This window comes from Lolium perenne, chromosome 2, assembly GCF_019359855.2.
Source record: "Lolium perenne isolate Kyuss_39 chromosome 2, Kyuss_2.0, whole genome shotgun sequence".
NCBI lineage: Eukaryota > Viridiplantae > Streptophyta > Magnoliopsida > Poales > Poaceae > Lolium > Lolium perenne.
Genome location: NC_067245.2, coordinates 285477426 through 285549193, shown reverse-complemented (window position 1 = coordinate 285549193; position 71768 = coordinate 285477426). Strand labels below are relative to the sequence as shown.

Genomic DNA, 71768 nt, shown 5'->3' with positions numbered 1-71768 from the left:
TACTGCTATCTTTGTTACACTGCTGCTGATATTTCACTACTGCTACTGCTATAAAACTGTTGCTACTGATAAACTTTTGCGAGCAAGTCCGTTTCCAGGTGCAGCTGAATTGACAACACCGCTGTTAAGGCTTTCAAGTATTCTTTGTCTCCCCTTGTGTCGAATCAATAAATTGGGTTTTACTTCCCTCGAAGACTGTTGCGATCCCCTATACTTGTGGGTCATCAATCATCAGTATCTCCATACCTAGTTCAACCTCGTTACCGACAAGTACTCTTTACTCGTACCGTGGTATGTCATCTCTTGTGACCTAGTCACATGCTTGCAAGCTAATCAGACGATATTCCACCGAGAGGGCCCAGAGTATACCTATATGTCATCGTGATGGACAAATCACACTCTTGATCCATATGACTCAACTCACACTTTCCGAATACTTAATCCCATCTTTATAACCACCCATTTACGCAATGGCGTTTGATGTAATCAAAGCATCCTTCCGGTGTAAGTGATTTACATGATCTCATGGTCGAAGGACTAGGTAACTATGTATCGAAAGCTTATAGCAAGTTGAACTTAATGACTTGATCTTATGCTACACTCATTTGGGTGTGTGTCCATTATATCATTCATCCAATGACATAACCTTGTTATTAATAACATCCAATGTTCATGATCACGAAACCATGATCATCTATTAATCAACAAGCTAGTTATACAAGAGGCTTACTAGGGACTCCTTGTTGTTTACATAACACACATGTATCAATGTTTCGGTTAATACAATTATAGCATGGTATGCAAACACTTATTATAAACACAAAGATATATTATAATAACCACTTTATTATTGCTTCTTGGACATATCTCCAACAAATGCTTGTGCATTGTTTCCTTTTTAGAGGTGTTGCTTTCGGAGAACCTCTTTTGTAGTTCGGGGGTTATCTTTGGTGGTGGTTAGAGTGTTGTTGCAATGGATTATTGATCACTGTGGTCAGTTTTTTTTAATTTATTTACTTTTTGTTGTTGTGTGTATCCTTGATGTCTTTAGGAATCTTGTTAGTGCACAGGATGGTGCAGCTGATATGTGCGCAATATTAATATATTACCTCTACTAATAAAATCAGAAAATAGCTTGCATCAAGAACAAAAAGTGATGGGGTCCTTGGGAGCGGTCGTTTAGGCACAGTAGCCCGTTTCTTTTGGACTTCAAATAATTAATTTCAAACTTTCAAACTGATTCCAAAAAATACCTAAATGTAGTCAATAGTCTATTATATCAGTGTGTAAATTTTCAATACGAAATACATTCTATTTTAGACTCAGTGAAAATGACACTCGAGTTTTTGTGTCCATGAAAAGTTGTGAACATTGAAGCGAAGATTTTATCATTTTGTGAGATTTTATCGTTTTTCTGAGCCGAAATACAAAGTAGTACCGGAATAAACGGACCCCAAAAAAATTTAATGCCCGGCCAAACAAACTTAATTGGCTTGCCGGCCGACTTGAAGCCCGGGTGGCTGCCTGGGCAAGAGGGATGTGGTAGTATTTTTTTCGATTTTTTTGAAACTTTGAACTCTCACTTTTTTTTTAAAAAAAAAGCTCCCTGTAGGACAAACTCTAAAGTGATTTTTTCGCGGGATCCTCTATGTGATACGCTGCAAAGTTAAGCTTAAATTTTCAGTACGGTTCAGTACTCCTTGGATATGCACAAGGATAAATGAAATTTCGATGCATGAACCTTGACCATTGCATAGCTACCTACGGATAGCGGTCAAAGTCCAAGGCATCAGTGAAGACAGATTCCAGTCGTTCTGCGCTTTTTCCAGGACAGGGTGCCGCCGTGGCAACTCTTCTGTCGAGCTTTACTGCGTCCAATCTTCTTTCAGAAACGTGCTAAATTACCTCGTTGCTAGCTACGAAAGATCGTCCAGCTTTTGTCTTGTTCGATCAGTCTCTGAAGAACTTTCAGTTCACTCCTTCACGGCATATTGTGTAGAGTGGGTACGGTCCAAGATGATGTAAACTGCTAGTTCAGGGTTTTATCCTTTTAGTATGGTCGAACAAAGACTCACCTACCAATCGAACCGCAGAGCAAGGGAAAAAGTGCACGCACCTAGTCGCTACATCAGGTCATCAGCTACTAAGAACTTGTCCAATAGATAATATAAAATTGGGCATTAGAAATGTGTTTTACTATGATGTAAAATAGGGCATGGATGCCGCCCAACATATCATAATTTTGACTATGAAAGGGCGCAAATATATCCATAACACATGAATTTAAACCGTACTAAATCATCACACACATAAACTTCAAATACAAGATAAAATAACATAGCATAGTTCAAACCGTACAATAATTCAACACAATATCAGCATCTCAATGCATAGTTCAACACAAACAGTTTGAAGCATATCCACATATCAAGTATGGATTGATAGACATAGAAAGAAAAAAATACCCTTGAGACATTTTGTCATACACATCCTGCATTGGCGTCAGTGCCGGCGAGTTCGGCTAATTTTCTACGGGCTGCGACTGCAACAGGGGTGGGGGGTGGGGGGGCAGATCGGCCTCCTCGGTGGCCAAGTCCTGGCTGGATTTGGCATCCACAACACAGCCAGCAGCGACCTTCTTCTTCCCCTTCTCTTTGGTCGTGGTAGCTGCGGGCTAACTCTTGGAGTCGGGCCTGGCTAGTTGGCCTTTTCTTCCCTTTCGTTGGCGCCTTCCCCGTGCGGCAGCACCCTGGCTCAGGTTCCCCGCTGCTCCAACCGGCCGCAACGACGCAAAGACCGGGTGGTAGATAGGCGGATAGCTAGGGTTTTGGGGGCCACAACGGTGGCTACAACGCCCATTAATTGGAGGGGTGGAATCAGCAGTGGGAGTGGTGGGGAAGGTGGCACGGGCTATGTTGGCGGTGTCCATGGCAGCCTGGTGGCCGGCGCCAGTCAAATAACGACGGGAGGGCGGGGAGGTGCAATCTACAGAAGGTTCAACCTGACGGTTTGGCTCTCGCGCGAGACTGATTTTTTTTTTTCATCACCTGCTTAGTGATGTATATTTGCATCACTTGGAACCAAAATGTAGGCTTCCCAAAAAATTGCATGACCAAAAATTCTTACATCACATGTCGAAGATAGTCTTTTAACCTTAGGTAAGGTGTACGTTATTTTTTGCACCACCATCCTTATTTTACAACGTTTATGGAAGTTGCTCTTTGCAGAACGGTCAAAGTCTATCAGGTGTTTGTTCTTTCCCCGGCATTTGATCTACATTAGGTAAGAACAGCACGAGCTATCCTGAATCCTGCTTACTAAGTCATCGTCGCCGTGTCATCCAGAGGCAGTAATTAACGCAAGCATGCACTGAGAACGCCCGCTTACAGATACGTATATACACTTATATCCAGCATGCATTCTCTACTTTTTCCATAGATTGTTAATTACACTGTTGTTAGCATTCCTTCCTATACATATCATGAAGACGTCGATTTAAATAGTCGTTCACCTGAATTATGAATATTTCTTTCTGGTAAAAATCTAAAGATTTGTTACATAATGGAGTAAATTGTGGTAGGACAACAGTAGCTTCAGTCAACAATATTGGGCCAAAACTTTGGCATTCAGCAAGGTAGACATACTGAGAACTTGAGAAGTGATGTCTGCAAAGCTCAAAAGGAGGAGAAAAAGGCTGCAGTGGATAGAATGCTTTCATATTTTCAGGCTTCAATGTTTTATATGATCCACTTACTATATTTACCACCTGTTCGCTGTTCGGTATTGTGCTTCTTTAATTCCAATTTCCAATAGCAGTCTAGACCATCCTACTGCGGGATGTTGCAAACAACACGCGTATTTAAGCAAACAATAACTGGAAAAGGAAATGTGCTAGGCGTCGGCTCACACAACACTTATTTTTTTCTTCTGAAGTAACATCTGCTGTGACGAAAATCTGAAATATCCTTGAATAATGTGTCTGCACGTAGAATGCAAGTGACAGCGTTATTACAAGGTTATTGAGAGGTTCAACGTGCTCACGCAGAGAAAGATTCGGTAAGACAGACGACGAGACCCATCCCCTGAGCTTAGATGGGGACACTTGATCTGTTAATTGACTGAATTGGAAAAAATCCACGGTCTCTGTTCCATGCAATGAAGTAGTACGTCTCATGCATTGAACAATCTACAGAAACCAAATCTGCTCACCTACTTACTTCGACATGATTTGTTTGCAGCGTGAATGGATAAATTGGTCTTGTCCTGTTCAAAGCCACAACCAATGAATGAAATCTAAGTCGTGTCAAAAACGTCCGCATTCAGATTCAGATACACCACGAACCGAAACCTACGTGAATATATAGCCCGAACCATAATGGCGCTGACCGAAGAAGATCTGTAGTTGTTAGCAGACTGCCCAGATTTTATTATGTTTGAATAACAGGTTGTTGGATTCGTTGTCGAGTTAGTAGCATTCAGATATGCACGAGTGGAGAACCGAAGGCATCTGGCCTCCGGTAAAGCTAGTGTAGACGGTTGGGGTATGATCCAGCCGCTCGCTTCCTACATGGAGACTGAAGAACGACGACGCCGAGCTCAACAACCTCGAGTTGACGATGCTCATAAAAGCGCATGGCCTACACTGAATTTCTTTAAGCTTATTAGTGATCGGCTGATCGCCACCTCCACACCAACCATCGGCAAGGTCGCATGGAACTCAGAACACATTAGATTTTTTTTTCCGATAAAACATACTTTATTACTTAAAAGTTTGTATCACTATGATACTGTTCATAAGAATTTACACATGGTCTCTGAATATTTAGGATCGAAACGCATGGAACTCTTCTTTATCCATCAATGCATCAAAACGGCGTTTTCGCGAAGAAAAAAAACATACACACAACAGCAAAAATTTAACAAAAGTAAATACGAAACTCAAAAGGCTGATATAAAGACAGACTATAAATATAGCAGGAGAACAACATATAATAACGAAAGGTTTTTTTTTGAGGGAGAATGGTGCAGGTAGTGCGAAAAAATCTTGTTATAATTGTACGCGGCCTCAACGTGAGAATGGTGCGGATTCGTACTGGTAAAATTCGGTGGACTTTTGTTTGAGGCCAAAACGGGAAGGGTTCAACTAGGGTCAACTAGTAAGGGCATTCAAACCAGCGATCCAAACTGACATGGGCATTACCCTTCGGGTAACTGTTATTGCCCTATCCTGTATGGTCTAACTGGAGGGCCATGAAGACACCCGATGACAAGGTGGGCCACTACGTCGGTGTCGAAGAAGATTCCTTGAAGAACAAGACGAATTAAGAAACGAATCAAACAAGAAAAGTATAGACCTAGGATCTTTTGTAACCTAGTCGTACCCGGACAGATCTCTTGAGACCTGACCCCTATATAAGGGCCAGGAGAGGGCCTGCCGAGGGTCACAATCAATCTTAGCAACTTTAGCAACCGCAGGTCTAGAGCTAGGTCCATGTAGAACTTAGCCTCTCGACGAGATCATAGCCGAAACCTTCGGCACCCCATTGTAACCTGGTATTTTCATAATCAAGATCAGACACACATGACGTAAGGGTTTTACCTCATCGAGAGCCCCGAACCTGGGTAAATCGCTCCTCCCGCTTGTTTGATAACTGATGTCTCTTGTCAGCCTATAGGATTTCATCTACCCTAAGCCCCAAACGGAGGGCATTGCCGAGGAGTACCCTCGATAATTGGCGCCGACCGTGGGGAGCCTGTCGGCACAAGGCAGGTCATCGGCAGTACCGGTCACGTCTGCAGCGTTCGTGCTGGAGTCACCAACGCCATCAGATCCGAGAGATTCAGTTCATTGCGGATCCTTCGAGTTCGTACCGCACACCGAGGCGTCGCATCAGATCTCCGCAGAATCGCGCGGCAACATGAATACTACTTTCGGTGGTGTTCACTTCATCATCGATTCAAGAGGGTTTCTTCGCCTCCCTAGTTCAAACGCATTAAGCCCAAGAATTTCGGCTCCAGAAGATATCACGTCAGCAACAGCCTTGGCAGTCCTATCCAGGAGTGCGGGAGAAGGCAGCCGAAGCAGCTTCGGCGCTGTAGAGGAGCAAAGGAAAAGACGAAGGGACTCACGCCATGAAGAAGAAGAGCAAATCGCGACTCGCCCCCGACAATATGAACGAGGATGCCCTAGCACGCAGTCGAGCAAGAATCGTCTTCGCACTCCTTACCTATCGGCCACAGAGCAACTTGAAACACCGTGTTATCTACATTCTTACATCAACCCAAAGGATAGCCTTGTAAAATCCAGTCATCTGCTCAGAAATTATCGGCAGTTCCTCGAAATTCGGCAGGTCTGCAACGATCTTAGGGCCGAAGCCGCGGCAAGAGTTCACTCAATGGAGAGAAGAGCGGCATCCTACGGTTATCTTCCAGAACCATACATACCAGAACCGTAAGTACCAGAAGGAGGAGACAAGTACGAGACGCGCTCATCCTAAGCTGCTAAGACTTGCGCGAGATCTTATACCAAGTGGTGTTTTTTAATTCTCGCTCCGCTACTAACTCATGAAGGACCGTTGTCCACAACCGTGTCAGTAAACTAAAAGCCTTGACACGAGGTCCAAAGCTGCGTCTACTCCTCTTGCCCGTTGAGACATTGGCTTAGACCATGTACTATGTGCATCCAAAGCGAATCATAGTGGCATATGATGCGGTTCATCACATAGTAGAGCATCGGTTCTTTAAGTCTGACAACAAAAGCGAACCAAGTATTTGATGTTAAGATGTATTGAGTCCTTGAGCTGTACGGTTTGTGTAACAGCCGGACTCCCTTCTTGTAACCTGTATGTGCATATAAATAGAAGATCCTGAGGCGTGGCAGCACCACGCCAAAACCCTAAAATTAACTTGGTATCAGTTCCGCGCGAGACTCACCTCCCGCCGCCGCCGCTCTCCCGAGCTCCTTCTGGGCGATGGCTTTCCGCTGTTCCTCGACGCGAGTCTCTCCGCGTCGCCATGGGTTCCTCCGGCGCCCTTCAGCTGTCGACGTCCGTCGGCGCTGTACCCGTCGCTCCGCCCGCGTCTCTCACCGCGCCGGCTGTATGTCTGGATGCGACGAACTTCACCTTGTGGAAGGGGCTCACGCTCCCCAACCTCTCCGGTGCAGGCCTTCATGGCCACCTCGACGGCACAAACGCGGCCCCTGCCAAGACACTCAAGCAAGGCGCCGGTGATGCCGCCGTCGACGTTCCCAACCCTGCGTACCACCAATGGTGGACGGTAGATCAGAGGGTTCTGGGACTCCTCCTCGGCTCCATGGAGCCCGATATCGCGTGTCAGCTCATTAGCTGCACGACTGCTGCCGCCGTGTGGACCGCCGTCCACACCATGTACGGAGCGCAGAGCCGCGCCAACATTCGGCACCTGCGCCGTCAGCTCCAGACGATGCGCAAGGAGGAGCTCACCGCCGGCCAGTACATGCACAAGATGAAGGCCATCGCTGATATGATGGCAACCGCCGGTGCTCCTGTCTCCAATGATGAGCTGGTCGACTACATCATCACCGGCCTTGGCAAGTCCTTCAACGCAATCGCCGGCAACCTCACTATGGGAAATCGCTCGGTGCCCTACTCCGAGTTCTACTCCGGCATCCTCTCGTTCGAGTCCATGCAAGCTCAGCAAACTCAGGATGAAGAGTGGACATCTCAGGCTAACGCCGCATCCCGGTCTGGCTCCTACTCCAACAATAGCCGACCGCGTGCCCCTGACTTCGCCCCTGTGCCATATGGCGGAGGGCGTCCCGCTGGGAACTCCTACCAGCAGGGTTCAGGGCGATCTGATCACCAGCAATCTGGTGGCTATGGCAACAGTGGGGGTCACCAGTCTAACGGCCAGAACTCCGGTGGCCGCGGTGGCAAGAAGCAGCGCCCCCAATGCCAATTGTGCAACTACTGGGGGCACGACGCTTTTGACTGCAGAAATCGCTTCAACCAGGACTTCACACGCAACAACAAAAACAATCGGCGTTCAGGCAACGCTGATGGCGTGTAACTCACACGTTCGTTGGGAACCCCAAGAGGAAGGTATGATGCGCACAGCAGCAAGTTTTCCCTCAGAAAGAAACCAAGGTTTATCGAACCAGGAGGAGCCAAGAAGCACGTTGAAGGTTGATGGCGGCGGGATGTAGTGCGACGCAACACCAGGGATTCCGGCGCCAACGTGGAACCTGCACAACACAACCAAAGTACTTTGCCCCAACGAAACAGTGAGGTTGTCAATCTCACCGGCTTGCTGTAACAAAGGATTAACCGTATTGTGTGGAAGATGATTGTTTGCAGAAAAGAGAACAAGTATTGCAAGATGATTGTATTTCAGTATAGAGAATTGGACCGGGGTCCACAGTTCACTAGAGGTGTCTCTCCCATAAGATAAACAGCATGTTGGGTGAACAAATTACAGTTGGGCAATTGACAAATAAAGAGGGCATGACCATGCACATACATATTATGATGAGTATAGTGAGATTTAATTGGGCATTACGACAAAGTACATAGACCGCCATCCAACTGCATCTATGCCTAAAAAGTCCACCTTCAGGTTATCATCCGAACCCCCTCCAGTATTAAGTTGCAAAGCAACAGACAATTGCATTAAGTATGGTGCGTAATGTAATCAACAACTACATCCTTAGACATAGCATCAATGTTTTATCCCTAGTGGCAACAGCACAACACAACCTTAGAACTTTCTGTCACTGTCCCAGGTGTCAATGTAGGCATGAACCCACTATCGAGCATAAATACTCCCTCTTGGAGTTACAAGCATCTACTTGGCCAGAGCATCTACTAGTAACGGAGAGCATGCAAGATCATAAACAACACATAGACATAACTTTGATAATCAACATAACAAGTATTCTCTATTCATCGGATCCCAACAAACGCAACATATAGAATTACAGATAGATGATCTTGATCATGTTAGGCAGCTCACAAGATCCGACAATGAAGCACAATGGGGAGAAGACAACCATCTAGCTACTGCTATGGACCCATAGTCCAGGGGTAGACTACTCACACATCACTCCGGAGGCGACCATGGCGGCGTAGAGTCCTCCGGGAGATGATTCCCCTCTCCGGCAGGGTGCCGGAGGCGATCTCCTGGATCCCCCGAGATGGGATCGGCGGCGGCGGCGTCTCTGGAAGGTTTTCCGTATCGTGGCTCTCGGTACTGGGGGTTTCGCAACGGAGGCTTTAAGTAGGCGGAAGGGCAGGTCAGGAGGCGGCACGAGGGCCCCACACCACAGGGCCGCGCGGCCAAGGGGGGGCCGCGCCGCCCTAGGGTGTGGCCCCCTCGTGGCCCCTCTTCGTCTCCTCTTCGGACTTCTGGAAGCTTCGTGGCAAAATAGGACCCTGGGCATTGATTTCGTCCAATTCCGAGAATATTTCGTTACTAGGATTTCTGAAACCAAAAACAGCAGAAAACAGGAACTGGCACTTCGGCATCTTGTTAATAGGTTAGTTCCAGAAAATGCACGAATATGACATAAAGTGTGCATAAAACATGTAGATAACATCAATAATGTGGCATGGAACATAAGAAATTATCGATACGTCGGAGACGTATCAGCATCCCCAAGCTTAGTTCTGCTCGTCCCGAGCAGGTAAAACGATAACACAGATAATTTCTGGAGTGACATGCCATCATAACCTTGATCATACTATTTGTAAAGCATATGTAGTGAATGCAGCGATCAAAACAATGTATATGACATGAGTAAACAAGTGAATCATATAGCAAAGACTTTTCATGAATAGCACTTCAAGACAAGCATCAATAAGTCTTGCATAAGAGTTAACTCATAAAGCAATAATTCATAGTAAAAGCATTGAAGCAACACAAAGGAAGATTAAGTTTCAGCGGTTGCTTTCAACTTGTAACATGTATATCTCATGGATATTGTCAACATAGAGTAATATAATAAGTGCAATAAGCAAATATGTAGGAATCAATGCACAGTTCACACAAGTGTTTGCTTCTTGAGGTGGAGAGAAATAGGTGAACTGACTCAACATGAAAGTAAAAGAATGGTCCTCCATAGAGGAAAAGCATCGATTGCTATATTTGTGCTAGAGCTTTGATTTTGAAAACATGAAACAATTTTGTCAACGGTAGTAATAAAGCATATGTATCATGTAAATTATATCTTACAAGTTGCAAGCCTCATGCATAGTGTACTAATAGTGCCCGCACCTTGTCCTAATTAGCTTGGACTACCGGATCATCACAATGCACATGTTTTAACCAAGTGTCACAAAGGGGTACCTCTATGCCGCCTGTACAAAGGTCTAAGGAGAAAGATCGCATTGGATTTCTCGCTATTGATTATTCTCAACTTAGACATCCATACCGGGACAACATAGACAACATATAATGGACTCCTCTTTTATGCATAAGCATGTAACAACAATTAATAATTTTCTCATATGAGATTGAGGATATTTGTCCAAAACTGAAACTTCCACCATGGATCATGGCTTTAGTTAGCGGCCCAATGTTCTTCTCTAACAATATGCATGCTTAACCATAAGGTGGTAGATCGCTCTTACTTCAGACAAGACGAACATGCATAGCAACTCACATGAAATTCAACAAAGAGTAGTTGATGGCGTCCCCAGTAAACATGGTTATCGCACAACAAGCAACTTAATAAGAGATAAAGTGCATAATTACATATTCAATACCACAATAGTTTTTAAGCTATTTGTCCCATGAGCTATATATTGCAAAGGTGAATGGAATTTTAAAGGTAGCACTCAAGCAATTTACTTTGGAATGGCGGGAAATACCATGTAGTAGGTAGGTATGGTGGACACAAATGGCATAGTGGTTGGCTCAAGTATTTTGGATGCATGAGAAGTAATCCCTCTCGATACAAGGTTTAGGCTAGCAAGGCTTATTTGGAACAAACACAAGGATGAACCGGTGCAGCAAAACTCACATAAAAGACATATTGAAAACATTATAAGACTCTACACCGTCTTCCTTGTTGTTCAAACTCAATACTAGAAATTATCTAGACCTTAGAGAAACCAAATATGCAAACCAAATTTTAGCATGCTCTATGTATTTCTTCATTAATGGGTGCAAAGCATATGATGCAAGAGCTTAAACATGAGCACAACAATTGCCAAGTATCACATTACCCAAGACATTAATAGCAATTACTACATGTATCATTTTCCAATTCCAACCATATAACAATTTAACGAAGAAGAAACTTCGCCATGAATACTATGAGTAGAAACTAAGGACATACTTGTCCATATGCTACAGCGGAGCATGTCTCTCTCCCATAAAGTGAATGCTAGGATCCATTTTATTCAAGCAAAACAAAAAACAAAAACAAACCGACGCTCCAAGAAAAGCACATAAGATGTGATGGAATAAAAATATAGTTTCAGGGGAGGAACCTGATAGTGTTGTCGATGAAGAAGGGGATGCCTTGGGCATCCCCAAGCTTAGACGCTTGAGTCTTCTTGATATATGTAGGGGTGAACCACCGGGGCATCCCCAAGCTTAGAGCTTTCACTCTCCTTGATCATGTTGCATCATACTCCTCTCTTGATCCTTGAAAACTTCCTCCACACCAAACTTAGAACAACTCATTAGAGGGTTAGCGACAATAAAAATTAACATATTCAGAGGTGACACAATCATTCTTAACACTTCTGGACATTGCATAAAGCTACTGGACATTAATGGATCAAAGAAATTCATCCAACATAGCAAAAGAGGCAATGCGAAATAAAAGGCAGAATCTGTCAAAACAGAACAGTTCGTATTGACGAATTTTATCGAGGCACCAGACTTGCTCAAATGAAAATGCTCAAATTGAATGAAAGTTGCGTACATATCTGAGGATCACTCACGTAAATTGGCATAATTTTCTGAGTTACCTACAGGGAAAACAGCCCAGATTCGTGACAGCAAAGAAATCTGTTTCTGCACAGTAATCCAAATCTAGTATGAACTTTTCTATCAACGGCTTTACTTGGCACAACAAAACACTAAACTAAGATAAGGAGAGGTTGCTACAGTAGTAAACAACTTCCAAGACACAAAATAAAAACAAAGTACTGTAGGTAAAAACATGGGTTGTCTCCCATAAGCGCTTTTCTTTAACGCCTTTCAGCTAGGCGCAGAAAGTGTGTATCAAGTATTATCAAAGGGTGGTGCATTCTCAGCGGGGTGTGGAGTTTTCTCAACCAGGCATAGTATATTAGATACATAAGTTTTAGCATCTCCCTTTTCATTAGTCTTAGGCGTGCTACTCTCATCAAACAAATTTTCAGGAACAAGCCAAGCATAGTTATTTTCTAGTGCATCATTCATAGCTAAGAGTTTACATGGTATTGGTGCTTTGATCTCCCCTCCATCATTAATATTATTAGTGTACTTTATTCTATCCATATCCATCTTTTCAAGGAGACTAACAAAATTGGTATAAGAACCAAGCATATTAAATTTAGCAAAGACCTTTCTAGCCTCTCTCGCTATACCACCAAATTCTCTAAGAAGGGTTTCTAAAACAAAATCTTTCTTTTCCCCTTCTTCCATATCACCAAGTGTGAGAAACATGTGTTGGATTATAGGATTGAGATTAACAAATTTAGTTTCCAACATGCGAACTAAAGCAGCAGCAGCAATTTCATAGGTAGGGGCAAGGTCTACCAAGTGTCTATCCTCAAAATCATCAATGGTACTGACATGATTGAGAAATTCCTATATATTATTTCTCCCAATTATAGACCCACGTCCTACCGGTATATCTTTCGTGGTAAAATTAAAAGGAAACATGATGAAATAAGTAAAGTAAATGCAAGTAACTAATTTTTTTGTGTTTTTGATATAGCAAACAAGATAGCAAATAAAGTAAAACTAGCAACTAATTTTTTTGTATTTTGATTTAGTGCAGTAAACAAAGTAGTAAATAAAACTAAGCAAGACAAAAACAAAGTAAAGAGATTGAGAAGTGGAGACTCCCCTTGCAGCGTGTCTTGATCTCCCCGGCAACGGCGCCAGAAAAAGAGCTTGATGGCGTGTAACTCACACGTTCGTTGGGAACCCCAAGAGGAAGGTATGATGCGCACAGCAGCAAGTTTTCCCTCAGAAAGAAACCAAGGTTTATCGAACCAGGAGGAGCCAAGAAGCACGTTGAAGGTTGATGGCGGTGGGATGTAGTGCGGCGCAACACCAGGGATTCCGGCGCCAACGTGGAACCTGCACAACACAACCAAAGTACTTTGCCCCAACGAAACAGTGAGGTTGTCAATCTCACCGGCTTGCTGTAACAAAGGATTAACCGTATTGTGTGGAAGATGATTGTTTGCAGAAAACAGTAGAACAATATTGCAGTAGATTGTATTTCAGTATAGAGAATTGGACCGGGGTCCACAGTTCACTAGAGGTGTCTCTCCCATAAGATAAACAGCATGTTGGGTGAACAAATTACAGTTGGGCAATTGACAAATAAAGAGGGCATGACCATGCACATACATATTATGATGAGTATAGTGAGATTTAATTGGGCATTACGACAAAGTACATAGACCGCCATCCAACTGCATCTATGCCTAAAAAGTCCACCTTCAGGTTATCATCCGAACCCCCTCCAGTATTAAGTTGCAAAGCAACAGACAATTGCATTAAGTATGGTGCGTAATGTAATCAACAACTACATCCTTAGACATAGCATCAATGTTTTATCCCTAGTGGCAACAGCACAACACAACCTTAGAACTTTCTCACATCGTCCCGGTGTCAATGTAGGCATGAACCCACTATCGAGCATAAATACTCCCTCTTGGAGTTACAAGCATCTACTTGGCCAGAGCATCTACTAGTAACGGAGAGCATGCAAGATCATAAACAACACATAGACATAACTTTGATAATCAACATAACAAGTATTCTCTATTCATCGGATCCCAACAAACGCAACATATAGAATTACAGATAGATGATCTTGATCATGTTAGGCAGCTCACAAGATCCAACAATGAAGCACAATGGGGAGAAGACAACCATCTAGCTACTGCTATGGACCCATAGTCCAGGGGTAGACTACTCACACATCACTCCGGAGGCGACCATGGCGGCGTAGAGTCCTCCGGGAGATGATTCCCCTCTCCGGCAGGGTGCTGGAGGCGATCTCCTGGATCCCCCGAGATGGGATCGGCGGCGGCGGCGTCTCTGGAAGGTTTTCCGTATCGTGGCTCTCGGTACTGGGGGTTTCGCAACGGAGGCTTTAAGTAGGCGGAAGGGCAGGTCAGGAGACGGCACGAGGGCCCCACACCACAGGGCCGCGCGGCCAAGGGGGGGGGGGCGCCGCCCTAGGGTGTGGCCCCCTCGTGGCCCCTCTTCGTCTCCTCTTCAGACTTCTGGAAGCTTCGTGGCAAAATAGGACCCTGGGCGTTGATTTCGTCCAATTCCGAGAATATTTCGTTACTAGGATTTCTGAAACCAAAAACAGCAGAAACAAAGAATCGGCACTTCGGCATCTTGTTAATAGGTTAGTTCCAGAAAATGCACGAATATGACATAAAGTGTGCATAAAACATGTAGATAACATCAATAATGTGGCATGGAACATAAGAAATTATCGATACGTCAGAGACGTATCAAACGCCGCGTCCATGACCTCCAGCAACAACCTCCCTCCGTGGCTAATGGATTCTGGAGCTACTGACCACATCACCAACGATCTCGAGCGTCTTCACATGCATGAGTGCTACGCTGGCAAGGACAATGTTCAAGTGGCTAAAGGTAAAGGTTTGTCTATTTCGCATATTGGTTATTCTACTTTAGCCGGTTCAAATCTCCACTTGAAAAACATTCTCCATGTTCCTGACATTAGCTAGAGAGCATCTCCTTTCTGTCTATCGTCTCGTTTGTGATAATTATGTGTTTGTCGAATTTCACCGTGACTTTTTCTGTGTTAAGGACAAAGCAACGAGGAGAATCCTTCTTCACGGTAGGAGTCAGAATGGTCTCTACCCAATTCCCATCGGTCGAGCATCATCGCCATCCCATCGTGCTAGCTCCAGTGTCAAGGTCTCTGCGTCTCAGTGGCATCAGCGTTTTGGTCATCCTTCAAATAATGTAGTGCAAAAACTTGTTAAGCACCATAGTTTGCCTTGTTTACCTTCAGACATATCTGTTTCTATTTGTGATGCGTGTCAGCGTGGCAAAAGCCACCAACTATCATATACTGCCTCTGAGCGTATTTCTACTATGCCACTTGAGTTGATTCATTCTGATGTGTGGGGACCTGCCATTGCTTCTTCTGGTGGTTATAAGTACTATGTTAGTTTCATCGATGACTATTCTCGTTTCTGCTGGATATATCTTCTTAAACATAAGTCTGATGTCGAGCAAGTGTTCTATGCTTTCCAGGCTCATGTCGAACGCCTCCTAGATGGCAAGATTAAAGCTGTCCAGTCCGATTGGGGTGGCGAGTATCATCGTCTTCATCGCTATTTTCAGCGCACGGGTATCTCCCATCGAGTATCCTGTCCCCATACCTCGCAGCAAAACGGTGTTGCTGAGCGTAAGCACCGCCATATCGTTGAAACGGGCCTAGCTCTCCTTGCTCAATCCTCATTACCTTTGCATTTTTGGGATGAAGCATTCTTGACTGCTTGCTACCTCATTAATCGCATGCCTACCCCAGTCCTCAACAAAGAGACGCCTCTTTTTCGTCTTCTTCGCATCCAGCCCAATTATGATTTCCTTCGCATCTTTGGCTGTGCTTGCTGGCCTAGCCTCCGCAAATACAATTCACATAAGCTTGAGTTTCGTTCCAAATTATGTGTGTTCCTAGGCTATAGTGCTATGCATAAGGGGTACAAATGCTTGGATCGATCTACTGGTCGTATCTACATCTCCCGCGATGTTGTCTTTGATGAGTCAGTTTTTCCCTATGCTACTCCCGGTGTTAGGATAGACATTCCCACACTTCGTGAGGCTATCACTTTTCCTTCATCTGAACCGGCTACGAGTGAACATATGCGCAAATACGACTTATCTTACCTTGCTACTAATATTCCTGGTGCAGCTGATGTTGTTCCTGTGCAGGTTGTTGCGCCCGCGATCGACGTCCAGGCCACGCCCGCGATCGACATGCATGCTGTGCATGGCACGGGCGCGGCGTCCGATGCGCCCGAGCGCGCGGATGATGTCCAAGCCACGGATGCGCCCGACGTGCCCGGCGCTGCTGCGTCCCCTTGCGCGCCCGATGACATAGGCATCCCAAATGGGCCTGCCGAAGATAGTACCCGGGGTTTACTGAAGGCCCACTACCCGAAGAATAAGAAGATTCGGGAGCCCAAGATATATCAAGGAAAGTCAAGAGTTGTAATAGGAAGTGTTATTTGTAATCTGGCGGGATGAGTTAGAAACCGTCCCGGACTCTGTAACTTGTATAGCACGAATCCCTCGGCTCCACCTCCTATATAAAGGGGGAGTCGAGGGACGAAGAGAGAATCGAATCATTGTCTACAAACCCTAGTTTTCATAATCGTCGAGTACTTTTCGGCTGAAACCTTCGAGATCTACTTACCCTCTACTTCCAACTAAACCCTAGCCTACAATCCATAGGCATTGACAAGTTGATACCTTGTCAATTGGCGCCGTCTGTGGGAATTAGAGGCGTAAGGATCTGATCTCGATGGCACGTTCAAGATCTTCGACATCATCAACTGCAAGCAACACAATGGATCGAGGTAAACAGATCGCTGCTGGTCTTGTCGATTTTGTTCCTCACCCACCCTCCCGTTTGGATGCATATGCGTATCTGGCGGAGCCCATGGAGATGACGTTCGGAAGGTTTCACTTTCGCGTCGAGAAGGAAGGATCGTATCGTGTCGAGGTTCCGATTTCGTCGGGATCGTCGAAGGTCGATACCGATTTTTCAAGCTATGCGTCGTCAACCGAGTCAGGAGAAGAAGAAACTTCGGCGACACACTACATCAGCACCAGAACAAGAGAGAAACTCGCCAAGATCTTCAACGACATGTCGTTTGAGTCATCTGCGGACTCATATATAAGCGATGGCTCAAGCGATGTCGACAGTTACGACTTCATCGACAAATCTATCACAGTGGGCAAGGTCTTCATCAATCTCAACGATGATGTCACCAAACCCAACGTAGATCTGAGTACAAAGTATCATCAGATTTACGCCATTGAAGATCAAGAGGAGACATCTGAGGCTTTCGACAGTCTGGGAAATCCATACGTCGATCCCTCCAATCTGCGACAAGGCCTGGGCAACAAATACGTCGGGCCAGAGCCGCGAGATAGAGTTCAACTTTCACAAGCAGCGTGGGACAGAGCCGCGAGAGCTATGAACGGCACAGAACCAATGGCTACCACAGCCACACCAGAAGAATTGCAAGCATATCAATATAGGCTCGCACGAGCTGCGAGGGAATTGGAAAAACAGACAGCTGAGTTGAACAGGAGAAAGGAAGCAGCTTCTGCATCCAGCAGGAGAAGGGCAGATCTGAGTCGACAATCTAGAACTTCGGGTGATAGCCACAGGGAGGCTCGGACCAGAGGAAGATCAAGGTTACAACACATACCCGAAGCAGAAAGAGAGCACTTGGTTCAAAACCTCGACATGTCCTTTATGTCGATAGACACAAGAGGAAACATTATCCCTAAGACACCAGAAGCTGGGTATATGGCGACACAAGCTTTTATCCTCGCGTCTAAACCACCTCCAGGTGATCCAAGGGAAACACTATACAATATGGCGATAGCAGGAGTTGGAGCTATGGGGACAGCGTTCGTTACAACGCCTCCCGAAGGAACAGCAAGGCAAAATAGTCCACGACCTGCAGCAGCAACGGCGGCAGCCCCTGAAGGACCAAGTGGAGCAAGAGATACGGCAGCACAAGCAAGAGTCGACAGAGCACGACAAAGCAGAAGGGATCATCGGCAATCTCCGGAGCTTAACGACGAAGATATGTGCGGCTTGCCATGCTTCACGAGGAGAGTCCGAAAAACTCGAGTCCCCTCAGGATTCAAGCTACCCGATAATTTCAAAAAGTTCGACGGCCTTCAAGATCCAGAGGATTGGCTAGTCGACTATCTGGAGACAGTGAAGCTCACGGGAGGAACCAGGGCAACAGCCATGCAAAGCATTCAGGTGCATTTGAGTGGAGCCGCACGATCGTGGATAAAGAAACTCACTCCAGGATCTATCGACAGCTGGGAAAGTTTCGAGGACGTGTTCGTCAAGAACTTCAGATCCACGTGCAAAAAACCCGCGTCGTTAGAGGAGTTGAGAGCATGTCGACAAAAGCCAGATGAGCCAATGAGAAAGTACATCCAAAGGTGGAATATCATCAAAAACTCGGCAGAAAATATATCTGACGAGAGAGCAATAGATGCGTTTGTCGCAGGAGTCAGGCGTGGAGATTTTGTCGAGGATTTGGGAAGGACCAATCCAAAGACAGTATCCGCGTTAATGGAGATAGCAAATAAATGGGCAGATGGAGAAGACGCTGTCCACAACAAACGGCACAGGTCGCCAGAGGAGGACCGTGGTCGAAACTATCAACCGAGGCGAAGATTTCCTCGGCAGTACCAGAACTACGACGCTCCAGGACAAATTTCGGCAGGTTTTCGGACAAATACAGGAGGAAGCAACAGAGATGATTACCAGAGAAGCAATGAACAGCGAGGTGATAACAGGGATGATTCACGCAGCAGGCAAAATAGCGGGCCTAGGTTCCCAAGACCTTTCGTGTCCCCTGAAGAGATGATGAATGGACCGTGCCAGATGCACTTTTTCCTCGACAGCAACGGAAAAAGACAGTCAGGGCACTTGCAGAAAGACTGTCGAAATTTTCAGGCAATGTTGCGGTATGCAGAAAACGCTAACGCGCGGGCAGCACAGAGAAATCCTCGAGAACCCAGAAGCGAGATTCACTTGCCGCCTCCTCCCGCGATTACAGACGACAATCGGCATCAGCTCAGAATAGCGGCAGCACCTGCACCACCACCTTATGTTGATCCTAACTCCAATGGAGCAGTATCGATGATTCAAAAGGGAAGGCCGTCCAATAGAGCTCAGAAAGTAATCTCACGACAGGTGTTTATGGCAGAGAAAATGCCTCCACCAACAGTTGAGTACCTTAATTGGTCAGGACAAGATATCGGCTTCACAATAGCAGATCATCCGCAGCAAGTTCCTCGACCAGGGCAGTCAGCACTTATTCTCGCCAAGCGATTATCGCGGGATTTGATGTCTCTCGAGTGTTCATAGACGGCGGCAGCAGCTTGAACCTTATGTATGCAGATACATTGAGGAAGATGAACATATCCTTAGCAAACTTGAAACCAACAGACACAAGGTTCCACGGCATCACACCGGAGAAACCAAGTTATCCATTGGGAAAGATCAATCTCGACGTTCAGTTTGGGACCCGAGAAAATTATAGAATCGAGAGGCTCGAATTTGAAGTCGTGGATTTTCCATCGCAGTACCACGCTCTGTTGGGACGACCAGCATATGCTAGATTTATGGCGGTGCCACACTATACATACCTGTTGTGGAGGTTGCCTGGGCCAAAGGGACCAATCACAGTCAAAGAAAGCTTTGCCTTAGCCGATAAATGCGACAAGGATTTTCACCGGCTGTCAGAAACTTTCGGGATGCAAGCTGAGTACTTGGCGTCAAAAAGCATGACTGATTACGACGTACTACCAGACGTTGGAAGGCCAAACAAAGAATCAACTTTCAGTACCGAGAAAAACTCGAAAGAAGTGCAGATTCACCCGACAGACCCGAAAAAGACGACATCTATCGCAAACGACATGGATATCGCATAGGAAAGCGCGCTCGTTGAGTTCCTCCGTGAGCACTGGAAAATCTTCGCATGGTGTCCAGCTGACATGCCAGGAGTACCCAGGGAACTTGCCGAGCACCACCTAAACTTGGATCCACTAGCGAGACCAATCAAACAACCTTTGCGGCGTTTTTCGGAACCAAACCGCAAAGCCATGCTGTCAGAAATCAATCGACTACAAGAAGCTGGTTTTATAAAAGAGATATTCACAGAAGCCACATGGGTAGCAAATCCTGTGCTGGTGCCGAAGAAAAACACTAAGGTCCTTCGCATGTGCGTCGACTTTACGTGTCTCAATAAACATTGTCCAAAGGATCACTTTCCCCTCCCGAGGATCGATCAAATTATCGACTCCACGGCTGGATGTGAACGTCTTTCCTTCCTGGATGCATATTCTGGTTATAACCAGATCAGATTGAAAGAAGAAGATGAAGTAAAGACCGCGTTTATTACACCTTACGGCGTGTTTTGCTACAGAACAATGCCCTTTGGTTTAAAAAATGCGGGAGCAACATATCAGAGGATGATGCAGAAGTGTTTGGCGACACAGATCGAGAAGAACGTGCAAGTATACATTGATGATGTCGTCATAACATCCAAAAAGGGGGCAACGCTGATCGAGGATCTCAAAGAAACTTTTGATAACCTCGACAAATTCTGCATGAAGCTGAACCCGACGAAGTTTTCCTTTGGCGTCCCAGCAGGAGAACTTCTGGGGTTTCTAGTCTCAGCAAGAGGGATTGAAGCAAATCCCGACAAAATACAAGCTATCATAACAATGAGGAAGCCAACAAAGTTGAAGGAGATACAACAGCTAATCAAGCGAGTCGCAGCTTTGAGCAGATTCGTCGCTAGGCTGGGTGAAAAAGCGTTACCATTTTACGCTTTGATAAAGCAAGGAGATAAATTCCAGTGGAACGAAGAAGCCGACAGAGCTTTCGAGGATTTGAAGCGCACAATCTCGACACCACCAATTTTGGTGGCGCCAAAAGAAAGGGAACCTCTCCTGCTGTATATCGCAGCCACGCCCCAAGTGGTGAGCACGGTGCTAGTTGTTGAAAGGGAAGAAGAAGGAAAACTCCACGGCGTGCAGAGGCCAGTATACTTCGTTAGCGAAGTTTTATCGCCCTCAAAACAAAGGTATCCTCAGTACCAAAAGATAGCATATGGAGTGTTCGCGACAGCACGAAAATTGCGCCACTATTTTTCGGCACATCCGATCATAGTGGTCAATGAAGCTCCCTTGTCAAATATATTGAACAACCCAGAAGCTACGGGTCGTGTCTCCCTTTGGGGAATAGAACTTTCCCCTCGGGACATCACGTATGAAATAAGTAAAGAAATCAAGTCGCAAATACTGCCGGAGTTCATTGCAGAGTGGATGGAGTTGCAAAATACAGGACCTCCAGATTTGTCGAGAACCTGGACCATGAACTTTGACGGGTCCAAAAGATCGGAAGGAGTGGCGCAGAGTAGTACTCATATCACCCGAAGGCGACAAGTTAAAGTACATCCTTCGGATGACGTTCCCTAACGCATCTAACAATGAAGCAGAATATGAGGCTCTCATACACGGGATGAAGATGGCGAAAGCCTGCGGTGCAACTCGACTAAAAATCTTTGGCGACTCACAGTTGGTGGCTCAGCAAGTTATGAACCAATGTGACGCAGTCAATGATAGCATGATGGCGTACAAGGAGGTGTACAACGAGCTCGAGAAGTTGTTCGATGGATGCGAAGTAAATCATATTAGCAGATTGAGCAACGATGAAGCCGACGTTCTTGCAAACATCGGGTCGCAATGCCTTGCAGTCCCGCCAGGTGTATTCTGGGAAGAGATAACAGAGAGGTCCACCAAATCAACAAAATCAAAAAAGAAGGAGAAGAAACCCTCGGGGGCTACCAAGGAAAAGCAAGAGGAAGAAGAAGAAGATCAGGACCTGGTCATGGTGATACAGATACCGTGGATGCAGCCGTACATATCATACATCCTCAGGAAAGAAATACCCGATGATCCAGTTGAGGCAAGACGAGTAATTCGACGCTCCAAAGCTTTCACGGTGGTCAAAGGAGAATTGTATAAGCGAAGTATTTCAGGCGTCTTGCAAAGGTGTGTCACACCCGAAGAAGGAAGAATAATTCTGAAGGACGTACACGAAGGAATATGTGGCCACCACGCGAGTAGTCGAGCTATTGCAGCCAAGGTCTTTCGGGCAGGATTCTACTGGTTGACAGCAATCGAGGACGCCAAGGACATAGTAAGAACTTGCGACGCGTGTCAAAGGTTTGCCGCAAAACCTCACTCTCCAAAGAGCAGAGCTAGCACCAATACCATTGTCATGGCCCTTTGCTCAATGGGGACTTGATATGGTGGGCAAGTTACACAAATCCTGGCCAGGAGGAAAGGAGTATATGCTAGTAGCTGTCGACAAATTTACAAAGTGGATAGAAGCAAAGCCGATAAATTCACCAGACGGAGCATCCGCAGTAAAATTTATAAAAGGCCTCGTTTTCAGATTTGGAGTGCCCCACAGCATCGTCACAGACAACGGCAGTAACTTCACATCCCACGAATTCAAAGATTATTGCGAAGAGGTGGGCATCAAGTTGCACTTTGCGTCAGTTGCACATCCTCAAACCAATGGGCAAGTCGAGAAAGCCAATGGCATCATCTGCAATGGCATCAAGAAACGCTTGTTAGGACCACTGGAAAAAGCTCGGCATACCTGGCCAGAAGAACTACCAAGTGTGTTGTGGAGCATCCGAACAACACCAAACACAGCAACACAGGAAACGCCGTTTTTCTTGGTTCATGGAGCAGAAGCAGTACTACCAATCGAGATAGAGCACAACTCTCCACGTGTCGTCGAATATGACGAAGAAGTGTCGAGAAAAGCGCTAGAAGACGACGTGGACGCACTTGATGAAGCCCGAGACGAAGTATTGTCTCGGGTAACCAAATACCAACAGGACTTGAAGAATTACCACAGTCGATGTTTGCGGCCAAGATCTTTTCAGGTGGGAGACCTAGTTCTTCGGCTCACGCAAAAAAGTCATGAAAAACTCGAGTCACCATGGCTTGGCCCTTACATTGTCACGGAAGTAATCGGAGGAGGAGCATACAGGATAAAGGACAAGAAGACAGGGATGGAGGAGCCAAACCCCTGGAACGTGGCGCAACTCAGGCGGTTCTACGCCTAGAGTCAAAATATAGTCCTTGTAAAACTTCAATATACTGAAACGCCCGCGAGTTTTCAGACGCACTCTTTTCCTTTTTCGGGGCACCGAGTGGGGCCGAAGAAGGTTTTTAATGAGGCGGGCTCGCGGTGCTGCAATATAATAAAGATAGTGTCAATATACCTTTCTCTTTATCGACATGTTCAAAGTCTTCGCTCCGACGAATTTTAATATAGTCCATCAAAAAAGAAAAAACCTTGCCTTGGTATTAAAATACCTCGTGAGTCAGTACAAAATAGTACTCAATAAAGAAGCTCGGGGGCTCATATTCGCCATAAATATATAAATGCCTTGGTTCAAAACCTCGCAAATATATAAATACAGTAAAGAGTCACCGAAACACTCGGGGGCTAGACGAACAGAGAAATATAATGATTGCTTTACAATATAGTCATGGATTACAAAGAAGAAGTATCTACAAGAGGAAAATAACTAGTCTTGATTCAATATGTCATCAAGAGTAACTCTGTTTTCTTCAGGAGCAGCACCAAGAAAATCGGCATAATGGCCATCGGCAAAAAAGTCGGCGTCCATCCGAAGAAGGTCCTCAATCATTTCTTCGGCTATAGGCGTAACCTTCGTGTTAATCCTGTCAACACCAACTCTTCGACGTTGTACCTTTTGATGAACTTTTGCGACAACTTGGGTAAGGTCAAGATTTGAGTGGCAGATCTGGAGCATGATAAGAGCAAATGCGGCGCCGGCTACCGGTTGAGCTTTGACAAAATCATGGAATCTCCGAGCATCCTTGAATCTTTCCATCAATTCAGGGAGAGTTTTTGGTTGGACGTTCCGAGGAAACATGGAGTTGTAAACCATGGACAAGGTCTTGGTACAGAAGTCAAGGAAATCGCGAGTTTGAGAGGTGCGATCTTGGAATCTGACAATTTGTCGGGTCCTCTCTGGGGTAGCCCAAAACAAAGAACCATGGTCCAGGGAAAGGTTAACAAGGAGGTTCGTCCTAGCATTTACCCTCTCTTCCTCGGCAGCAGCATCAGTAAAGGAACCTATCAAAACAACGAAGGGGAAACCTTTAAGAGACATAGCATGAGGATGAAAGATATCGGAGGATGAAGCAAGCATACCCGACATATCTGCACTGGCTTCATTCATTAATTCGAGCATGAAATTCTCTCGAGTGGTTGCCTTTTCAGCCTCGGAAGCAGCAATTTCCTTAGCAGCCACGGCCTCGCGAGTTTCTTTGAAGAGCAACTTTTTCGGCTTCGGATGACTTACGAGATTGCTCCATCATCACAAGTGTTTGCTTCTTCGCATACCGAAGCTGCTGTCGAAGCTCATCCAGTTCTTGCGACAAGGTATCGTCGACAGTGCGATGTCAGCAAAAGTTCTCCTCGCGCGAGAAGAAGGCGAAACATCGGAAGGAGCGGAAGATGGAGTATAGTTATCAAATATCAACTGAAATTTAAACAAGACAACATCAAACAACAAGCAAAGATAGAGTTTTCATTGATCTCTTGGAATAATTACAAAGGCATTACAGTGGAGCTAAGGAAGTACGTGTCGCCAAATGGCTACTTTGGCGACAAGAGCAAAAGAAACATAGAAAGAAAAATAAAGAGGCATGCAACTAGACCTCCGGCCTTGATGAGCTAGGAGTCGACGCTGGCTTGATCCCGAGATAGGCCAAGATCTTCTTCGTGTTGGGCTTGGCTGCCTTAATCAACGACCTCCATCTTGATTGCTCTATCTGCTCGGTGTCGCCAACTTTCATCCAGTCAATAGTCCTGTCGATGTCGACAACCAACGCGACAGTGTTCTCAATGGCAACCTTCATATTCTCTTGGCGCATCTTCAGTCCAAGGTCTTCCGGTGTATTGAACATCTTGGCAAGGTTGAGGAAAGTCGCAGGCTCCTCTTTCTTCGGGAAGAAGTAGGGGAACAATGCCGACAACACTGCGCTAGCATTCGACACACCTTCACGAATCTCGGATCCATGAAGCTCCAGATAGGAAAGTGCGTCAAGGACAGGGTCATTGACAGGATTCGTCAGATCAAAATCCTGGTTTGTTTGGGCTGTCAAGGAAACAAATCATTAGTGAAAAGACAAGAAACAACGATTCTCATAGAAATAGAAGGGATCAGCAAAATTACTGAAAGTGCGGCGACTCTGAGTTTTCAGGCGCTTGAGGATTCCTTCTTCACGAGAAGCTTGCGCAGCTTTGTGCTCATCCAAGGCAGCTGTAGCATCCTCAAGTTTTTTCTGCAGTTCCTCGACACCAGCAGCTTTCGCCTTGGCTTCATCAGCTTCGGCCTTGGCTTTGCTAGCAGCGAGTTTGGCTTTCTTGCGAGCCGCCTCACTTTGCTCAAGTTTTCGAGCAAGTGCGTTGGCGCGTTCGTTGGCCTCTGCAAGTTTCTCTGTCGAGATATGGAAAAGAGAGAGAAGAAAGATCAAAATCGCGAAAAGCAACAAGAGTAAAAAATCAAGGAAAAACAGCAAGTATAAAAGTCGTTACCTTCGACTCTATTAGCATATTCACGGTATCCAATAAATTGGGAACCGATGCGGAGAAGATCTTTGATCATAGGCTGTTCAAGGTGAACACAGCAAGAGAAACATCGGCATGAAAAAGAGAAAAGGTGTGAAAAAACAAAATAAGGAAAATATAGATGTCGACAAGCTTACATCATCTAAGAGCAGAGTCGACGAACTGCCCAACTGAGGGGCAGGTTCAACAATCTTTTCAACCCTTGTCCTTTTTGGTGAAGGAGCAAGGGGGCTTGATGGTGGAGTAGTAGTGACGACGTTTTGTTGAGGAGGCGAGGTTTCTTCTCCTTCAACTAGCGTGTCTGAAGCAAGTACAGTACGTGACGTGCTTGTCCGAGGAGCCACGTCAGTAGTTGGTACTTCTTCCTCGTCATCACTGTTGATCAAAAAATCGGCAGCATAAAAAGCAAGACAAGATAAATATTTCGAGTAAAAAAAAAAAAAAAAAAAAAGGGGGAGAAATAAAGACGACTTACGAGCTGACGAGGGATTCAACATAAGGATCGTAAGCTGCCTTCGGATGAGAAGGAACAACTTCTTCAGCCTTAGAAGTGCCAGAATCCTCGGCATCAGTCCTTTTCCTTTTGTTCCTTGGAGAAACAGCAGGAGGAAGGGATTGCGTCGACTCACTGGCTTCAGACTCAACTTCTTTTTCGTGAGAAGCCGCAGATTTGTGAGAACCCGCGACTTCACTTTCAGGAATAGAAGAACCTTGAGTATCTTCGGCAACGATGGCCTGTTCTTCGACTTCTCCATCCTCAGGAAGAGGAGGAAGGGAAGACATAGTAGGATGGTTCTGCAAGAAAATAGCGACAAAAGAAAATTAGCGAGATACAAAATACAATGAGATGCAAGGAAAAGTTTAGAACAAGACAAAAACTCGAGAAGACAAAATACCTCGGGAAGAGGATTGGAAGCACTGTATGGTTCTACTCGACAAGAGGAGGGAATAGGATCCTTCTTCGCTAGTCGAGAAACTCTTCGAACCAATTTCTCCAAGTCCTTTACAGAAAGATCGTTGGAGATTCTGTTGGCGTCGTTTTTGCCAGAGTACGTCCAAAGGGGATTTTTGCGAGCCTGAAGAGGCTGCACTCTAATCCTAAGGAAGTAGGCAGTGATTTGAACACCAGACAGCTCTTTGCCTCGAGTGTTTTGAAGCTGATGAATACGAGACATGAGTGCCTCTGTCGCCTTTTTCTCTTCCTCAGAAGCTTCGGCATCCCAGGAGCGGCGGCGCTGAATTCTGGCACTTCCGTCGAAAGGAACTATGTTGTGTTCAACGGAGTTGGCGCTTTCTTCGTGAATATAGAGCCACTTTTTGCGCCATCCTTGGACAGAATCAGGAAATTTGACGTCGAAATAATCGACATCAGTACGAACACAGATAACAACGCCACCTATGTTATAAGTGACGTTGTGGGAGCCATTGCGGCGGAGGCAGAAAATGCGTTTCCACAGAGCCCAATTGGGAGGGATTCCGAGGAAGCATTCGCAAAGTGTGATGAAAATAGAAATGTGAAGGATGGAATTGGGGGTCAACTGGTGCAGTTGAATCCCATAAACAAAAAGAAGGCCGCGGAGAAAATCGTGAATTGGGGTCGAAAGACCACGGATAAGGTGATCAACAAAACTAACCCGGTACTCCATTGGAGGCTTGGGGTAGCTTTCTTCGCTGGGAAAGCGGATGGCGTCTTCCTTCTTCATGAGGCCAAGCCTCTTCAGCGTGTTGATGTCCTGGTTGGAGATTTTAGATCTCCCACTCAAGATCCTCGGCGGCCATCTTGGATTCCGAGTACTGTGGCGAGTGAGTCGCGTGCGCGGTGGCATCAACGGCAATGGGCGAGCAATGCTCGTAAGTGCGGATGATCGAGAGAGAGTTGGGCGCAGGGAAGCTTTTGCGAAGAGGAACAGATGAGCGGCGCAAGCGAGGGGATGAACGGAGGTTGAAGAAAGGTTTATATAAGAATCGGGTGAAGCAGTGCGCCGTTGGATGAAGAAATCGTGTGGTGAAAAAAGATCTCCTAGATACAAGGGTAAAAAGGTATTTTTACTGAGATAGGCGTTACCGTACGTGCGCCAGAAAAAGCGGAGGACGTGTGTCCCCCACTTGCACGACGTGTCAACGTGGTGGAAGCAATGGACCCACAGGGCAGAAAAATCATGACTATTCAACAGGGATGAAGTAAATTTGGTTAAGGGAAGCATGTCGACAAGGAAAATAAAAGAAGATTGGCGACAGGGAGAATTATTAAATACTTCGGGAGCCTTTGATCAAATACAAGTTTTTGCCCAAATGCTCGGGGGCTACTTCGACAAAAAGTAAAATTTCGAGTATGGCAATATAGAAATTGCGGGAGCCTACAACCAAGCACAAGTCCTTGGCTGTAGCCTCGGGGGGCTACTCCCATCGGGAGCGCTGTTCGCGCACCCGAGAGATAAAAAAAGAAGAGAGAGATCATATTGGGAAATAATGACAATATAGCGACAAGGTGGACTAAAATGTCGAGCCTACAACCAAGCACAAGTTCTTGGTTGTAGCCTCGGGGGCTACTCCCATCGGGAACGCTGTTCGCGTACCCGATGAAGTTCAAAAATAAAAGATAGAAAAGCAAGAGAGTATATTTCGAGTTATAATTAACTCTACATATACTCCCATCGGGAGAACAATATAAGTCAAAATTGACTCGATAAAATGTGCCATTCCAACAGCCGGAAAAGCACTCGACAATATATTCTCAGAACGCCGAAGTTGCGATCAATTTCTGAATGCCGCAAATTTGCGAAGGTAAGACCCCAGATCCGTTCTGCTGGGCGTGGCATCGCCAAAGACTGCGCTCTGCTACCTTTATCCGTATCAACAGATACGAAGAAAAATCCTAACGGACGCGTTAGGTACCCGATAAATTTGACTGGGACTCGACAGAATGGTAAGACCTTAAGCGGCACCTGTCGAAGTTTACACCAGTATCCCGAGATCATGTCCAGGGACGTGATCTTGAAGTAGGTTTTTGCGGATTGCCACTAGAGCAGTTAACTAGTACCTGATCCGTCAGATGAACTAGCCCCAACTACCATTATCCCTGTACAATATAGAATTTTATGTGAAGAAATATAAAAAAGTTGAAGCTTTCGAATAAAAATAAACAGTGGAGATTTTCCCTGATTCTACGATTCAAGCAAAATCTCGGGGGCTACTGACATAGGCATCCCAAATGGGCCTGCCGAAGATAGTACCCGGGGTTTACTGAAGGCCCACTACCCGAAGAATAAGAAGATTCGGGAGCCCAAGATATATCAAGGAAAGTCAAGAGTTGTAATAGGAAGTGTTATTTGTAATCTGGCGGGATGAGTTAGAAACCGTCCCGGACTCTGTAACTTGTATAGCACGAATCCCTCGGCTCCACCTCCTATATAAAGGGGGAGTCGAGGGACGAAGAGAGAATCGAATCATTGTCTACAAACCCTAGTTTTCATAATCGTCGAGTACTTTTCGGCTGAAACCTTCGAGATCTACTTACCCTCTACTTCCAACTAAACCCTAGCCTACAATCCATAGGCATTGACAAGTTGATACCTTGTCACCCGACGTCTCTGTCGTGCATGGTATGGACACGTCGTCCAATGTGCCCGACATCCCTTCATCCACGTCCACCACGGCCTCCTCCGCCGGTGCTTCTGCCGGGTCGTCTGCTGCCCCTCATCAGTCCGCGTCACCTTCTGCTGGTCCCTCTCCAGCCGTGACGCCTACGGCTGATGCCTCCGGTCATGGTATGGTCACGCGTCATCGTGATAATACTCGCCGTGACAAAGTCTACACCGATGGCACTGTGCGCTATGATCCACGCCGTCGTGCTCTTTTTGCTGCTCCCACGTCCCACCGTGGTGCTCTTTCTGAACCTGCCTGGCGTGCCGCTATGGCCGATGAGTTCTCGGCCCTTTGTCAGAATCGCACTTGGGTTCTTGTTCCTCGTCCTTCCGGGGTCAATATTGTTGGCAGCAAGTGGGTGTTCAAAACAAAGCACAAGCCTGATGGTTCCATTGATAAGCACAAAGCTCGTTTGGTGGCTCGTGGTTTTACTCAGCAGCATGGTATTGATTATGGTGAGACTTTCAGCCCTGTTGTCAAGCCTGCCACAGTTCGTCTGGTTATTTCACTTGCAGTGTCTCGAGGTTGGGCTCTCCGTCAGGTTGATGTTAGCAATGCCTTTCTTCATGGTTTCCTCTCTGAAGATGTGTATATGCAACAACCACCCGGGTTTGAAGATGCTCGGTATCCCTCTCATGTTTGCAAGCTACAGCGGGCTTTGTATGGTCTGAAACAGTCCCCTCGAGCCTGGTATGCCCGTTTGAGTTCTCGTTTGCATCAGCTGGGTTTCAAGTCCTCCAAGGCCGACACTTCTCTATTTATTTTCTCTCAGGGCGGTGTTTATATTTTTATGCTTGTTTATGTTGACGATATCGTTATTGCAAGCTCTAGCTCTGCAGCTGTTGACAAACTGGTCCAGGCCCTTTCTGACACGTTTCCTATCAAAGACCTTGGCGTTCTTGAGTACTTCCTTGGTCTTGAAGCGTCTCGCAATTCTGGGGGCATGACACTGACGCAGCGCAAGTATGCGCTTGATCTCTTACACAGAGTTGGTATGGAGAATTGCAAGTCTACTTCTACACCATTGGCGCCGACTGAGCGTCTTTCTCGTGATACTGGAGCATCTCTCGGTCCTGACGATTCTTTTCGGTACCGTAGCATTGTTGGTGGACTTCAGTATTTGACTCTCACTCGTCCAGACATTTCATTTGCGGTCAACAAAGTGTGCCAGTTTCTATCTCAGCCTACAGAAGTTCATTGGGAAGCTGTGAAGCGTATTCTGAGATATGTTAAAGGAACTCTGAACACCGGGCTGAAATTTCGTAAATCCTCGTCCATGGGCATTAGCATCTTTACTGACGCTGATTGGGCAGGTGACGTTGATGACCGTCGCTCTACAGGAGGATTTGCAGTTTTTGTTGGACCAAATCTTGTGTCTTGGAGTGCGAAGAAACAGCCTACTGTCTCGCGGTCTAGTACGGAGGCAGAATATAAGGCCTTGGCTAATGGAGCTGCTGAAGCAATGTGGGTGGAGTCACTACTCAAGGAACTTGGAGTATCTCAGCAGCGTGTTCCCATTCTATGGTGTGATAATTTAGGGGCTACTTATCTTACAGCAAATCCGGTGTTCCATGCTAGAACCAAGCACATTGAGATTGATTTCCATTTTGTGCGAGAGCGGGTCGCTGATGGTGCTTTACAGATAAGGTTTATATCCTCAGGAGATCAAGTGGCTGATGTGTTTACTAAACCAGCCACTCGACAGATGTTACATCGTTTTAGCACCAATCTAAATCTTGTATCCAATAGTTTAGATTGAGGGGGTGTGTTAAGATGTATTGAGTCCTTGAGCTGTACGGTTTGTGTAACAGCCGGACTCCCTTCTTGTAACCTGTATGTGCATATAAATAGAAGATCCTGAGGCGTGGCAGCACCACGCCAAAACCCTAAAATTAACTTTTGATTCGGTTCCTTGCATGCATATGTGGGCCCCTTGGCAGGTATGTGAGGAAGAATGGTTGGATAGAGAGAGAAAAGTGCTGGTAGTTTAATAGAAAGTAGGACCCACAGCCGATTCACTACATAGCAACAAACTTGCTACCGGTTCCTATTCTGACACATTTTTCATTGAATCGATTCCACATTGTACATGACCTTAGCAGCTGCCGAGCCGAGATTTCTATATCTTCCCTCCCCCTACGCATCAAATCCTCCACACTTCTGCCCTCTGTAATCTCCACCGCCCTGTCTACGCAACCTAGATCCCCTGCACTACTCTGCAATATTTCCACTCATCTGGTCATCTTCGGATCGGCCTCGACGTTCACGTCCTGTGACTGCGTACCCCACGCCGGCTGGTGGCAGGGGCACATTTCCTGTACGTACACCTCTTTCTCTTTGCAGCTGCCAACAATGTCAGTACCGAGAATTGCATTTTACGAATGAGCTCTTCCAGTTCCAGGTATCAGCTGAGGTCATGGAGATCACCATCAGCGCGGCACGTTGGGTGGTGGGCAGGGCGCTGAACCCCGTCACGGAAGGGCTGTTGGAGTCGTGGGCGGCGAGCTCCGAGCTCGGGACCAAGATCCGCGACCTCAAGATGGAGCTGTTGTACGCGCAGGGGATGCTGGATAACTCCCGTGGCAGGGACCTCCGCAGCCCTGCGCTGGCGCAGCTTCTGCTGGAGCTCCGGCAGCTCGCGTACAGGGCCGACGACGCGATGGACGAGCTGGAGTACTTCCGCATCCAGGACGAGCTCGACAACACGTACGAAACCACGAACGTGGAAGCCCGGGGTCTCGTGCAAGGCCTCGTCCTCAACGCTCGACACACGGCCAGAGCCGTCGCAGGTAAGCTCAAACCCTGCTCGTGCTCCTGTGCAGCAGGGAGGCACGGTGACCCTGGCCAGGAGGAGGAAGATGATGAGAAGAAAGGATGCCCCCCTCGCGCTTGCTCGTGTGCCGGGAAAAAGGCTCACCAGATCAGCTCTTCACCACCACCGAATCAAGGCATCCAGGGCGTACAAGGCAGGTTATGATGATTCTAGAAGATGAAGAAAAAGCACATAATTTTGCTTCTTTGTTTAACTGTCAACAAGGGTGCTGGCCAATAAAATACTTAGGTACACCTGTGAGTGCCAGGAAGCCCTCTGTTGCTGAGATGAGCTTTCTGGGGGAGAAAACAAAGAAAAAGATGGGTGGCTGGTGACAAGGGATTAACTTGTCAATGCCTATGGATTGTAGGCTAGGGTTTAGTTAGAAGTAGAGGGTAAGTAGATCTCGAAGGTTTCAGCCGAAAAGTACTCGACGATTGTGAAAACTAGGGTTTGCAGACAATGATTCGGTCCTCTCTTTTGTCCCTCGACTCCCCCTTATATATGAGGTGAAGCCGAGGGACTCGTGCTATACAAGTTTACAGAGTCCGGGACGGTTTCTAACTCGTCCCGCCAGATTACAAACAACACTTCCTATTACAACTCTATTTCTTCCTTAAACGCATCTTGGGCTCCCGAATCTTCTTATTCTTCGGGTAGTGGGCCTTCAATAAACCCCGGGTACTATATTCGGCAGGCCCATTTGGGATGCCTATGTCAGTAGCCCCCGAGATTTTGCTTGAATTGTAAAGTCAGGGAAAATCTCCACTGTTTATTTTTACCCGAAAGCCTTAACTTTCTATATTTCTTCTCATAAAATTCTATATTGTACAGGGATATTGGTAATTGGGGCTAGTTCATCTGACGGATCAGGTACTAGTTAACTGCTCTAGTGGCAATCCGCAAAAACCTACTTCAAAATCACGTCCCTGGACATGATCTCGGGATACTGGTGTAAACTTCGACAGGTGCCGCTTAAGGTCTTACCATTCTGTCGAGTCCCAGTCAAATTTATCGGGTACCTAACGCGTCCGTTAGGATTTTTCTTCGTATCTGTTGATACGGATAAAAGTAGCAGAGCGCAGTCTTTGGCGATGCCACGCCCAGCAGAATGGATTCTGGGGTCTTACCTTCGCAAATTTGCGGCATTCAGAAATTGATCGCAACTTTGGCGTCCTGAGAATATATTGTCGAGTGCTTTTCCGGCTGTTGGAATGGCACATTTTATTGAGTCAAATATGACTTATATTGTTCTCCCGATGGGAGTATATGTAGAGTTAATTATAACTCGAAATATACTCTCTTGCTCTTCTATTTTTCCTTTGTTAATTTCATCGGGCACGCGAACAGCGTTCCCGATGGGAGTAGCCCCCGAGGCTACAGCCAAGAACTTGTGCTTGGTTGTAGGCTCAACATTTTATTCCACCTTGTCGCTATTTTGTCATTATTTCGCAATATGAACTCTTTCCTCTTCTTCTTCTTTTCTCTCTTTATTTTTATATTTCTCGGGTGCGCGAACAGCGCTCCCGATGGGAGTAGCCCCCGAGGCTACAGCCAAGAACTTGTGCTTGGTTGTAGGCTCAACATTTTCTATATTGTCATACTCGAAATTTTACTTTTTGTCGGAGTAGCCCCCGAGCATTTGGGCAAAAACTTGTATTTGATCAAAGGCTCCCGAAGTATTGAATATTTCATCCTGTCGCCAATCTCTGAATACTTCCTTGTCGACATTCTTCACTTAATCAAATTTACTTCATCCTTGACAAGTAGTCGTGAATTTTCTGTCCTGTGGGTCCATTGCTTTCACCACGTTGACACGTCGTGCAAGTAGTGGACACACGTCCTCCGCTTGTCCTGGCGCACGTACGGTAACGCCTATTTCAGTAAAAATACTCTTTTGCCCTTGTGTCTAGAAGATCCATCCTCACCACACGATTTCTTCATCCAACGGCACACTGCTTCACCCGAATCTTATATAAACCCTTCTTCAACCTTCGTTCATCCCCTCGCTTGCGCCGCTCACCTGTTCCTTTTCGCAAAACTTCCCCTGCGCCCAACTCTCTCCAATCTTCCGTACGCACATACATTGCTCTGCCCACTGCCGTTGATGCCACCGCGCACGCGTCTGACTCGCCACAACACGCCGGAATCCAAGATGGCCGCCGAGGATTTTGAGTGGGAGAGATCCAAAATCTCCAATCAAGACATCAACACGCTGAAGAGGCTCGGCCTCATGACGAAGGAGGACGCCATCCGCTTTCCTAGCGAAGAAAGCTACCCCAAGCCTCCAATGGAGTATCGGGTTAGTTTTGTTGATCACCTCATCCGTGGCCTCTCTACCCCAATTCATGATTTTCTCCGCGGTCTTCTCTTTGTTTATGGGATTCAGCTGCACCAACTGACTCCCAATTCCATCCTCCACATTTCTATTTTTATCACCCTTTGCGAATGCTTCCTCGGAGTCCCTCCTAATTGGGCTCTGTGGAAGCGTATTTTCTGCCTCCGCCGCAATGGCTCTCACAACGTCACCTATAACATAGGTGGCGTTGTTATCTGTGTCCGCACTGATGTCGATTACTTCGACGTCAAGTTTCCCGACTCTGTCCAAGGATGGCGCAAGAGATGGCTCTACATCCACGAAGAAAGCGCCAATTCTGTGGAGCACAACATAGTTCCTTTCGACGGAAGTGCCAGGATTCAGCGTCGCCGTTCCTGGGATGCCGAAGCTTCTGAAGAAGAGAAAAAAGCGACAAAGGCGCTCATGGCTCGTATCCGTCATCTTCAAAACACTCGAGGCAAAGAGCTATCTGGTGTTCAAATTACTGCCTACTTCCTTAGGATTAGAGTGCAGCCTCTTCAGGCTCGCAAAAATCCCCTTTGGACGTATTCTGGTGAAAATGACGCCAACAGAATCTCCAGTGATCTTTCTGTAAAGGACTTGGAAAAATTGGTTCGAAGAATTTCTCGATTAGGCAAGAAGGATCCTATTCCCTCCTCCTGTCGAGTGGAACCATACAGTGCTTCCAATCCTCTTCCCGAGGTATTTTGTCTTCTCGAAGTTTTATCTTGTTTTGAACTGTTCCTCGTATCTTATTTGCAGTGGTCTCTCACTTATTCTCTTTTGTCACTATTTCTTTGTAGAATCATCCTACTATGGCTTCCCTTCCTCCTCTTCCTGAGGATGGAGAGGTCGAAGAAAGAGCCGTTGTCGATGATGTCAACCAGGAGACCCCTCTTTTGTGAATGAACCCGCAGATTCTCGAAAATCTGCGGGATCTACCGAGAAAGATGCTGCCTCTCGAAGATACAACATCAGCACAATCTCCTCCTCCTGCTGTTTCTCCGAAGAGCAAAAGGAAAAGGAGCAATGCCGAAGATTCCGGGACCTCGAAACCCGAAGAAAGCTGCTCCTTCACCTCGAAAAGCAGCTTATGATCCATATATCGAGAGTATCATCAGCTCGTAGGTTCCTTGCTCTTTTCCTTTTCTATTTGAAGAATTTTATTTTGCCTTGCTTTTTATGCTGCCACTATTTTGTCACAGTGATGATGAAGAAACACCAACTTTAGATGTGGCTGCTCGAACGAGCACGTCACATACTTTAGTTATTTCAGAAAAACCAGTTGAAGGGGAGGAATCGTCGCCTCCTCAACAAAATGTTGATACATCTACTCCTCCTTCGAGCCCCCGTGCCCCTTCACCAAAAAGGGCACGGGTTGAAAAGATTGTTGATCCTGCCCCTCAGTTGGGCAGTTAAATCGACTCTGCTCTTAGATGATGTAAGTTTGTCGGCATCTATATTTTCCTTATTTTGTTTTTTCACACCTTTTCTCTTTTTCATGCCGACGTTTCTTTTGATGTACTTACCTTTGAACAGCCAATGATCAAAGAGCTTCTTCGGATCGGGTCCCAATTTGTTGGGTACCGTGAATATGCCGCGAGCCGAAGGTAACGACTTTTATACTTGCTATTTTTCTTTGACTTTCTATTCCTGTTGCTTGTCGCTATTTTTTGATCTTTCTTTTCTTTCTTTTTCATATCTCGACAGAAAAACTTTCAGAGGCCAACGAACGTGTCGACGCACTTGCTCAAAAACTCGAGCAAAGTGAGGCGGCTCGCAAGAAAGCTGAACTTGCTGCTAGCAAAGCCAAGGCCGAGGTTGATGAAGCCAAGGTGAAAGCTGCTAGTGTCGAGGAGCTGCAGAGAAGGCTCAAAGATGCCGAATCTGCCTTAGATGAGCAGAAAACTGCACAAACTGTGCGTGAACAAGAGATCATCAAGCGTCTGAAGTCGCAAAGTCGACGTACGCTGAGTAATATCATCAACCCCTTCTATTGTACTTCCTGTTTCTTGGTTTTTGACTAATGGTTTGTCTCGTGTGGCAGCCCAAACAAACCAAGATTTTGATCTGGAGAATCCCGTCAATGACCCTCTCCTTGATGCACTTTCTCTTCTGGAGTTCCATGGGCGCGAAATTCGTGAAGGCGTGGCCAATGCCAGTGCAAGTTTGTCGGCGTTGTTCCCCTACTTCTTTCCGAAGAAAGAGGAACCTTCGACTTTCCTTGCCCTTGCCAAGCTTTTCAATTCGTCGGAAGACCTGGGATTGAAGATGCGTCAGGAGAATATGAAGGTTCTTTGTCGAGAGTACTGTTGCCCTGGTTGCTGACAGCCAACGAGACGCTTGATTGGATGAAGGTTGGCGACACCAGCCGGATAGAGCATTCGAGATGGAGGTCGCTGATCAAGGCAGCCAACCCCAACACTAAGAAGATCTTGGCGTATCTGGGGATCAAGCCAGCTTCGACTCCTAGCTCCTCGAGGCCGGAGGTCTAGTTGCATGCCTCCTTGTTTCTTTTTCTGTTTCTTTTGCTTTTGTTGCCAAAGTAGTTGTTTTGGCGACACTCATTTCTTTAGCTCTACTGTAGTGCCCTTGTAATGATTCCAAGAAATTAATGAAAAACTCTATCTGTCATTTGATGTTGTCTTGTCTAAATTTCAGTTGATATTTGATAACTATACTCCAACTTCCGCTCCTTCCAATGTATCGCCTTCTTCTCGTGCGAGGAGAGCTTTTGCTGATACTGCACCTGTCGACGATACCTTGTCGCAAGAACTGGATGAACTTCGGCAGCAACTTCAGTATGCGAAGAAGCAAACACTTGTGATGATGGAGCAATCTCGTAAGTCATCTGAAGCCGAAAAAATTGCTCTTCAACAAGCTCACGAAGCCGTGGCTGCTAAGGAAATTGCTGCTTCCGAGGCTGAAAAGGCAACTACTCGAGAAAATTTCATGCTCGAATTAATGAATGAAGCCAGTGCAGATATGTCGGGTATGCCTGTTTCGTCCGCTGATATTTTTTATCTTCATGCTACTGTTTCTTAGAGGTTTCCACTTCTTTGTTTTGATAGGTGCCTTTGTTGATGCTGCTGCCGAGGAAGAGAGGGTAAATGCTAGGACAACCCTCCTTGTTAATCTTTCCCTGGACCATGGTTCGTTGTTTTGGGCTACCCCGGAGAGGACCCGCCAAATTGTCAGATTTCAAGATCGCGCCTCTCAAACTCGCGATTTCCTTGACTTCTGTACCAAAACCTTGTCCATGGTTTACAACTCCATGTTTCCTCGGAACGTCCAACCAAAAACTCTTCCTGAATTGATGGAAAGGTTCAAGGATGCTCGCAGTATCCATGATTTTGTCAAAGCTCAACTAGTAGCTGGCGCCAGATTTGCTCTTATCATGCTCCAAATCTGCCACTCGAAGCTTGACCTTACCCAGGTTGTCGAGAAGGTTCACCAAAAAGTAAAACGTCGGAGAGTTGGTGTTGACAGGATTAACACGAAGGTTACGCCTATAGCCGAAGAGATGATTGAAGACCTACTTCGGATGGATGCCGACTTTTTTGCCGATGGCCATTATGCCGATTTTCTTGGTGCTGCTCCTGAGGAAAACAGGGTTACTCTTGATGACATATTGAATCAAGACTAGTTAGTTTCTTCTTGTAGATATTTTTTCTTTGTAATCCATGACTATATTGTAAAGCAATCATTATATTTCTCTGTTTGTTTAGCCCCCGAGTGTTTCGGTGACTCTTTACTATATTTGTATACTTGCGAGGTTTTGAACCAAGGCATTTATATATTTAAGGCGAATATGAGCCCCCAAGCTTTTTATTGAGTACTATTTTGTATTTTTGTTGACTCACGAGGTATTTGAATACCAAGGCAAGTTTTTCCTTTTGTCGATGAACTATATTGAAATTCGTCGGAGCGAAGACTTTGGTCATGTCGATAAAGAAGAAAAGTTATATTGTCACTATCTTTATTATATTGCAGCACCGCGAGCCCGCCTCATTAAAAACCTTCTCCGGCCCCACTCGGTGCCCCGAAAAAGGAAAAGAGTGCGTCTGAAAACTCGCGGGCGTTTCGGTACATTGAAGCTTTACAAAGACTATATTTTGACTCTAGGCGTAAAACGCCTAAGTTGCGCCACGTTCAGGGGTTTGGCTCCTCCACCCTGTCTTCTTGTCCTTTATTCTGTATGCTCCTCCTCCAATTACTTCCGTGACAATGTAAGGGCCAAGCCATGGTGACTCGAGTTTTTCATGACTTTTTTGCGTGAGCCGAAGAACTAGGTCTCCCACCTGAAAAGATCTTGGCCGCAAACGTCGACTGTGGTAATTCTTCAAGTCCTGTTGATATTTGGTTACCCGAGATAATACTTCATCTCGGGCTTCATCAAGTGCGTCGACGTCGTCTTCTAGCACTCTTCTCGACGTTTCTTCATCATATTCAGCGACACGTGGAGAGTTGTGCTCTATCTCGATTGGTAGTATCGTACTGCTCCATGAACCAGGAAAACGGAGTTTCTGCGTTCTTGTGTTTGGTGTTGTTCGGATGCTCCACAACACGCTTGGTAGTTCTTCTGGCCAGGTATGTCGAGCTTTTTCCAGTGGTCCTAACAAGCGCTTCTTGATACCATTGCAGATGATGCCATTGGCTTTCTCGACTTGCCCATTGGTTTGAGGATGTGCAACTGACGCAAAGTTCAGCTTAATACCCACCTCTTCGCAATAATCTTTGAATTCATGGGATGTGAAGTTGCTGCCGTTGTCTCTGTGACGATGCTTTGTGGGGCACTCCAAATCTGAAGACGAGGCCTTTTACGAATTTTACTGCGGATGCTCCATCTCGGTGAATTTATCGGCTTCGCTTCTATCCACTTTGTAAACTTATCGACAGCTACTAGCATGTACTCCTTTCCTCCTGGCCAGGATTTGTGTAACTTACCCACCATATCAAGTCCCCATTGAGCAAAGGGCCAAGACAATGGTATTGGTGCTAGCTCTGCTGCTGGAGAGTGAGGTTTTGCGGCGAACCTTTGACATGCGTCGCAAGTTCTTACTATGTCCTTGGCGTCCTCGATTGCTGTCAACCAGTAGAATCCTGCCCGAAAAACCTTGGCTGCGATAGCTCGACTACTTGCGTGGTGGCCACATATTCCTTCGTGTACATCCTTCAGGATTATTCTTCCTTCTTCGGGTGTAACGCACCTTTGCAAAACGCCTGAAATACTTCGCTTATACAATTCTCCCTTGACCACCGTAAAAGCTTTGGAGCGTCGAATTACTCGCCTTGCTTCAACTGGATCATCGGGTATTTCTTTCCTCATGATGTATGATATGTACGGCTGCATCCACGGTATCTGTATCACCATGACCAAGTCCTGATCCTCTTCTTCGTCCTCTTGCTTTTCCTTGGCAGCCCCCGAGGGTTTCTTCTCCTTCTTTTTTGACTTTGTTGGCTTAGTGGATCTCTCTGTTATCTCTTCCAAGAATACACATGGCGGGATTGGAAGGCACTGTGACCCGATGTTTGCAAGAACGTCGGCTTCGTCGTTGCTCAACCTGCTAATATGATTTACTTCGCATCCATCGAATAACTTCTCAAGCTCGTTGTACACCTCCTTGTATGCCATCATGCTATCATTGATTGCATCACATTGGTTCATAACTTGCTGAGCCACCAACTGTGAGTCGCCAAAGATTTTTAATCGAGTTGCTCCGCAGGCTTTTGCCATCTTCATCCCGTGTATGAGGGCCTCATATTCTGCTTCATTGTTAGATGCGTTAAGGAACGTCATCCGGAGGATGTACTTCAATTTGTCGCCTTCTGGTGATATGAGTACTACTCCTGCGCCAGCTCCTTCTAGTCTCTTGGACCCATCAAAGTTCATGGTCCAAGTTCTCGATAAATCTGGAGGTCCTGTATTTTGCAACTCCATCCATTCTGCGATGAAGTCTGGCAGTATTTGCGACTTTATTGCTTTTCTTTTTTCATACGTGATGTCCCGAGGGGAAAGTTCTATTCCCCAAAGGGAGACACGACCCGTAGCTTCTGGGTTATTCAGTATATTTGATAAGGGAGCTTCATTGACCACTATGATCGGGTGTGCCGAAAAATAGTGGCGCAATTTTCGTGCTGTCGTGAACACTCCATATGCTAGTTTTTGGTACTGAGGGTACCTTTGTTTTGAAGGTGACAAGACTTCGCTCACGAAGTATCTTGCCGCCGCACTCCATGGATTTTCCTTCTTCTTCTCTTTCGACAACTAATCTTGTGCTAACCACTTGGGGCGTGGCTGCAATATATAGCAGAGAGGTTCCTTTTCCTTTGGAGCCACCAGGATTGGTGGTGTCGAGATTTTTCGCTTCAGATCCTCGAAAGCTCTGTCGGCCTCTTCGTTCCACCGGAATTTATCTCCTTGTTTTATCGGCGCATAAAATGGTAACGCTTTTCTCCTAACCTCGGCGACGAACCTGCTTAAAGCTGCGACTCGCCCGGTTAGCTGCTGTATTTCTTTCAACTTTGTTGGCTTTCTCATTGTTACTATGGCTTGTATTTTGTCGGGATTTGCTTCAATCCCTCTTGCGAAACTAGAAACCCCAGAAGTTCTCCTGCTGGGACGCCAAAAGAACACTTCGTCGGGTTCAGTTTGAGGCAGAATTTGTCGAGGTTGTCAAAAGTTTCTTTGAGATCCTCGATCAACGTTGTCCCCTTTTTTGATGTTATGACGACATCATCGATGTATACTTGCACGTTCTTCCCGATCTGTGTTGCTAAACACTTCGCATCATCCTCTGATATGTTGCTCCCGCATTTTTTAGACCAAAGGGCATTGTTTTGTAGCAAAACACGCCGTAAGGTGTAATAAACGCTGTCTTGGCTTCATCATCTTCTTTTAATCTGATCTGGTTATAACCAGAGTATGCATCCAAGAAGGAAAGACGTTCGCAACCTGCCGTGGAGTCGATAATTTGATCGATCCTTGGGAGGGGAAAGTGATCCTTAGGACAATGTTTATTGAGACACGTAAAGTCGACGCACATGCGAAGGACTGTCGTGTTTTTCTTCGGCACCATCATCGGGTTAGCTACCCATGTGGCTTCGTAGATATTTCTCTCGATAAAACCAGCTTCTTCGAGTCGATTTATTTCTGAAAGCATGGCTTTGCGGTTTGGTTCCGAAAAACGCCGCAAAGGTTGTCCGATTGGTTTTGTCGTTGGATCCAAATTTAGGTGGTGCTCGGCAAGTTCCTGGGTACTCCTGGCATGTCACTGGACACCATGCAAAGATTTTCCAGTTCTCACGGAGGAACTTGACGAGCGCGCTTTCCTATGCGATATCCATATCGTTTGCGATAGATGTCGTCTTTTTGGATCCTGTCGGGTGAATCTGCACCTCCTTAGAATTTTTCTCTGTGTTGAAAGTTGATTCTTTATTTGGCCTTCCAGCGTACTGGCGATCACGTCGTAATCAGTCATGCTTTTTGACGCCAAGTACTCGGCTTGCATCCCAAAAGTTTCTGCCAACCTGTGAAAATCCTTGTCGCACTTATCGGCTAAGGCAAAGCTTCCCTTGACTGTGATTGGTCCTCTTGGTCCGGGCAACCTCCACAACAGGTATGTATAGTGTGGTACTGCCATAAATCTAGCATATGCTGGTCGTCCCAACAGAGCGTGGTATTGTGATGGAAAATCCACGACTTCAAATTCGAGCTTCTCGATTCTATAATTTTCTCGGGTCCCAAATTGAACATCGAGATTGATTTTTCCCAATGGATAACTTGGTTTCTCTGGTGTGATGCCGTGGAATCTTGTGTCTGTTGGTTTCAAGTTTGCTAAGGATATGTTCATCTTCCTCAATGTATCTGCATACATGAGGTTCAAGCTGCTGCCGCCGTCTATGAACACTCGAGAGACATCAAATCCTGCGATAATCTGGCGTAATAAGTGCTGACTGCCCTGGTCGAGGAACTTGCTGCGGATGATCTGCTATTGTGAAGCCGATATCTTGTCCTGACCAATTAAGGTACTCAACTGTTGGTGGAGGCATTTTCTCTGCCATAAACACCTGTCGTGAGATTACTTTTTGAGCTCTATTGGACGGCCTTCCCTTCTGAATCATCAACACTGCTCCGTTGGAGTTAGGATCAACATAGGGTGGTGGTGCAGGTGCTGCCGCTATTCTTAGCTGGTGTCGATTGTCCTCTGTAATCGCGGGAGGTGGCGGTAGATGAATCTCGCTCCTAGGCTCCCGAGGGTTTCTCTGTGCTGCTCGAGCGTGAGCATTTTCTGCGTATCTGAACATTGCCTGAAAATTTCGACAGTCATTCTCCAGGTGCCCCGACTGTCTTTTCCCGTTCTTTGTCGAGGAAGAACTGCAACTGGCACGGTCCGTACAGCATTTCCTCGGGGACACGAAAGGTCTTGGAAACCTCGGCCCACTATTTTGCCTCGTTGCGTGAATCATCCCTATTATCACCTCGCTGTTCACTGCTTCTCTGGTAATCATCTCTATTGCCTCCTGTATTTGTCCGAAAACCTGCCGAAATTTGTCCTGGGGCGTCGTAGTTCTGGTACGTCCGAGGAAATCTTCGCCTCGGTTGATAGTTTCGACCACGGTCCTCCTCTGGCGACCTGTGTCGTTTGTTGTGGACAGCGTCTTCTCCATCTGCCCATTTATTTGCTATCTCCATCAACGCGGATACTGTCCTTGGATTGGTCCTTCCCAAATCCTCGACAAAGTCTCCACGCCTGACTCCTGCGACAAACGCATCTATTGCTCTCTCGTCAGATATGTTTTCTGCCGAGTTTTTGATGATATTCCATCTCTGGATGTACTTTCTCATTGGCTCATCTGGCTTTTGTCGACACGCTCTCAACTCCTCTAACGATGCGGGTTTTTTGCACGTGGATCTGAAGTTCTTGACGAACACGTCCTCGAAACTTTCCCAGCTGTCGATGGATCCTGGAGCGAGTTTCTTTATCCATGATCGTGCGGCACCACTCAGGTGCACCTGGATGCTTTGCATGGCTGTTGCCCTAGTTCCTCCTGTCAGCTTCACCGTCTCCAGATAGTCGACTAGCCAATCCTCTGGATCTTGAAGGCCGTCGAATTTCTTGAAATTATCGGGTAACTTGAATCCTGAGGGGACTCGCGTTTTTCGGACTCTCCTCGTGAAGCATGGTAAGCCGCACATATCTTCGTCGTTGAGTTCTGGGGATTGCCGATGATCCCTTCTGTTTTGCCGCGCTCTGTCGACTCTTGCTTGTGCTGCTGTGTCTCTTGCTCCACTTGGCCCTTCAGGTGCTGCCGCTGTTGCTGCTGCGGGTCGCGGACTATTTTGCCTTGCCACTCCTTCGGGAGGCGTTGATATAAACGCTGTCCCCATAGCTCCAACTCCTGCTACCGCCATATTGTACAGTGTTTCCCTTGGGTCACCCGGAGGTGGTTTAGATGCAAGGATAAAAGCATGTGTCGCCATATACCCAGCCTCTGGTGTCTTAGGGATGATGTTTCCTCTTGTATCTATCGACATAAAGGACATGTCGAGGTTTTGAACCAAGTGTTCTCTTTCTGCCTCGGGTATGTGTTGCAGCCTTGATCTTGCTCTGTTCCGCGCCTCCCGATGGCTATCACCCGTAGTTCTAGATTGTCGACTTAGATCTGCCCTTCTCCTGCTGGATGCAGAAGCTGCCTCCTTTCTCTGTTCAACTCACCGTCTGTTTTTCCAATTCCCTGGCAGCTCGTGCGAGCCTATATTGATATGCTTGCAATTCTTCTGGTGTGGCTGTGGTAGCCATTGGTTCTGTGCCGTTCATAGCTCTCGCAGCTCTGTCCCACGCTGCTTGTGAAAGTTGAACTCTATCTCGCGGCTCTGGCCCGACGTATTTGTTGCCCAAGCCTTGTCGCAGATTGGAGGGATCGACGTATGGATTTCCCAAACTGTCGAAAGCCTCAGATGTCTCCTCTTGACCTTCAATGGCGTAAATCTGATGATACCTTGTACTCAGATCTATGTTGGGTTTGGTGACATCATCGTTGAGATTGATGAAGACCTTGCCCACTGTGAGAGATTTGTCGATGAAGTCATGATTGTCGACATCGCTTGAGCCATCGCTTATATACGAGTCCGCAGATGACTCAAACGATATGTCGTTGAAGATCTTGGCGAGTTTCTCTCTTGCTCTGATACTGACGTAGCGTGTCGCCGAGGTTTCTTCTTCTCCTGACTCGTTTGACGATGCATAGCTTGAAAAATCGGAATCGGCCACTGATGATCCCGACGAAGTCGGAATTTCGACACGATACGATCCTTCCTTCTCGACGCGAAAGTGGAACCTTCCGAACGTCATCTCCATGGGCTCCGCCAGATACGCATATGCATCCAAACGGGAGGGTGGGTGAGGTACAAAATCGACAAGACCAGTAGCGATCTGTTTACCTCGATCCATTGTGTTGCTTGCGGTTGACGATGTCGAAGATCTTGAGCGTGCCATCGAGATCAGCTCCTTACGCCTCTAATTCCCACAGACGGCGCCAATTGACAAGGGATTAACTTGTCAATGCCTATGGATTGTAGGCTAGGGTTTAGTTAGAAGTAGAGGGTAAGTAGATCTCGAAGGTTTCAGCCGAAAAGTACTCGACGATTGTGAAAACTAGGGTTTGCAGACAATGATTCGGTCCTCTCTTTTGTCCCTCGACTCCCCCTTATATATGAGGTGAAGCCGAGGGACTCGTGCTATACAAGTTTACAGAGTCCGGGACGGTTTCTAACTCGTCCCGCCAGATTACAAACAACACTTCCTATTACAACTCTATTTCTTCCTTAAACGCATCTTGGGCTCCCGAATCTTCTTATTCTTCGGGTAGTGGGCCTTCAATAAACCCCGGGTACTATATTCGGCAGGCCCATTTGGGATGCCTATGTCAGCTGGATGGGAAGTACAATGTCTATAGGTGGGAGGGTGGTTAAGATTGATTCATGCCTTTCAAGCATTGCTGTCTACCAGATGTCTATGAGGCTGCTCCATAAAACTAACATTGAACAGATGGACAGACCAATAAGATCTTTTTTTTGGGCAGGCAGTGCAGATAAAAAGAAATATCATTTTGTGAAGTGAAAATGGATATGTAAACCCAAGAAAAAGGGAGGATTGGGTATAAAAAATCTTCACAAATTTAATATCAGTCTGATGTGCAAATGGTGGTGGAAATTGGAGAATGGCTCAGGACCCTGGCAAAGTATTATGAAAACAAAGTATATGGCAAATGGTGGTGTTTATTATACAAAAAAAAGGCCTGGAGATTCTCCTCTTTGGACTGATATGTTACAGGTCAAACATATTTACCTTGCTGGTAGAAGGATGAATGTGGGGAATGGAAAAAATACAAGTTTCTGGTGTGACTCTTGGTGTGATCAAATCCCCTTAAAAGAAAGATTCCCAGATATCTATGATATCTGTAATGAACAGGATGTAACTGTGGCAGAGGCAGCTGCATTGAACTGGAGATTTTCCTTCAGGAGGTGGATGACACCTGACCTAGCTTGGCAAATACATGGTATGCACAGAATCATGTCTCAAACTGTTCTTTCAGATGAACAGGATAGAGCTGTCTGGAAATGGACAAAAAATGGTAAATTTTCTGTCAAATCTGTTTACAAGCACCTGTGTGGTGCAGGCCTGGACAGAACTTTTAAATATTTGTGGAAAAGTAGAATTCCACTGAAAATCAAAGTTTGGCTGTGGATGATTTGGCATAATGCCATTGCTACAAAAGACATTCTGCTGAAGAGAAACTGGCAGGGTGGAGCCACTTGTCAGTTCTGTGATTGTGATGAATCCATCTCTCACTTATTTTTCTCTTGTTCTGTGGCAAAATTCGTATGGAGTGCTGTGGGGAAGTTAATTGGCGCCCCTTCTAGACCTGGCTCCTTCTCACAATATTTTTGGTGGATTCCACAGTTCTTGCATGCAAGCAGAAACATGCAAATTGCGGGGTTAGCTGCTATCTGCTGGGCCATTTGGAAACTTCGAAATCGTGCCTGTTTTGAGCACAAGTTGATCAGCAGTCCTGTGGAACTAATCAGTTATTCCACTGTCTTTATGAAATATTGGGCAGGTTTACATGATGAGGGAGATGCCGACGATCTGCGGGCGGGTGCTGATGGTTTGCTACGGCTTGCTAGCGCTACCACCCCCCAGGCCAGGTCTTCCCAGGGCGGTGCTCGTCGGATGAATTCTCCACTTCGGATCAGGGACGCAAATATGGAAGATGACACTGATGCGATGGATCTTGGTGAACAAGACGGATGATCCTTGCCGCGATCTTTAGGCCATATCTTTTAGCTCGTGTCTATATGGTGCCAGATGGGTGCCCCTGGGGCAGTTTAAAACTTCTTTTGTTGTTATGTTGTGTGCCGTTAGCAGTAGGCGGCGGCTGTTAGACTGTGTGGTTTGTGTTTTTACCTTTTGTTCACGCCTGGACGTGCTCCGTTTGTTTCGTTATCCTTGGGTAATGAAATCCGGCCTTATGTGGTCGTTTGGGAAAAAAAAAGGCAGGTGCATGCCAAAGATCATTGCTTCAAATGCTCGTAGCACCGCCCGTGCTGTCGGTAAACTTCTCCCTTGCTACTCTCTCCCGTCTATTCAAGATGATCCTAGCACTGCTACATTTGGATCCAAATATCTCTGCGGCACATGGTCGTCTAAGTCACAACAGAGAAAACACGACACTGATGCACCCAAATTGAAGTTTGATAGGGCGGAAGCATCTAGAAAGATGGCCGAAATCACAGAGCAACTAAAACCCATATGTGCTAAAGTCTCCACCATTCTTGGGCTAGAGCTATTCGGCTCCGACCGTAACACACCTCAAAGAGGAAGGAAAAAGTGTGAGAGAGCAGGTGCGCTCTGCGCACCCTCACACTTTTTCATTTTCTCTTTTTTATATCTCTCAAATTATGTAACTTTTTGATTTGATTTTTTTGCAATTCACTAAAAAATAACAAATGGAATGAGACAAAAATAGCTCAGAAATTTTTTGTGCAATTTCAAATTATTTAAAATTCAAAATAAATTCTTGAAATATATATTTACACAATGAAATAAAAAATCCAAAATATTTTTCCCATGTTCTAATTGTTATGTTTAAGTGATCTGCAAAAGTTTTTGTTCAAACAATGTGTGGTGCGAGAGATACAAAAATGAGAAATTGTTTGCGAGGAGAACAAAAAGAATTTGCACGAATCTTGATGCAGTATACACGGTATGGATACGGGTGCTCACCAGCACCTGCTCTAAAAGTTCACTCTCAGGAAGGAATTCTCTTCGACCGGCCCCAAACCAACCCACTAATTACAGAGCCAAAAATTTACGGGAGAGAGAACCAAATAAACAACGTTGTAGAAAGCATCATCGGTGGTAAACATTCCTCTGAGGACATTACTGTACTTCCTGTGGTTGGTCTCGGGGGTATTGGCAAGACAACTTTCGCACAACATATCTATATATGACAAGTTGAAGATTCACTTCCACGTCCCGATATGGATATGCGTCTCCCACGATTTCAATGCAACTAGATTGGTACAAGAAATTATAAAACAATTGCCTGAAAAAGCAAATGGTACCGATGAAGAGCACCTCGAGAAAATGTTACAATCTAAAAAGTTCTTGCTTGTCTTGGATGATATGTAGGCATATCATGAAGATGAGTGGAAGAAACTACTAGCTCCATTTAGAAAAGGAGGGGTAAGCGGTAACATGGTTATAGTCACAACTCGAATCCCAAAGGTAGCAAAAATGGTTGGAACAAAGGATTTTACAATAAATCTGGAACGTTTAGACCCTGAAGATTGTATGCTTCTCTTCAAAGCATGTGTGTTTGGTAACCAAGAATCATGGGAAGATCATCCTGATTTACATGAAACTGGGAAAACAATAGTATTAAGATTAAAGGGTTCGCCTCTTGCAGTAAAAACTGTAGGTAGACTACTAAGAAGCCAACTTAAATGGGAGCACTGGAACAGAGTACTGGAAAGTAGGGAATGGGAATTTCAGACCAATAATGATGACATTATGCCGGCATTAAAGCTTAGCTATAACTATCTTCCTTTTCATCTACAACAATGTTTCTCCCACTGTGCTTTGTTTTTTGATCAACCATCCACGCACCCCAGCCTCCCTAACCCTCCCGCACCCCAGCCTCCCAGCCCTAACCGCCGCCGCCGCCGGTAGCGCCGCCGGGGCAAAGACCCACGGGGCGTGGCGGCGGCGGGGGCCCTTCCTCGTCGAGCATGGCGGACGGCGGCCGGATCTCCCCTCCTCGAGCATGGCGGACGCGCGGATGGGATGGGCGGCGGCGGCCTGCGCTGCGCCCCCTTTTCCCGCCGGCTCTCCCCTGGTGGATCGGCCGGCGCGGTTGGGATGGGCGGCGGCGGCCTGCCTGCGCTCCCTCCTCCCATCGGCTCTCCGCAGCACTCCGGCAGGGGCTGGTGGTGGGCGGCGGCCAGGCCCATGGCCTGCGCCAATTTCCCCCCGTCTCTCGCCGGTGAGTGGAGGCGATCGCGGGCTTCACCCGCGACACGGGGTCGCCCGGGGCAGCATCCTTGGGAACGACGGTGGAGGTGGCCCTTTTCTTCGCCGGAGAGGGTCGGCTTGCGGTTGGTGGTGGTGGATCTATCGATCTATCACCGCGTTCCGGCGGCGAGATGGAGATGCATGGAAGCCGGCGACGAAATCGTCGGTGGAGGGTTGGAGTGGCCAGCTCGGGATGGTCGCCGACGTGGGGGTCCGACCTGAATAAAGGCGGTGGTTCTAGGGTCTCTCTTGCGTGAAGAGGAAGACCTACCGGAGGCCTGGACTCGTGATCTAGCCGGAGTGTTGAGTTCCGGAAGGCTCCGCCGGCGTATGTAACAGTGCTTTTTGCCTGGAGTTTGCTGGATCGGTGGTATTCGGTCGTGCGCATCCATGCTTTTATTCCGACCGATTGGTTCTGGAGGGAGCGGCGCGAAGCTCTTTTTCTGTGTTGACATCAAGTGACTATGGATCCATGATGAAAGTCGGAAGAAGAGAAGTTCATGAAGGCCGGAGGGGAGGACTAGCTAAGGGAGGTTCAAGTCTCCGCGCTGTTGAGGGACTTGCTTGGTGTTCCGGGCTTCACAACAGCGGTATGAAAGTGGGGGTGACAACACAGGTGAAATTCAGAGTCCTACCTTTCAGGGTGAAAACCCAAGGTCTGGCCTTAACTGGTTGTGCCTGGCAATGACCTTGTTGGAGGCATTGTTTTGAGAGCGGGGACTATCTTCAGGGTGAAAACCTAAGATCGTTGATCAGGCGGCGACGGTGTTAGAGCACTGTTCCCTTCTTGGAGGCGTCGTTTTTGGAGAGTCTGTATTTCAGGTGTTGTCTTGGCGGTGGATGTATTGTTGTTGTTAGGCCCGAGATACTGTAGCGGGACTTTTGTTTCTTAGTTTTCTTTTTCTTTTTTTTGGGTGTGTGCATCCGTAGTGCCATTAGGGTGGTGCGTTGTTGCAGAGGCTGGGTGTAATTGGTATCTTTTTGATATTAATATATTCCCTTTATAAAAAAAAGGACTGGAGTTGCTAGGGACAAATGATCAAAATGAACGGCTAGAGGATATAGGGCAAAGCAATTTAGATAACTTGGTTAATCATGGATTTTTTAAACAATGTACTAATAAATATGACAATACTATTTATGTTATTCATGATCTGCTACATGAGTTGGCAGTAAATGTTTCATCATACGAATGCCTTAGTATAAACGAATCTAATGTAAAGTCCATACAAATTCCTGTGTCCGTACGTCACTTATCGATCACCGTAGGTAACCGAGTTCTGGAGGATAGAAAGGCCTTTGACTATTTTAAGGTGAACTTGAGTGCACTAGATAAAAAACTGAAAGATGAAAACTTACGTACATTAATGATATTTGGACTCCATGAAAGTTTTATCAAGACTTTCCATTTTGTGTTTAGGAAAGCAAAATCCCTTCGTGTTGTTCTCCTGCGTGAAACATCCTATAGTATGGAGGATGTACTGCAAAACTTTACAGAACTTCTTCATCTTCGCTACTTAAGAGTTAACTAGGAAAAATGCCCGTGCGTTGCACCGGGACCATGAAAAATAGTGTTGCCACAAAAGACAAGTAATTTTATTGAATATTTTAGATCCTAGAAAATCTCAGTATTCAAAATCATTTTCTGGTTAACAAACAAAGTGAATTTCTCAAATTAGAGTAAACATCATTCCGGACTTCTTCTGCATAGGTTGTGTTTGCCAACTAAGGGTGCCTGAGCCAGGTGGCGGTCATCCTCAATCGGCTCTATGGGTAGCAAAATTTCCCCAATCACCCCATTTAAAGGTGCATAGCCTCTATGTTATGAGGAGAAGACACCTTATGTTTTTACCTATTTTGTACCTGCTGAAATCAATCAAAATATTGGAGGACAAACTCTGCATGGTTTCTTCAAGCGATTTGTCAATAGATGGTGCGCTTAAATAATGGAACCATAACTGAACGTGCTCTTCTAATAAGTTCATCAAATTTGTAATTTGCACGTGCCATGTAATCGATCTGGTGTATATAAAAGAGTTAAATTTGCACATTGGTATGCCATCCTACATGAGCTGCAAAATCCAACCAGATGCATTACATAAGCAGCTAGATTGGCAAATCTTGGGGTTTGGCTTTTCCTGATGAATCTTGGGATTGCATATTTTCTTAGAGTAAAATCTTGGGATGGTAAATATTGACTATAATTTTATATATCCTGATGAATGCATCGTAGATCCGGTACATACCTGATGAGGCGACGGTTCTCACGAGGCCGCGTGCTTAGCCTCCTATGAGGCAGCCGGTGGTATAGAATCCCGGGCTTTCCGTCGGTGCTACTTGTCATCGGCGGTTACGACCCGCTGCACAATTGCTTGAGGCGGTACTGCACCTGAGCAGCCTAAAAGGGAAGGCTTTCGTCCATCTGTGACGGTGGGGCTACCAGAAGTCCAGAACTCGCCGCCGTCATCCAACTTCATCGCTGACGACACTCACGTTGGTAGTCTTGTGCGGCAGCTGCATTGACGCCAATCATCTGGACGCCTACAGCATTGGTGAGTCCGGCTGATCGAACCCTATGGATTATAGCCCCACGAGGATCTTGGATGTGCGCTCCAGTGCGTCGTGCACATGGCCGTGGTGATCGAGCCTCTTCTATAAATCATCTAGCTCCCGGTCGTCTTTGTCATGATCGGAGGTAGCTTCATCCTATTATGCCTTGAAGCCTGGTTCTACCCTTCTGCGATGAGATCCGTTGCCTGCAGTTGCATCATGCGACATGTCCCCGTCCATCCTTAGGTCCTTCCTGAGATGCGATCGGTTGCCTGCGTGCTAGCTGATGCGTCCAGATGCAGTTTTTCCTCCCGGTTGCAGTCAAATATAACAATCATGCATGCAGCATAATATGGCCACGCAGGAGCGGCTCAGCCCGCCCGTGTTGGTGTCGGTCCGGAGCGGATAAACGCATGCACAAACTCGATCCGGTTGCGCAGCAGCGCCATCTCGTCGCCGGCTTGGAGGGGCACCTCGGCCTGCGTTCTTCGCTTCTTCATTGATGGTCGTGATCCCATGTTGGTTAATCTATCATTCTCGATGTCTCGTTGTGCTCACCTATATATGGAACAAAGCGGTGATAGTTTGGGATGTCCCCGCTACGGCGCTACGGAAGCCATCGACAATACTTGACGACAGCGAGAACGAGATGAGCAAGATTTTCGAGAACTATCGGAGGGAACCAGCTGTCATAGCCTTTACCGCCACCGATGTTCTAACGCCGAGAGTTTCCGTCGATGTCGTCTCGCCAAGAGTTTCCGCATAAGACGTCTCGCCGAAGGTGGTCTAGACTTGAGACCTTATTAATGATATCAATTTTCCTAGCAATATCTCAAGATTTTACCACTTGCGCGTGTTACATTCAGAATACCTCCATGACCCCCCTAGTTTACTCAGAGATATGAGCAACCTTGTGAAACTGCGTCACTTTCGTGTCCGCAATTATCTGTTTCACTCTAGCATTTCTGAGGTGGGAAAAATAAAAACATTACAGGAGTTAAAGAGGTTTGAGGTCAAAAGAGAAACATATGGATTCGAATTAGAGCAAGGCATTTGCTCCAATACAACCCCCTCCCCCAAACTCAGTTTGGGTTCAAACACAAAGACGGTTCAGATCGCTCGATACCCCTTCATAATTAGGGTCACGATGGTCTTTTAGTAAACTAAATGGGTATACGTAGCCCTGTACAAAACCCGTATGACCCAATTTATTTGTACAAATATGTAGCATACATGTAGGTACGGTTGGGTACGGTGTACGTACGCCGTTGAACTCATCGGCGGAGACTTTGTCGGGCGGTGGCGGTCGAGACCGGCAGGCGGGAGGCACGGCAAGGCAGTGGCATGCCGTCCACGGGGCACTGCAAGCGGTGCTAGCCAGCACGAGCCTCGACAGGGATTCTCTGGTATCTCGGACGGACAGTCTGGCCACGTTCTAGCCGGTCAGTTCGACGCGTTAGAGAAGAAGGAGCGCAGTGTCGGATGTCCGGCGGCTTGTCCGGCGGCTTGTCCAGCGGCGGTGGTCGTGATAGCTAGCGGCGTCGGACCTGATCGGCAACAAGAGCTCAGCTAGTTAAGGACGTTCATATCGTGGACTCGTGGAGCTTTTTATGGAGATCGTGTATGACAGCGTGCCGAATCCGTGATTCTTCCCTAGCTAGCTTATCACCTCCCTAGCCCCTTTTCTCTGTTTCTCTAGACATTTAATCAAGAGGAATCAGGTGCCGTGATTACTTTGGCGTTTTTGGTAGCACCTCATCTCACTTTGTTTAGAGAAGGCCTCGCCTAATTATGCCCTGATGAGTGATCATCGCTTTGTGCGCTCGAGCGACGGATAGTCCGGGCACGTTCTAGCCCGCCAGTCCGACGCGTCAAAGAAGAAGGAGCACAGTGTCGGACATGTCCGACGGCTTGTCCGGCGGTGGCGGTCGTGATCGCTAGCGGCGGTGGACATGATCGCTAGCGGCGCCGTCGGACGTGATCGGCAACGAGAGCTGAGCTAGTTGAGGACGTTCATATCATGGTCTCGTGGAGCTTTTGATGGAGATCGTGTATGCTCCATCTATACGGTATATCCACATATGAGTATACCGGCTTTGGATTTGGGCTTTGGAGGGCCGACGGTTAATTAATTAATTAATTTCACTAATTACCTAAAAGCCCAAACTAAGTTTGGGGGAGGGGGTTGTACTGGAGCAAGCCTCTTAGAGCAATTAGGGAAGCTGCTAGAGCTCAGGGGATCATTGGAAATTCGTAATCTTGAAAGGGTACAATCAAGCAAGGAAGCAGCTGAAGCGAAATTAGAGCACATAAACCACTTACATAGTTTACAATTGGATTGGAATATTGACAGATCTGATAAGAACCCTATACTGGACGAGGCTGTCCTAGAAAGTCTTAAGCCGCATAGTAATCTTCGGGAACTAGGCATTAGATGGCATGGAGGTGCCACCCTCCCGACATGGCTAGGCACGGAACTCTCCGTTGAAAATTTGGAATCACTTAGTTTGGAAAGTGTAGCTTGGAACTTACTTCCACTTCCAGGGAAGCAGTGCATGGTTAAGGACCATAGTGCAGAGTGTCCAGGGTGTGTCCTAGGCCAAGGCTTTAAGAATCTGAAGACCCTCGAATTGGATAGCATACCTGGATTTAAAATATGGCATGGAAATGGCTCTCGTGATTATCTATCTCATCTGGAAGAACTCACTGTTCGTAACTGCTCTGAACTAACGAAGTTGCCATTCGGAAACTCTGCTAGTTGCTATCAATCTGAAGAAGAGGAGACCATGGCCTGCTTTCCCAAATTGAAGATTATCTCAATCACTCGTTGTCCGAAACTGTTGTCATTGCCTCCTATTCCTTGGAGTCGCACTCTGTGCCGTGCTTCAGTTCAGAAAATCGTCTCAGATCCTTATAGTTTGAGCTTTCACTCAAATTATTTTGTAAATGAACTAACTAGCCTGGACATTGGTGGAAATGGTGCTTCAGATAGTGCATTATGGAATGCGTTGTCTTTCAGTAATCTAACTCATTTACAATACCTGAGTATCCTTAGATGCCCTCCTATGCAGCTAGATCACCTCCAGCTGCTAACATCTCTTAAGATTCTTTCCATAACTGATTCGGGTCATGTATTGTGCCCTGCCGAAAGTGAGAGCAATGTCCGATACCAGTTCCCCCTTGAACACGTCGTCATTGAAAACTGTGGGGCTGATGGGAAAGAACTGACAGAGCTTCTCTCTTATTGCCCGAACCTATCAAAGCTGAGACTACGGGAATGTGAGAAGGTAACCGAGTTGGGTGTGGCGGGAGCGCGGTCTTCAAGTACTTTATTAGCTTCTGCAAGCAGCGTGGATCAAGAAGAAGTTACACATCAGCATCCACAGACAGGAAACCGAATGCCCGGAGTTCTTTGAGCCTTCGAAGCTCGCGCAAGATGATCTCCACCGTTTCTCCACGCTGCAGGAGCTCGAAACGGATGAAGTCCAAGGTGTCCTTGCCGCGCCGATCTGTCACCTACTCTCTGCCTCCCTCACCAATTTAGTCCTTCGTTGTTTGAAAACTGAGTCCCTAACAAAGGACCAAGAGGAGGCCCTTCAGACTCTCACTGCCTCCAGGAGCTACATATTCTTGATTGTCAGAAGCTGCAGTCCCTCCCTGCAGGGCTAAGTGGGCTTTCCAAGCTCAAGATATTGGAAATCTACTACTGTCCAGGTATCCGGTCGCTGCCCAAGGATGGACTGCCGAGCTCACTTGTGGAGCTAGATATTAGTTATGGCAACAACGGGATTTTCACAAGGCAGTGCCGCAAGCTCCAAGGAACGATTCCAGTAATCAAGATCTCCAAGGTAACAGGAAACTTCCATCTCTACACCCCTCCCCAATTTTAGCCCTTGTGTTTTGATCTAATTGCTTCAACCTGCTATACAGGACTCCATCGATTACCTATACAATCTTTTTCGATAAAGACCTATACAGTCATAGAAGGTTCTGAGGTACGTGCTGACTTCTTTCATTCATAGCATTGATATAGGAATTGTGTAGTAGAAATATTTCTTATTTAATTCATAGGGACATATCCTATAGGAGTAGTGTAAATTCTATAGAATTAAAACATTAGATCATACCTTATGAAAAAATTATTTTGACACAATCAAACACAATTTATCTTCCTATAGAATTTAACTAGATATGATATTCCAATCCTATATTATTTCTATTTCTATAATTTTTTATCCTATGAATCAAAGGAGCCCGAGTCTTGATAGACCCTGAGTTCGAGCACATGGTTCCATTGATTGAACCTTACGCAGATGAGGAAGAATAGAAGTGATTTTTCTCTAGCATTTATGTTGAGTACAAAGTACTCCCTTCATCTAAAAATATATTGACTATAATTTTTAGTCAAATTTTGACTTTGTACTATGTCCGTCTCATTCCATTGAGTCCGAATTTTCATGACCTTTTATTGAATCAACTAATAACTGTTGCTAAACATAAATGATGATTTGAGACCAAGGTGTATGCCAGCAGTCACCTAACCTCGGTCTTGCCTCCTTCAAAAAAAGAAAAAAACTTTGGGCATCCCGATCGATTGAGATGGAGTGCTGTGCTATAAAGTGGTATGGATTATACCCAACTATGGATAATTAAGTTGTTAATATAATATGGCTGCTGCTAATCTACATGTATATGAGTATTTGAGCTAATGTGTGTATAAATTTAAGGGTACTGAACCATACCAATTACGATTGAGTTTGAATTACCCTATTGTATATTGTTTAAAATATTTTATAAGTATTGGAGACGTCGTTTTTTTTAAACAGTCTCAAATAATATACTACTGGAGATGACCAAAAATAATAGCCATCTCAGGATGTCAAAGTATTGGAGACAGTCTAGAATGGAAGACGTCTGAGGGTGCCTACTTATTGCCGACGGGCGGGAATAAGAGCCATCCTAGGGTAGAAAATATTAGAGACGGTTACTATTCTTGTCGGTCTGAGGGTGTAGTTCTTACAGCCAGAATGAAAAACCGGCTCAAGGTAGCTTGATCTTAGAGACCGAGGGCTTGAACCGGAATCGGAAACCGGCTGAGAACTATGTTGGATAACCGACTCTAAGTGCAGGTTCCGTACTAGTGACACTAGGTCGGCTCAGAAATTTAATCCCACATGGATCATGTATATGTTATTATTCGCCATTATCATTTTTCAAACAATTTTCTCCGGTCTATATTAGTTATCGGTGATAAAGTATAAAGTTGACTTCACGGAAACATATTGGGAGCAAAGTTTAAAATAGCTCGCTATGCTTGGCAATAATTTTTAAGCGCTAAGGAAGCTATAGCGGAGCTAAACCATTTAGCGTTTTATAAAGGAATTGTGTAGGATTTGGATCTCATAGGAAATTTTTCTATACAAATTGTTTGATTCATAGAACACATCCTATAGAAATCTTGTAGTGTAAATCTTAGGGAAAAAAATGTTAAATCATACCTTATGAATTTTTTTTTTGCTATAATCAAACATATTTCATCTTCCGTTAGAATTCAAATTGACTTGAGATTCCAATCCTATATTTTTTCTATCCTATTAATAATCAAAGGATTATATCGATCCTGTGCCAAGCAAAACTCGAGCGATCGTTTGTGGGGTTTAGTAGTGGTCATGCATACTCCACACACACCATGGAAATATCAGCTAATAGCCTTCCAAGGAAATATCCGATGTTGAAAACCAGCTGTCACGGTGACCCAATCAGTTATTTGACCAATTTCCCCAAACCCGCCCCGGCTCCGTTCTTTCAGGAAGAGAGAAGGCGCGGCGGCTCCGTTCCAGCATGAACGCCGACGACCACCGTGGGGCCTTACGGACGCCGATCTTAGCGGACGATGAGGTACGTACAAGCAAAGCTGTACTCCTACTAACTGTCAACGCGCACGCTTGCGCGCCGGCCTGTGCCGATCCGATCGAGGAGGCTTCTCCGTCGTCTCCCGGACGGCCAGAGCAACGCCCGATTCCGGGGCGGCTTCACTTCACGAGTACCGAGCGAGCGGCGTGCTTCCTTGCAACCTGGAGCCTGCTCAAGAAAAGGGGATCGATTTCGTCCTTCCTGGAGTAGTTTCTTAAGCTTTTGTTTCATGTGGTAGGCATCTGGTTCAAATCGGGTCCTTGAAGCTCAAGAGGCGCGCAAGGCCGGTCACAGCTCTAACAAGGCGCTGAAACTCATCCTGGGTGAGTGAGTCTCTTGAATGGCATCTGTTCCTCGATCGCAGAAAGAAAATAAAATAAAAATGCATCAGCTTCTTGCAGCAGTTCCAAATTTAGCGAGTAGGACACCACGACTTTGCTACAGTAGAGTAATTCGATTTTGTTTTACCTGTTTATGAATCCTTACACCAGCCATATAGAAACTGAATTACTAGCAAACAGTCATCACACCAGCCAACTCGATCGTCTTGCTGTGCCAGCCCTGCAGTTCCTGGAGGTCACTGCATTCTACGGGATCTACCTGAGCTTGATCGTGTATCTTCAGGAGGTTTTCCATGGCCACAGCGCTTCCAACGTGGCGTGCGTGAATTATTGGGTGGGAGTGAGCTACCACATGCCCGTGTTGGGCGCCGCCATCGCCGACTCCTTCTGGGGAAAATACAAGACGGTGATGATCGGCCTCTCGGTTTCTGTCGTCGTAAGTGATCCTCTCTGAACGGCACACTCTCCACCGGCACTCTGGCACTTTGCTTGCTTGTCTGACGACGACTCGAAATTAACAGGGAATGGCCATGGTCACCGCATCAGCGGCCCTGCCGTCTCTGAGCCCTCCACCGTGCGTGCAGAACGCGATCTGCGCACCGGCCACTCTCAGCCAGAAGCTGGTCTTCTTTTCTGGGTTATACCTGTGCGGCGTGGGGATCGGCGCGTCCAAGGCGGTAGTCATCTCGTTCGCGGCGGAGCAGTACGACGACGAGGACGACGGCGCCGGCAAGAAGGGGCCGGGACGGGGCGCCAAGGCGTCCTACTTCAGCTGGTACTACGCGGTGGCGAACATGGGCATGATGACTGCGGGGACACTGCTGGTCTGGGTCGAGGCCAAGGTGAACTGGGGGCTCGGCTACGGCATCTGCACGTCGTTCGTCGCGGTCGCCGTCGTCATCCTCGCCGCGACGGCGCCCATGTACCGGATCTCGCCTCCCGCTGGCAGCCCGTGGAAAGGCGTGTTCCAAGTGCTCTACGCGTTCTCTCGCAAGGTAAAACTGAAAGTGCCTGATGATGCCACCGCACTGTACGAGGGGGAGGAGGATGCCAAGGATCCGTTGGTGCGTCCTCTACACGAACGACTGCAGCACAGCGACCAGTTCAGGTAGATTCTGTGCCGAATTGGAGTAATCTACTAGTGGCTTTAATCAGAATTTCAGACTAACACGCCGTACGTGGTTTCCGTGCGTCAGGTTCTTGGACAAGGCTGCCATTATCACGGACGAGGATCTGAATGAGGACGGAGACCGGCCATGGAGGCTGTGCCCGATGACGCAGGTCGAGGAGCTCAAGACCTTGCTGAAGCTGATCCCGATATGGCTCACCTCAGCCGTCTACTTCGTCGCCAACACGCAGGCGCAGACCACGTTCGTGCAGCAGGGCACCAGGACGGACACCCGGATACCGGCCCCGTCGCTGACAGCAGTCGAGACGGCGCTCGTCGCCGCCTGCGTCGCTCTCTACAACAGGACCTCGCGCCGCCTCACGCCGCTGCGGCTAATGGGGCTGGGGCACGCCACGGCGGCCGTCGCGGTGGGCGTGGCCGCGTGGGCCGAGTCGCGCAGGCTGCGGATGGCCGGGGATCATGAGCGTATGGGCATAGCGTGGCTGCTGCCGCAGTACGTGGTGATGGCGATCTCGGACGCGTCGCTCTCGGTAGGGCAGCTGGAGTTCTTCTACGACCAGTCGCCGGAGACGATGAAAGGCGCGTCCACGGCGTTCTACTTCGTGTCGGTCTCGATCGGTAATCTGATCAACTCGCAGCTGGTGACGCTGATCGCGTCCGTCACCGCGGCGGGAGGCAGGACGGGCTGGTTTCCACCGGAAATGGATGATGGGCATCTGGATTACTACTTCGTCCTCGTTGTCGTCGTTACAGTTGTGAATTTTGCTGTTTTTGTTGCACTTGCCAAGAACTACACGCCCAAAAGGGTTAGATAATTGGTTGATTCATCCTCCCCTCTCTTTGTAAACTGCGCATGCTGTAAAAATGAGTGGGTCTGTAGCTGGTGCTTATACTGATCAGAATGTCATCAGTTTTGTAATTTTGTAGTAACGATCCTACTTTGTTGATGGATTAACCATAGTATATCAGATAGAAACAACAAAGATGCCTAGAAATTCTAAAATTTACATCTAACACTTTTTGAGTATTCATCTCAGTTTCACTTCTGACATCTTGACGCTCCTCAAGATTGCAGAGGAAAATCACAAAAAATCAAACCTTGACCAACTAAAATAACTAGTACTACAAAGGTTTCCAAGAGCCGTTTGAGTCACACCCCAAAACCTATGCTCGTTGAAAGTTATGAGGCAGGAAACATGCCCTTGATATTAATATATTTCCCGCTTTGTCAGAAAAGGAACAAATCTGAAATTCGTATTGGCCTAGACACTATGGGAGAGCAGATTATTAGGGACACTTTAAAGTGCCCCTAAAAATAACTAAAGTGTCTCTAACTATTTATAGGGACCCTTTAAAAGTGCAAAATTTAATCATGTATACCGCACTTTGAAAAAATGCTCCTAAAAATAGTAGTTTGTGCTGCACTTTCAAGTTGCTCCTATATATTTTCAGAGGCACTTTGAAAAATGCTCCTATATTCTTAGCCACAATTTGAAAAATACCCCACATATTTTTAGCTGAAATATATATATATTTTTTAGCCGCACTTTGGCAAATTGCTTGTAAACATCTTTAGCCACACTTTGGCAGATTCCTCTATAAGACATCTTGGTAGAAACATACAGATTCCTGAAGAGCAATACTCGTTATTTACAAACACCATCAAACATAATCTAGCAGTGCAAGAGCAATAATAACACACAAAGTGTAGTAAGATAATGTGAACTGTTTAGAAACACACATGCTTGCCCTTCTTCACACCAACCACCTCCTTGGTGGTCACGGGTAGGACCATGCCACAGGTTCCCTTGCCTGATCAATCAAGGATTAAAACAAGCAAAGAATCTAGTTAGTAATTATTAAGAATAAAGGAAGGAAAAAGGAGGAACTAAATAGACAAATTGATGTACAAATGACATCAATATAATCTAGCATTGAAATATTTATGTTTTGTTACTGATTAGATTTACATCTTAATCATGTAGGTAATAATTGATCATATAAGTACTAAAACTCATAAGTGTTGTATTGCTAGAATGGTATTGGGTAGGTGATCTCATCCCATAAACCTTTCAAGTTCAGTGTAATAAGTAAAATGTTATACCTGGCCACATGTGTTGTGGAAAGAATATATCGTGATACGGCGTCAAGAGAGTTATAGCAAGAATAAGCTTATGAAAAAATGTAGCAACTAGTTTTGCTTTAAAACTTTCCCAATGTATTAATCCATTCATTCTATTTGTGAAATTTAATGGTTTCCATTGCAATATTACTAACTTGAAAGACAACTTATGCAGCCTAGGTTCAGAAATTATAAACACATGATCTTTAAGTTATGTATTGTCTACTAATAACAACTACTGGGTGCCAAACAATCCATACCTCAAACTAACAAAACAGAGGCTCGAACATCTTCTGAGGAATATGGAGCCAGAACCGTAATTCCGGGAACATGTGCAAACCAAGCTGCATAACTCTGTATAACAGTTCAAGCATAATTAGTAAACCAAAAGAATTCATCACTATGTATTGAAGACAGATTGAGATTATCCTAGGAGCTGATAGTAAACCAACTTTACGCCTCTTTCTCACTTGAATCTCACAATGTTACTTTAGGTATATTGGATAAAAATCAAGGAAAGAATCCCATAACCCCTGACCTTTGGAGAACCACCCTCTGGCATTAAAAATAGGAACCCTACATCACTGAACTTTGCAAAATAATTCGAATTGGGGAGGGGGTGGGGCTGCCACTAGGTAAGGGAGCTACATATACTTTTCCTTACACTAATTACTTAGTTATGATGTTGATGGCTCTCAAGTGCAGGAGATCAATTGTAGTACTTTTCAATAAGAAAGGTTGTCGAATCACGAGAAGCTAAAGGTATTGGTTAGTAAGTTTGAAAAGTAAAACAATAAAAAGGTGCAGTGGTTTTGGTGTTTTTGGTTTGTAGTTTGCAATAAAATAAAGTATTGAAAGTAAATGGCAACAAGTAAATGCTCTCAATGAGAGAAAGCCTAATCCTCTATGCAGCAAAAGGACAAGGTCAAGTGTGTGTACGTGTGTGTGTGAACTTATATGTGACAAGCGTTTCCGAGGGCGGCATGGATTTACTTAGAATTTAGATTTATACACAACATGGTGAATATCTTGTCATGTTTCATTCCTTTAGGGCGAAGCCTAGATTAAGTGCAGCCATAGATATGATCAAATACACCCCTTATGTTGGGTCCTAGAGCCATTTTCATGAGTAAGTATATCAATCATTAAGACATAAATGCCCCGCCAAGGAGTTGGTTCATTGGTCCTCGACATAATTCCCTCTAATGCAACTCAAAGTATTGGAAAACGGTTTCTGTCATTTCGTCCCTTTCAACCCTCATCATTTCATCAAAGTGTAGCTCTATGAGCCCATATATATGAAGTAATATGCAGTCGACGTTCGCATAAAACCATCATAGAACTACATAAAAGATAAAAACCTGACCAATACTCATTGCATACTATATGGAAATCATAGAAAATTCATCATATGCCATCAGAAACATAGGGATCTACTCACAAGTGACAAACATGATATATATGGCATATGGATTACAACACCATCTAAAAATATAATATCTCCACCAAATAAAGACAAGTTGCCAATCACAAACATGCAAATATCACTTAAACAATATCCGGGGTTCAATAAATCAAAAACTATGAGGATGACGAGGTGGATCTTGGACATGGAGATGGTGATGATGATGATGCAGTTGGAGATGTTGATGCAGTGGCCTCCCCCTACGCCAAGGAGAAGAAGAGGTGATGATGATGGCATTAATTTCCCCCTCACCGGAGGCTCCAGTGTTGCAAGATCTGCACTCTCCCGGAGTAGGAGACCACTTTCGCCTCCACCGCCTCCTCTGTAAATCTTGGGAAAAATATAGCGTAGGTGACGAGGTTGTACACTCGGAAATGTCCAAGGTTATGGACTTAGGTTTTGGGAAAGGCGGCGCCTGGAGATTCCGGGAGCGAGATAGACGTACCCAGGTTTACATCTCCACTGTGGAGGATCGCTACATCCTACTAGCAATGCAGTATATGAAATAGTTGTGTACATGGAGCCGCCGTAGGCGGAGTTGTGGTATCTAGTCTAATCTAATCTGCGGGTATGAGAATATGTGTGCCCCCAAGGGGTGACCCTGCCTGGTTTTATATATGCAACCAGGTTAGGGTTTATAAGAGTCTTAATCGTCTACGTATTGAAGTTTCCTTCTTTGAGCTTTCCTTAGTCGATACTACATTCATGTCCAGCTTGTTGAGTCGTTGTGCTGGTCCACCTCTATAATTCATTGTACCAGGTATAGAAATAATGGATAACCGAAAGGGTATATCCATGACAGTAGCCCCCGAGTGTCTAGGATAGTCGAAGATTTGCGTAGAGACTCAAGCATTATGAGTATCACGTCCAAGTGTCTTGATCAGCCTAAGAATGTTGAAATGTGCTTGATGAAGAGTCGAAGTTGTTTTCTAGCGGGTGCGCGACCAGCGCTCTTGATGGGAGTAGCCCCCACCCCCCCCCCCCCAGATTATGGGTGGGTGCTTGCAGCCGCGCGTAGATGATAACCCACAAGTATAGGGGATCGCAGCAGTCTTCGAGGGAAGTAAAACCCAAATTTATTGATTCGACACAAGGGGAGGTAAAGAATACTTATAAGCCTTAACAACTGAGTTGTCAATTCAGCTGCACCTGGAAAAGCACTAGCAACAGGGGTGATGTGAAAGTAGCAGTAATATGAGAGCAGTAGTAACAGTAACACAGTAGCAGTAATAGTAACACAGTGGTAATGGCACCAGAAGATAGTTGATACTACTTCTGATGTCATAGAGAACAAGTATATGATGATGAAAGATGGACCGGGGTTCCCAGCGATCTACACTAGTGGTAACTCTCCAATAACAAGTGACAAGTGTTGGGTGAACAAATTACAGTTGGGCAATTGATAGGATTGATAAGGCATTAAGAAAGAACATCAATTCATTAATCATGTAGGCATGTTTTCCATATATAGTCGTACGTGCTCGTAATGAGAAATTTGCACAACATCTATTGTCCTACCAGCCGGTGGCAGCCGGGCCTCAAGGGAATCTACTGGATATTAAGGTACTCCTTTTTTTTTGAATCAATATTAAGGTACTCCTTTTAATAGAGCACCGGAGCAAAGCATTAACACTCCGTGAAAACATGTGTCCCTCACATCACCGCCATCCCCTCCGGTTGTCCCGATTTCTGTCACTTCGGGGCCTTTGGTTCCGGACAGTGACATGTGCATACAACTTGTAGATACAATCTAAGCAATAAGTATAGAGCTCAAATCTAAGATCATGCCACTCGGGCCCTAGTGACAAGCATTAAACATAACAAGATTGCAGCAACAATAACTTCACAAACTTTATAGATAGACTAATCATAATGTATCATCCATCGGATCCCAACAAACACAACACTGATTACATCAGATGAATCTCAATCATGTAAGGCAGCTCATGAGATCATTGTATTGAAGTACATGGGGGAGAGAATACCAACTAGCTACAGCTAGAACCCGTAGTCCATGGGGGAACTACTCACGGAGCATGATGGAGGCGATGGCGTTGATGGAGATGGCTTCCGGGGGCACTTCCCCATCCCGGCAGGGTGCCGGAACAGAGACTTCTGTCCCCCAAATTGGAGTTTCGCGATGGCGGCGGCGTCACAGTAACTTTTCTGGAGTTTTGTCAATTGGTACTGCGTTTTTAGGTCGAAAGGACTTATATAGGCGAAGAGGCGGCGCAGGAGGGTGCCTGGGGGCTCCTCACCATAGGCTGGCGCGGGCCCAGGCCAGGCCGCGCCGCCTTATGGTGTGGTGGCCCTCTGGTCCCTCTCCGACTCTTTTTCGGTGTTCTGGAGCCTTCCGGGAAAAATAGGAGGTTTGGCGTTGATTTCGTCCAATTCCGAGAATATTGCCCGAACAGCCTTTCTGGAACCAAAAACAGCAGAAACAGAACTGCACCGTGGCATCTTGTTAATAGGTTAGTTCCGGAAAACGCATAAAAACATTATAAAGTGCAAGCAAAACATGTAAGTATTGTCATAAAACAAGCATGGAACATCGTAAATTATGGATACGTTGGAGACGTATCAGCATCCCTGCTTAGTTCCTGCTCGTCCCGAGCAGGTAAACGATAAAAAGAATAATTTCTGTAGTGACATGCTACTTACATAACCTTGATCATACTATTACAAAGCATATGAAATGAATGAAGTGACTCAAGGCAATAATCTATAGTTGCTAACAAATAGATAACATATAGCAAAACTTTTCATGAAGAGTACTTTCAAGACAAGCATCAAAAGTCTTGCACAAGAGTTAACTCATAAAGCAATAGATTCAAAGTAAAAGCATTGAAACAACACAAAGGAAGATTTAAGTTTCAGCGGTTGCTTTCAACTTTCAACATGCATATCTCATGGATAATTGTCAACATAAAGTAATATGATGAATGCAAATAAGCAAGTATGTAAGAATCAATGCACAGTTGACACAAGTGTTTGCTTCTAAGATGGAAGGAAGTAGGTAAACTGACTCAACATAAAGTAAAAGAAAGGCCCTTCGCAGAGGAAAGCATTGATTGCTATATTTGTGCTAGAGCTTTGGTTTTGAAAACATAAAGAGAGCATAAAAGTAAAGTTTTGAGAGGTGTTTGTTGTTGTCAACGAATGGTAGTGGGCACTCTAACCCCCTTGCCAGACAAACCTTCAAAGAGCGGCTCCCATTTTATTTTATTTTTGGGTGGCACTCCTTCCAACCTTTCTTTCACAAACCATGGCTAACCGAATCCTCGGGTGCCTGCCAACAGTCTCATACCATGAAGGAGTGCCTTTTTATTTTAATTTTATTATGATGACACTCCTCCCCGCCTTTGCTTTCTCAAGCCATGGCTAACCGAATCCTTCGGGTGCCGTCCAACAATCACATACCATGGAGGAGTGTCTATTTTGGTTAATTAATTTGGGACTGGGAATCCCATTGCCAGCTCTTTTTGCAAAATTATTGGATAAGCGAATGAAGCCACTAGTCCATTGGTGAAAGTTGCCCAACAAGATTGAAAGATAAACACCACATACTTCCTCATGAGCTATAAAACATTGACACAAATCAGAGGTGATAAATTTTGAATTATTTTAAAGGTAGCACTCAAGCAATTTACTTTGGAATGGCGAAGAAATACCATGTAGTAGGTAGGTATGGTGGACACAAATGGCATAGTGGTTGGCTCAAGGATTTTGGATGCATGAGAAGTATTCCCTCTCGATACAAGGCTTTGGCTAGCAAGGTTATTTGAAGCAAACACAAGTATGAACCGGTACAGCAAAACTTACATAAGAACATATTGCAAGCATTATAATACTCTACACTGTCTTCCTTGTTGCTCAAACACTTTTACCAGAAAATATCTAGACCTTAAGAGAGACCAATCATGCAAACCAATTTTAACAAGCTCTACAGTAGTTCTCCACTAATAGGTTAAACTACATGAAAAAAACTTAATCATGATCTACTTGAGAGCTCAAAACAATTGCCAAGTGTCAAATTATCCAAGACATTATGAGGCATTTTCTGTTTCCAACCAAATAACCATAAGTATTGTAGCTTCCAACTTTTATCATTGAACATTAAAAGTAAAACGAAGAACAAGTGCTCATATGAAAAAGCGGAGCGTGTCTCTCTCCCAAACAAGGATTGCTAGGATCCAAATTTATTCAAACACAAACAAAAATAAAAGCACACAGACGCTCCAAGTAAAGCACATATGATGTGATCGAATAAAAATATAGTTTCAATAGAAGAAACCTGATAAGTTGATGAAGAAGGGGATGCCTTGGGCATCCCCAAGCTTAGATGCTTGAGTCTTATTGAAATATGCAGGGATGAACCACGGGGGCATCCCCAAGCTTAGACTTTTCACTCTTCTTGATCATATATCATCCTCCTCTCTTGACCCTTGAAAACTTCCTTCACACCAAACTTCTCATAAACTTCATTAGAGGGGTTAGTACATAATCAAAAACTCACATGTTCAGAGGTGACACAATCATTCTTAACACTTCTGGACATTGCTCAAAGCTACTGGAAGGTAATGAAACAAAGAAATCCACCCAACACAGCGAAAGAAGCAATGCGAAATAAAAGGCAGAATCTGTCAAAACAGAATAGTCCGTAAAGACGAATTTTTAATAAATACTTCCGTTGCTCAAATCAGAAAACTCAAAACTAATGAAAGTTGCGTACATATCTGAGGAACACGCACGTAAATTGGCATATTTTTTTGAGTTACCTACAGAGAAAACAGCCCAGATTCGTGACAGATAGAAATCTGTTTCTGCGCAGAAATCCAAATCTAGTATCAACCTTCGATTAGAGGCTTCACTTGGCACAACAAAACACAAAACTAAGATAAGGAGAGGTTGCTACAGTAGTAAACAACTTCCAAGACACAAATATAAAACAAGGTACTGTATCAAAATAACACATGGGTTATCTCCCAAGAAGTTCTTTCTTTACAGCCATTAAGATGGGCTCAGCAGTTTTAATGATGCACTCGCAAGAAACAAGAGTTGAGATAAAAGAGAGCATCAAAAAGCAAATCCAAAACACATTTAAGTCTAACCCACTTCCTATGCATAGGAATCTTGTACACAAATAAATTCATGAAGAACAAAGTGACAAGCATAAGAAGATAAAACAAGAGTAACCTCAAAATTTTAAGCATATAGAGAGGTGTTTTAGTACCATGCAAATTTCTACAACCATATTTTCCTCTCTCATAATAATTTTCAGTAGCTTCATGAACAAACTCAACAATATAACTATCACATGCAGCGTACTTTTCATGATTTCCAAACACATAATTTTTATCAAGCTCAAATATAGTAGGATCAAAACTTCCAAACTCACTTTTATCAATAATATAACAAGGTGATCGATCAATCTCAAGAGATATGGGACTCTTAAATAAAGTCGATATTTTTCCAATCCCATTTTCATTAGTAGTACAATTAATATTATCAAGTAACATAGGACCATCATCTAGAGCTTTATCATAAACATTTGCCAAGCAAAATTCTTTAGTATCATGCATTTCGACATCAGGCACAAACAAAGCATTATCATAAGATTTATCAAAGTAGCATGGATTATCATATATAACAGTAGCATAATTATTCTCACAAGTTTTACTTATAGGAAATATTTCAAGAGAATCCACAGGAACATAACATTCAACCTCTTTCGGTAAGCATGGAGGACAATCAAATAGTGTAAGAGATAAAGAGTTACTCTCATTAGAAGGTTGGCATGGCTAGCTAATCCATTCTTCCTCATTTTGTTCATCACTCTCCTCTTCTTTTTCATCCAATGAGCTTTCAAGTTCATCAATTTCCTCCTCTTTTTCATCCAATGAGCTTTCAGGTTCATCAATTTCTTCTTCCACAGGTTCCTGCAAATTGTGAGTGCATTCTTGTGCATTAATAAGTCTCTCTTTATAATCAATGATATAAGGATTATTACTATAACTTTCATTGAAAAAATTAAGGATAGAAGAGACATAATCTTTAAGGTCCTTACAAACAACACAAGTTTCATAATTCTCAACCATGAAGGATTCTATCTCAGAGGCTCCCATAAATACGACAAATTGTTCTACCTCTTCGAACCCATAATGAATATAGCAATTCCGATTATAGCTCTTAATAAAAAATTCCTCACTAAAGCCACATTGAAATTTAAGATGTTCAGTATCCTATTGAGAGCAACAGTTTATATCATGGCGTTTAAGCAAGATTTTAGCCATTGTATTCAATTTTTCTATCACAGCACTCATTACTTCACCAGTTCTTGATTCTCTATAACTATTATAACATTCTATAAGCTCCAAATAGGTTGTTGGTTCTCCCATAATAGCAGTTTTTAATTTTTCGGTTTTTCAAATTTTTATGGATTTTCGGGTATATGAGGAAAATAAAACAAGACAAAAAGAAACTAAGCAAAGGTAAACTAAGCAAAATAATACTAGACAGAAATAAACTAAGCACAAATAAACTAGAGAAAAGTAAACTAAGCAAGACAAAATAAAATAAAACAGAGAGAGAGGTAGAGTGTACTCCCCAGGTGAACTTATGAGTAGAGCTATGCCTCCCCGGCAACGGCGCCAGAAAACAGTCTTGATAACCCACAAGTATAGGGGATTGCAGCAGTCTTCGAGGGAAGTAAAACCCAAATTTATTGATTTGACACAAGGGGAGGTAAAGAATACTTATAAGCCTTAACAACTGAGTTGTCCATTCAGCTGCACCTGAAAAAGCACTAGCAACAGGGGTGATGTGAAAGCAGCAGTAATATGAGAGCAGTAGTAACAGTAACACAGTAGCAGTAATAGTAACACAGTGGTAATGGCACTAGAAGATAGTTGATACTACTTCTGATGTCATAGAGAACAAGTATATGATGATGAAAGATGGACCGGGGTTCCCAGCGATCTACACTAGTGGTAACTCTCCAATAACAAGTGACAAGTGTTGGGTGAACAAATTACAGTTGGGCAATTGATAGGATTGATAAGGCATTAAGAAAGAACATCAATTCATTAATCATGTAGGCATGTTTTCCATATATAGTCGTACGTGCTCGTAATGAGAAACTTGCACAACATCTATTGTCCTACCAGCCGGTGGCAGCCGGGCCTCAAGGGAATCTACTGGATATTAAGATACTCCTTTTAATAGAGCACCGGAGCAAAGCATTAACACTCCGTGAAAACATGTGTCCCTCACATCACCGCCATCCCCTCCGGTTGTCCCGATTTCTGTCACTTCGGGGCCTTTGGTTCCGGACAGTGACATGTGCATACAACTTGTAGATACAATCTAAGCAATAAGTATAGAGCTCAAATCTAAGATCATGCCACTCGGGCCCTAGTGACAAGCATTAAACATAACAAGATTGCAGCAACAATAACTTCACAAACTTTATAGATAGACTAATCATAATGTATCATCAATCGGATCCCAACAAACACAACACTGATTACATCAGATGAATCTCAATCATGTAAGGCAGCTCATGAGATCATTGTATTGAAGTACATGGGGGAGAGAATAACAACTAGCTACAGCTAGAACCCGTAGTCCATGGGGAAACTACTCACGGAGCATGATGGAGGCGATGGCGTTGATGGAGATGGCTTCCGGGGGCACTTCCCCGTCCCGGCAGGGTGCCGGAATAGAGACTTCTGTCCCCCGAATTGGAGTTTCGCGATGGCGGCGGCGTCACAGTAACTTTTCTGGAGTTTCGTCAATTGGTACTGCGTTTTTAGGTCGAAAGGACTTATATAGGCGAAGAGGCGGCGCAGGAGGGTGCCTGGGGGCTCCTCACCATAGGCTGGCGCGGGCCCAGGCCAGGCCGCGCCGCCTTATGGTGTGGTGGCCCTCTGGCCCCTCTCCGACTCTTCTTCGGTGTTCTGGAGCCTTCCGGGAAAAATAGGAGGTTTGGCGTTGATTTCGTCCAATTCCGAGAATATTGCCCGAACAGCCTTTCTGGAACCAAAAACAGCAGAAAACAGGAACTGGCACTGTGGCATCTTGTTAATAGGTTAGTTCCGGAAAACGCATAAAAACATTATAAAGTGCAAGCAAAACATGTAAGTATTGTCATAAAACAAGCATGGAACATCAGAAATTATGGATACGTTGGAGACATATCAGTAGACTCGAGTTGTACTCGTCGAAGAATAAATTGATGAAGATGTCGACTTTTTTGATCCATGTGCTCCCGATTGAAGTAGGCTCTACATGAGTCGTATACTCGAGTTGAGTCTATAAACCTTGATTCATTCACCTGCAAAAGGAACTCGAAGCTTTGTTTGAGTAAAGAATCAACTTAATATAAATTTGTATTCACCCAAACAATCGAGTGCCTTGCTTGGCTGATGCAGTAGTCGAAGTTTTCGAATCCTTGCTTCTCCGATGTTGGAATTTTCTATTAGGGGCGTGACCAGCGCTTTCAATGGGATTATCCCCTAATCTATGGACGGGTGCTTGCAGCCGCGTGTATACTCAAGTTGTAGTACTCGAGAAAGTATTCGACTTTAAACTTTGACTCCTGACAAGGGTGCACTAGCCATGTATTACTTTCAGATCTAGTTTCCCTTGTAAACGGAATAAATTATCTTCATTCGTCGTCTTTCCCAAGATCAAGTTGAAAGCTAGAATTTGGTTTTTGTCTGGGGCGAAACATTGGATCATCAACTGTCGGGATAGTAGGTCTCTCTGAAATTCAATTTAGTTTTCGGGTGCATATAAACCTATTATTTAAAAACACATTTTAAAATGCAAAAAATTTGAATATTTAGTTCCATGTATCCCCAGACATTTTATGTTTACACACAAGTTTTTGGAAAAAATAATATTTTTGATGTCTCCTGTCAAAAGACAAATTTTTAGGCTTCAACATCACTATTGACATGACATTATTTTGTCTTTCTATGTAGGCATACAAAATGTTCCCTTTTTCCAAAAATTTGTGTGCGAACATAGAATATTAGAATGAACACACATTGGTTTTGATTTATTTGACATTTGAAAATTATTTTATGTGCACTTTTCATAATGTGTTTCTGTTCAACTGAGAGCCAAAAGACCACTTTGTTTTTTTTTTTTTACTTTTCGGTGAGCTTGTTAAGTTCTTCTTTATTAATGAATTAATCTTTTACCT

The 71768-nt window shown here is 45.3% G+C and overlaps 3 protein-coding genes and 1 pseudogene across 4 annotated transcripts; all 4 read left to right on the top strand.

Annotated features, from left to right (window-relative positions):
* Positions 1–31707: 31707 nt before the first annotated feature.
* LOC139835830 (putative disease resistance protein RGA4) lies at positions 31708–48695 on the top strand (annotated as a pseudogene).
* Positions 48696–48809: 114 nt separating this feature from the next.
* On the top strand, positions 48810–50569 carry LOC139835829 (uncharacterized). The gene is made up of 2 exons (XM_071825699.1): positions 48810–48948; positions 50052–50569. The coding sequence occupies exons 1-2, from the start codon at positions 48810–48812 to the stop codon at positions 50567–50569; spliced, it is 657 nt and encodes a 218-aa protein (XP_071681800.1).
* Positions 50570–52488: 1919 nt separating this feature from the next.
* LOC139835828 (uncharacterized) lies at positions 52489–55553 on the top strand. Its single transcript, XM_071825698.1, has 4 exons — positions 52489–52636; positions 53796–54874; positions 55229–55435; positions 55518–55553. The coding sequence occupies exons 1-4, from the start codon at positions 52489–52491 to the stop codon at positions 55551–55553; spliced, it is 1470 nt and encodes a 489-aa protein (XP_071681799.1).
* A 1775-nt stretch (positions 55554–57328) lies between these two features.
* LOC127336377 (protein NRT1/ PTR FAMILY 8.5) lies at positions 57329–59797 on the top strand. 2 transcript variants are annotated; one of them, XM_051363183.2, is made up of 5 exons: positions 57329–57485; positions 57739–57823; positions 58060–58277; positions 58363–58949; positions 59038–59797. In XM_051363183.2, exons 1-5 carry the CDS (start codon positions 57429–57431, stop codon positions 59783–59785), a joined length of 1695 nt encoding a protein of 564 aa, XP_051219143.1. In that variant the 5' UTR covers positions 57329–57428; the 3' UTR covers positions 59786–59797. The 2 variants fall into 2 exon arrangements, with proteins under 2 accessions (XP_051219143.1, XP_051219144.1); XM_051363184.1 differs by having other exon boundaries at positions 57467–57485; positions 58125–58277.
* The last annotated feature ends 11971 nt before the right edge of the window (positions 59798–71768 follow it).

Bases quoted from the DNA above. Each gene is read 5' to 3' on its own strand.
- LOC139835829 (XM_071825699.1), top strand. From the start codon at position 48,810: ATGGGCGGCGGCGGCCTGCGCTGCGCCCCCTTTTCCCGCCGGCTCTCC. The intron at 48,949-50,051 runs GCTGGTGGTGGG...TATAAAAAAAAG, and splicing joins TCCGCAGCACTCCGGCAGGG to GACTGGAGTTGCTAGGGACA.
- LOC139835828 (XM_071825698.1), top strand. From the start codon at position 52,489: ATGAGCAACCTTGTGAAACTGCGTCACTTTCGTGTCCGCAATTATCTG. The intron at 52,637-53,795 runs GCATTTGCTCCA...CAAGCCTCTTAG, and splicing joins TGGATTCGAATTAGAGCAAG to AGCAATTAGGGAAGCTGCTA. The intron at 55,436-55,517 runs GTAACAGGAAAC...CCTGCTATACAG, and splicing joins CAGTAATCAAGATCTCCAAG to GACTCCATCGATTACCTATA.
- LOC127336377 (XM_051363183.2), top strand. From the start codon at position 57,429: ATGAACGCCGACGACCACCGTGGGGCCTTACGGACGCCGATCTTAGCG. The intron at 57,824-58,059 runs GTGAGTGAGTCT...TTGCTGTGCCAG, and splicing joins GGCGCTGAAACTCATCCTGG to CCCTGCAGTTCCTGGAGGTC. The intron at 58,278-58,362 runs GTAAGTGATCCT...CGAAATTAACAG, and splicing joins GCCTCTCGGTTTCTGTCGTC to GGAATGGCCATGGTCACCGC.